Genomic DNA, 62,272 nt, shown 5'->3' with positions numbered 1-62,272 from the left:
CTCTCTCCCTCCTCCCTCTCTCTCCTCCCCCCCTCTCTCTCCTCCCTGTCTTTCACCCCCTCTCTCTGTCATCTCATCTCTCTCTCTCTCTCTCTCTCTCTCTCTCTCTCTCTCTCTCTCTCTCTCTCTCTCTCTCTCTCTCTCTCTCCCCCCCCCCTCCCTCCCTCTCTTCTCTCTCCTCCCTCCCTCTCTTCTCTCTCCTCCCTCCCTCTCTTCTCTCTCTCCTCCCTCTCTTCTCTCTCTCCTCCCTCCCTCTTCTCTCTCTCCTCCCTCCCCCTTCTCTCTCTCCTCCCTCCCTCTCTTCTCTCTCTCCTCCCTCCCTCTCTTCTCTCTCTCCTCCCTCCCTCTCTTCTCTCTCTCCTCCCTCCCTCTCTTCTCTCTCTCCTCCCTCCCTCTCTTCTCTCTCTCCTCCCTCCCTCTCTTCTCTCTCTCCTCCCTCCCTCTCTTCTCTCTCTCCTCCCTCCCTCTCTTCTCTCTCTCCTCCCTCCCTCTCTTCTCTCTCTCCTCCCTCCCTCTCTTCTCTCTCTCCTCCCTCCCTCTCTTCTCTCTCTCCTCCCTCCCTCTCTTCTCTCTCTCCTCCCTCCCTCTCTTCTCTCTCTCCTCCCTCCCTCTCTTCTCTCTCTCCTCCCTCCCTCTCTTCTCTCTCTCCTCCCTCCCTCTCTTCTCTCTCTCCTCCCTCCCTCTCTTCTCTCTCTCCTCCCTCCCTCTCTTCTCTCTCTCCTCCCTCCCTCTCTTCTCTCTCTCCTCCCTCCCTCTCTTCTCTCTCCCTCTCCTCTCTTCTCTCTCCTCCCTCTCTTCTCTCTCCTCCCTCTCTTCTCTCTCTCTCTCCATACATTTTCCCTATTAAGCCAGTGATGTCAGTGAGGAATAGATTCTTGCCCCCATAACCCTGCTTACATTTGATAGACAGGTTGTCATTAGATCCAGCTGGTTGACAAGAGAAGGGCCCAGGTTGTAGCGAGCTAACCTTGTTTGCTGTGCATCTGGTAAGTCATACTGTTAGAGTGATTGCATTCTTCTCCAATGAATTATCTATTGGATGTTTCATTATTTGCTCAATAAAGAGAAGGGTTTTTTTAAATTCCTTGTATACATTTAGGGCTTTTGATTATTTTGCTGATATTTTCTTATACAACTGTAGATGTACCATAATTCAGCCAATTTCTCTCCATTTTGTTGTCAGAGGTCAACCTTTTATCCCTGAGCATATTGCTGTATATTAAAGGATAAGTTCACCTTTCATAACATGTTGCACCCATATACAGGGTGTAATACGTAACTTGTTATGATTAGACCGGCCCCCGCTCCCCAGCTTTGACAGCTATTGGAGGATCTTCTCCCCCCTCACTATCAATTTAAAAAAAAAAATGGTTGTATGGGGCTCTGCCTGCCTGGCCGCGTCACTCATTCATGGTGTTCTGTGAAATAGAAACTACAAGTACGGACAGCCTTAGCGGCTGTCGGCTTGTAGTTCCCAATGAACTACCACTGTGCTGTGGAGCGCCGTGGTAGTTTGATTCTTCCTGTCAATATATCTGCTTGGTGGTACATCCAGTACAGGCAAGCAGATATACTGACAGACCTGCAGGAGACCTTGTTTACAGGCTCCCAAAACAAAAAATAATAAATGCACATTTATTTTTTTTTACCTGCAAAGGTGAATGTAAACGTTTTTGTGTACTCTATGTAATCTTGACAATGGCATTTTGAAATGTTTTTACCCACCAATTATGTGTTGTTTTTCTTTTTCTCTTTTTTTTTTATTTGATTGCTTAAACTTAAAAGTGAAATTTTTTTAGCTGCTGTTTGTTAGTTTTTGTACCTGTGGCACCTGTCTGTGCAATAGAAGAGCATTGCATGCTGGCTGACCACAGATTTGCAGATATGTAAATTCTCCTAGTGTCAGATTTGCAGATATACAAAGTCTCATGGTATTCTTGTGACTTTGCAGCTTAAAGTGGTTTTAAAATCAAATCATTAAATCATTTTTTACCTTAATGTTCCATTATTTTTTACCTTTATGGTAAAAAAAAAAAAATGTCCTACTACTTGCATTATCCTTGCATAGAGCAGATAAGTGTAAACCTACATTTTATTTTAGGAAAAAAAACATTGCCTTTAGAGCCATTTTAAAGGTATAGCAAGCATAATAGTAAAAGCAAGTCATATGCTTTTCCACAATCTACAATGTATTCTTTCCTTACTTTTATTGTCCAATAATCAGTAGGCTAAGCAGTGAAAATATTGCAAGATATGTAGGAACATTGGCGCCATGTACAATTTTTGTACGTGTGATGGCTTAACTTTTTAAAACTTTTGTTCTTGAAAAAGCTCCTCTGTATTCTGCTGATGTATCCTCCGTGCTCTGGTTAGAGACCAATTTTCTGTGCCACAGCTGCTGCTGTTGCAAGTTATGTATCTCACAACCGGACTGCAGATTCATCCATCCCACGTTGCTGGTTGTCTTCATTGGGCACAACTGTACTACAGACCAGTTACATTGCTGTAAATCCCAGCCAAATATTTCAAGTAAATAGAATAACACATAAGCCACCATTTTTTTTTATAAATAGGTTCTCTTGAAATGAATCTGTTACTATATGTAAGATGAACATTATTGTTCTGTTGTGTGAATATATTTTATGTACTTTTATGCAGGCTGGGGAGATATGCCTCCTGTCCACTCAAAGGCCGAAAACCCTTGGGGGGAGCCCCCATCTCCGTCTGCTTCAGTTGACAATGGCACTTCTGCATGGGGAAAGCCCTCCAATAGTGGTTCAGGATGGGCGGATGGTGCTTCAGAATCATCTGGAAATTATGGCAGGACAAACGCTCCAGCTGCTGCCCCTGCGCTGTGCAAACCAGGTGTGTAAATAAGAACTTTATCTTATGCTGTTACTTGATTACATTTGGGGAGGTTATTTTGTTTTTTGTAAAGTTGGCCACTTACATAGATTTCATTCAGGTCATGGACTGAACAAATTAAATCTAACAGAAAATTCCATCCATGTTAACAGTGCAGATGGATGAAAGCGAGTTAATGTTCTATGACAGCCAGCTGTCAGAATGCTCAAACATTGCCTGCATCAGATTGGATGTAGACACTGTTCAGCCAACAATTTTCCACTTCGCTACTTAAATAAAAGTTGATAGAAAAACAAAGGGGAGCTCTCAAATTTGATACCAGGAAAGATGTCTCCACTGAGAGACTTTCCCAATATTCTTCTTTTGAAAGCTGTAAAACATTTTTTTGTCACCTTGACAAGAGTCAGAACAACAAAAAGTGAGGGTGAATCAAGGACACAAACTGCAAATAAAACCTGATGAAGGTACTAACCCTACCCCATTTGAAACCAGCAAAAGGTTTAATTGAAGTTCCACTTTGATTTCCTTTTTCTCTTAGAGACACTGTTACTTTCCTCATTCAGAGCCAAGTGACAGTGTCTCTTTAAACTCACCCTAATCATACTCCCCTTTACTTCCCATGAATCGCTCCTCAACCTCCTCCCATGATGCAGTGCTCAGGCTTAGCTGCCAAGATGGTCAGCTGACGGGTGAGTGACAATCTTTAGTGTTTTAGGTACCAGAAAAAAACTTATCACATATGTCAGTGAAAAATCTTTGAACACAGTAATTACATTAAATTTGTTTTCTCCTTTGTGATGATCGGAGGGCCTGATATTTTTCCACCTCTCAAATTTTTCTTTTTTTTTTTTTTTTAGCTCAAAAATCTATGCAAGAAGGCTGGAGTAGTGGAGGAGAAGAAGTTGGCCTCAGCCAGTGGGAGGATGAAGAAAGTGATATGTGGAATAATGCTGCTTCACAAGATAGTAATTCTTCTTGCAATTCTTGGGGCAATGGCCCCAAGAAAGGACTTTCCAAGGTATCCATGTTTAATGAACCTATTGCATAAAATAATGTTAAAAATCCAGACAGATATAAAATGCACAATTTTATTCAGTTACATAGTCATTAAAATGCATTACTTGAACAGTATATTTATGTACATGGTATACGTACCTAAGCTTGGTGGTTATATTACCTTCTTTTAATACAGTATTTTCACAGCAGAGGTGTGGGAGAGGGAGGGCCAGCAGTGTCAGCTGATCAGACTGGTTTGGAAAAGTGCTGCCAGTCAGAGAGAGGAATTTGATGACCTAACTAGTGCTGTGCTGCTTCTACATTGCCCAGTCTGCGTGATACCACTGCATTCCTTGCATGGAAATTGGTGTCACTCAACTAGTTATGCAGTGTAGCAGCATTATACGAATCAAAAGAAATGTAAAAAAAAAAAAGTATTTTTGAAGGTCAAACAATTAATAATCGTGTATTCCAGTTTTGTATTTAGCTATTTGGGTATATGCAGATTTAAATCTCTGAAGACAGAATTTAAAGTATAAGTTCACCTTTTTTGAAAAAAAATTGCATATTTTTTTTGCAGGTTAAAAAATGTGCATTTACTATTTATTTTATTTTATATTTTTTTTAAAGTATTTATTTTTTTAAGGACCTTGCAAAGCATTGCATCAGTCATCATCAGATCTCTGGTGCCATGCAGGACTCCTGCAGACTGTCAGTGTTCGCTGTATGCCCTGGCAGGCAGTTTCACACTGACAGGGAGAATCAATGAACTACAACAGCACCGTGGTAGTTCATTGAGAACTACAGGCTGACATCCACAAAGGATGTCGGTATTTGTAGTTGATTTATTCACAGAACAGAAATGACGTAGCCCTGTGGACTGCACTGCTGCGCCCTTTTGAAAAAGTGACAGCTGGTACGAGGAACTTCTCCCCATACAGCTGTCACACACAGGGCTGAACCGGCAAGCCACTGCAGGAGCAGGAACATGTTACGTGTTCCATCCTAAAATTGAGTGGAACATGTTCCTAAAGGTGAACCTATCCTTTAACTAGAGAGCAATCTTTATGGTTTTTTTTTTTTTGTTTTTTTTTTGTTGAGACAAGATTTTTTTTTTTTTGTTATACAGAAAGTGGTACATCCAAATAAGAATAAGACACACATTACATAATATATAGTAGTAGGACGGTGTCCACAAATAGCATATAGATATTCAGCATCGTCGTCAGCAATGTCTGCAACAGAACAGTGTTTGGTTACCTATAAAGAAAGTACGATGTTGTAGCAAACTGTCAAGCATGTCATATAGCTGGAAAAAAAATTCAGACTCTATACCTCCTGCTTGCCAACTGCTGATCTGTTATCCTTTTTGTGCGATCATATAAGTAGCTATATACCTGCATATCCGTGTACCACTTTGAATTAATATTAGGTAGCTCAGCCAGTATGTTATCTGTGCATGTTAAGATTGCAAATAGAGACTCCTGAATGTTTGTAGATGGTCGTTGTGGCTGCTGTCAATTTCATGCCTTGACAGGGAACTATGAAATTCATTTTATAGCTGTTCCTCACAAGACTTATAATTGACACATACAAATGTGGATTTACTTAGGGTTTGTTATGAATTAATGATTTTGTTCAATTTTAAAAGGTAGAAGTCTATTTTATTTCAGTAGACGTGCTATGTTTACTATTTTTCCTATTGATACATTGCCCTTTCAAATACATTTTGGACATTATTGTGTTTTCCCATAACAGGGCATGAAGACTCCAAACAAGTCTGATGAGGCCTGGATCATGACTCGACTGACTAAACAGCTCACTGACATGGGCTTCCCGGTGAGTTTGTGTCTTTGTGAAATGTTTTCCTTTTAGGACTTACATGTCCTAAATCTGTCATGGTGCAGCAAGTATACTGCGGATCCCTGCAGTTGGCATTCCAGGTTCCTAGGTTCCTGGACCAAGAAGCCACCCAGGCTGCACAAATTTAATGATGGGCTGAAAGGAGCCAGGGATGTCTATGGATGTAGGCATATATTTGCACATCCAGCGGATACCTATGGTTAAGGACAGATATCCACCCCTGGACGCAAACTGGATGCGTGGATACATACTTATAGCTGTGGACAGCCCAACTTCAGCCTGCCCTTGACTTGTACAGGCTGAATCTAGAAAAACCATAATAAATCACTGCCCACTACTCATGTTGATTTTGCTAAACTTACTGATTTATAGCACAGCTAAGCACTACTGATTTAAATGTGTCGGTTATTTTAAATTCCTTATTGTCATTTAACCAATAGCAAGACGATGGTTACCAACAAAGAGACTTTTTACTATTCATGAACAAAAATATAAGAAAGGTAACTTGGATTCCCAAGTTCTCACATCTCTCTGGTTGCATAGTAGAAACCCATAACCTCAATTGAGACTTTAGTGGTATCAAACAACCAAAACGTTGTGTACTTTGCACAACCACATGAAACATAGTTATTTTTTTAATATATCTTAAAAGAAAAAATGTGAGAAAACTGTGTTAAAATTTAATATACAAAACAGTGACTATGCCACCACAATGTTGTGAATATGTCAGAGATTTTTGAAAATCTTACTATGCATCAATTTATGTTTAGCATTAGTAGCTGCTTCAGTCTGTATAATGTATTCATCATTTTCTCTACGCATTTCATGGGAACTATACAGCGATTCCTTAGAAGATGAAATGTAGTATAAAGAACTTTCATTTAATTTACTGTGACCGCAAGGAGTCTTTTGTGTTTAATGAACAGCAGTATTCCTCTCCAAGTGAAGCAGTTGTTAACTCAATAGGTTCTGGTATTGTAGTTTTCCAAATGTTAAAACTTTCTTTTAATTAACCATTATACTAATGAGCTGATTATACCTGTTACGAGCATATATAATATTTTTTTGGATGTATGTGTTTATATTGTGGAAGTAACTCGGTTGTACTTCAGAATTTGTATTTCTTGTCGATCTTTCACATGCTCATCTGTACTTTGTGTCCTTAAAGTGGAACTTTATCTAAAAACGGAAGTTCCACTTTTCCTCCTTCTCCCTCCCTCCCCTACAACTTTTACATTTATAGATATAGAGGGGTGTGTATTCGTGGTGCACCAAAATGAAAATTCTGGTGCCAAAACCAAAAATTCAGGATGCACTTGGCCGAAAACCGAAACTGAAATGGACAGTTTTTAAAAATTACTATATTTTTCAAATGCAATTTTTTTGGCAAAAAATACACTTTAATAATTAAAAAAAAACACAATACATATACTCCAATTTTTTGTAAAATATGAAAGATGATGTTATGACGAGTAAACAGATACCCAATACGTCATTCTTTAAAATTGCGCACGGTCGTGGAATGGCGTGAAACTGCGATACCTAAAAATCTCCATGGGTGATGCTTTAAAAATTTCTACAGGTTAGCAGTGTAAAGTTACATTTGTGGTTTGAACACAGTTTTACATATGTAGGCGTGGCCTACATATGTGTTCAGCACTACATGGGAGCATGAGGGGACATGGGCACTTTAAACTTCTTTTTTTTTTTCACACTGTCCATTTAAAAAAAAAAATGTTTAATCACTTTTATTCCTATCACAAGGAATGCATGCATCCCTTGTGATTAGAAATGATTAGTGACAGGTCCTCTTTATGGAGTGATATGGGGTCAATAAGACCCCACATCTCTCCTCTACAATGTAAAGCATTAGATCAAAAAAAACATTGATCTAGTGCTTTTAAAAAAAAAAAAAAATGACCTTATTTACAAGGCACTGGAACCGGAAGTAACGTTGCTTCGGTCCTCCAAGGGCATAGAGATGAGTGGAGGCCATCTTTCCTTATGTCTATGCCCTGCGCAGGGATCGGTCGGTGGTTTCTCAGGTAAAGGTGAGAACTACTGAGCGGTGGCGAGGGGCCGCGGTATTTTCGGCACCTGTATCAGCACCTATTTTCATATCAACCAATGGTTGATAGGGGTGTTTTCGGCCAAAACATTTCGGCCACCGAAATTTCGGTGCACCCCTAGTGTGTATATATGTTTGTGAAAATGCTCCTGATACCTGTGACCGGTGCTGACGTGTAAAAAGCCGTCTAGCCCATACTGTCATCCCTGCACTGAGAGGGGATTTCAAAACCCAAGCTTTTCCTTCTGTGGCACTATGGGATTGGTGCAGGGAGGTTTCCCGCACTGCTCATATGTGAAATCAGGCTATGACAAGCCTGAGTTCACACAGTAACATTAGGGAACATGCATGTGCTTTGGACAGGAATCGCATTCCTGTTCAAATTGCATGCTATTCTTTGCGATGCAATTTGTGTCCATGCACTTTGTATAGACGCAGATGCACCGCAAAGTATCGCACATGTACTTGCCAGTCAATAAAGGGTATGGGTGCATCCCTACTATATTTGACAGGTAATGGATCCCACTTCTGCCCAAATCGCCTAGACAATCCGAGCAGAAGTTGGGGCCCCCCCCATTCTCCCTAGCCCACAATCTCCTAGGACACATCACATGTCCCAGGAGACTGTGTGCTCGTTCAGAAAGCACAGCGTGACTCGCCCATGTGAAGTGGGGAGCCAGCTTTGAAGCTGCTGGCATTTGCATCCAGCTTCCAACAATCAAGATGGCGGCGCTGAGGGCCCAAAGATCATCGAAGAACCGGCCTGGTTGTTGAAAGTGCTGGATCCCTGGTTAGATAAGTGTCTGTTATTAAAAGTCAGCAGCTACAGTATTTAATTTTTATAGAAGCAACTGTAGCTCCTCTTTAATAAAGACATTAAAAAACAAAACTTTCTTTTATTATTACAGAAAGAGCCTGCTGAAGAGGCCTTGAAAAGTAACAATATGAATCTGGACCAGGCCATGAGTAAGTGTTAATTCTTTTATTATTATTATTATTATTATTATTCAGTATTTACATAGCGCCAACAGTTTGCTCAGCGCTGTACATTATAATGGGAGATAGTACACAAGACAGTACAGTAACAATACGATTCAATACACGAGGGGTTCAAGGGCCCTGCTCCTTGGAGCTTACAATCTAGGAAGGAGGGGATAGTGGTACAGGAGGAAATAGCTGTGGGGGATGGAGTGGTAGGAAGAGTGAAGGAGTTCAGTAATTAGCTGTGGGCGGGGTAGGCTTCCCTGAAGAGAGAGGTTTTCAGAGTGCCCCTAAAGGTGAGGAGAGTAGCTGATAGTCTGATGGATTGGAGTAGGGAGTTCCAGAGGATGGGGGAAGCCCTGGAGAAGTCCTGGAGACTGGCAGGGAGGAGGAGACCAGGGAACTAGAGAGTAGGAGGTCTTGTGATGAACGGAGAATACGTTTTGGGTGGTATTTGGATACCAGATCGGTGATGTAGTTTGGGGCAGTATTATGAACAGCTTTATATGTCGGAAGCCAGTGGAGGGATTGGCAGAGAGGGTAAGCGGATACGGAGCGGTTAGTAAGGTGGATGAGTCTGGCCGCAGCATTCAATATAGACTGAAGCGGGGATAGCCTGCAGTGAGGTAAGCCGATGAGGAGGGAGTTACAATAGTCAAGGCGTGATATAAGGGAGTGAATGAGTTGCTTAGTGGTTTCCGGCGTTAGGAATGTACGTATTTTGGAGATGTTGCGGATGTGAAGTCTACATGAGTTTGTCAGCGAATGGACCTGGGGCTGGAAGTACAGTCTAGGATTACACCTAGTACTCTGGCTTGAGGGGAGGGACTGATGGTGGTGGTCTTGATGGAGAAGTCAGGGGGGAGGGGCGTGGGCTGGGGGGAAAACTAGGAGCTCAGTTTTGGAAAGATTTAGTTTGAGGAAGTGGAGTGACATCCAATCCGATATGTCGCTCAGTAGGCTTTTAACATATTACAGCAGCTATTGGGAATTAAAAATAGTCATGTAATTTTGCATTTTTTTCTTTAAGAAACACTGTATACCTTTGCAAGCTGAGCGGAATACACAAGGTTTTGTTGCAAAACATACCCTAACATTTAGATGAGATCTAAAATCTAGTGTTTAATAAACACAAAATACAGTCTAGGAGCCCCTGTTAGTGTTCTATACTGTGTGGATTTACCTTATCAAGATCTTGGAATAAAAATTGTCTGGCTAAATTGGCAGCTTCTTTTCTAGAGCTCCATTTATTGCCACTCCTTGGTTTAAGCTGAACTCAGGGGAAAGAAAAAAAACCCCTTTGTAGTGGGGCTCCCTTGGCAATGCGAAGGTTAAAGTGTTACTAAACCCAGGACCCTGCATCCACTATATCTGGTCTCCCACAGAACATGGAAATGCAATTATTTTAGTAAATATAAACTGCTAAATACCTTTTATTATCAGCAGTTAGTGCAGTCTTGTGACTTCTATCAATGTCCAGCTGAGCACTGGTTAAAGGTTGTAGAAGGAGTTTTCTTTTTGCTATAGGAAGATGCAGAACCTATGACCTCTGTCTGGGCAGTGCTGATTAGCCCTGTGCTGATCACATGCACTCTCCAAAGAAGGAAAAAAAAAAAACCTCTAGCAATACTCACCAAACTGAGCATGTGCAGAGTGACTCCACACAATATGTTTTATCAGGAGATAAGAGGGGGACACTGGAAGAAGGGGAGGATCAGAGAAGTCAGGATCAAACAGCATTTTTTGCACAATGCAGGGGATTAACCCCTTGGGTTCCACAGTGAGTATAACAAGCATGCTTTACTGCATATACAGACTGATTTTACTGTTGTGGGTTTAGTAACACTTAAATTCTTGTGTATGCCAAGGGTACCAGTCCATTTACTTGCATTCTCCCTCACTCCCCTGGCAATTGGCATTCTACCTTTCTCCTTTCTGAAGCTCTGGCTTGTGGGTGGTTACTTTGCAGAGTCAAATACATTGCAGGGCTGTTCACCCTGCATTGTACTTGATGATGCCAGAGAGTCTTCATTTGCTGGAATGTCTCCTCGCTGCTGTGGCAGCCAGTCTTATAGCAAAGAGGGAGCCTGCGGAAGTGAGGGACAAGGTAAGTAAAAGTCCTTTTTACTGGTACTGTAGGCATTCATGAGCATCTAACCGTTGCAGTTCAAGGGGAGCCCCGCTGCAAGAGTATTTTTTGTTTTCCACAGACTTCAGTTAAAAATCTTCATGTTTGTACAACAGCCATAAGGAAGGTGAGAATTTCCCATTTTGGATGCTTTGTGATCTAATGTATCATGGAAATTGCAGTTGAACGCCTCCCCTGTTCATTGTTTTGGATTATAAATAATCATGTAGCTTTCTGTAATCAGTGGATTATCATCCCTGTTTGAGAATGTTTCTCAGTGTCTGTTGTGTACTTTGTAGGTGCTCTACTGGAAAAGAAGGTGGAAATGGACAAGCGTGGATTGGGAATGGCGGACTACAATGCAGTTGTCGCCAAGCCCTTGAGCTGCCGCCCACCACCAATCTCCAAAGAGTCTTCCATGGACCGCCCCACTTTCTTAGACAAGGTAATAAGGATTATTTGACTCTTTTCACTTGGATATACACTTCATCATGTATTGGGTCGAAAGGTAAATGCAGACATTTTCACATTTCACTAGTGCTGTAGAATTAGTCAACGTAACAGGGATATTTTCATCCAACACTCTGGATTTCCAGATGCCGGTGAAAATGTAAGTGGCATGTGCAACAATGTTGATTGCCCTACATGTTTTACATAAAGCCTTGAACGCCGGAGAGAGAGCAATATTTCCAGGGCCATCATTCATGGTTAACGCTAAACTGATAACCTGTGAAGGTTTCTAAAGCACTGTCTATGGAAAATGTTTGGGTACCCAAGTTTGTCGCCGGTTCATGGGCATGTGCAGTTTTAACGCTCGACAAGTTGGGTATCTATTTACTTGTTGCAACCTCTTCTTTTATATTTTACAAAAAAGAAATTGGGTGATATATTGTGTTTGTGTACATTAAAATTAGCTTGTTATTTTGTACAAAAATGTGAATTTGTTAAAAGTGTGTTAATATCATGTGACATAAAAATTTGCAACTACCACCATTTTATTCTATGTTGTTGGGGAAGTTGGTTAATTAATCTCCAGGCATAAAATGCGCACTTTAACATGTATGCAAAAATGGCAAAAAGGACTCTGGCAGATGAGTGATTTAGACCCTCGTTCATCTATCTGTAAACCTTGTTGACAAGGTTAGATTGTACGCCCCTTGAGGGTTAGGGACTGATGTGAATGTACAATATATATGTAAAGCACTGTGTAAATTGACAGCGCTGTATAAGTACCTGAAATAAATGAATAAAAATAAATAAATAAGGATCGCTGACGTAAAACACATCCTCATATCATGTGTGCATAATAAAAAATATTTTTCAATAAATGTCGCACTCCTAATTATTATCACTTATTACCAATATAGTGATTGAACAAATATCAAAATATGTGATTTAGAGCAAATTCATAACAAATATAAATGATGATTAAATATTAAAACATAAACAATAAAAAATAATTAAAAAACAAAGTCTCTGATAACTTATTAGTGATAGTCCCAAAATATAATTTGATCCAAAAAGAAAGTGAATAAAAAATATGAAAAAGTCTCTATTTTTATAAGCATGATAAATCCCAATAAAAGTGATCAGAAATAAGTGATTGTGATTCCCAGTGACTCCTTATTGTGATTTAGGTTATGCGTTCATCTCCTTTTCAGCCTGTTAACAGGCTTACTTCACTTTTTGTTCACCTATGGAACTTTAGATATTCTGTTGCACCATGTGAAGTGGTGGGTATCCCTTAATTGCTTCCCAATGCTCTTATCCTCCTTGCCACTATCCCCGCAGGGATCTTTCACTCCTTCTCTTGCTCCTTATCTCCTCCTTAGATGTTCTTCAGTAGAAAAAAATAAAGACATAGTGCCTTATCATTAAGTATAAGAAACCGCTTTGTTTAAAAACAACTGCAGATTATCCCCCTGGTGAAGCCGCGTGACCTGCGGCGTAACGCGTAGGGGAGGGACTACGAAGTCACTACACACCCATGGACGGCGAGTATACTATGTGTGCGGCGCCCACAGTAATCTGCAGTTTTTTTTTTGTTTTTTTTTTTATTGTTTTAATATTTATTTGTCATTTATATTTGTTTGTTATGAATTTGCTCTAAATCACATATTTTGCTATTTGTTCAATCACTATATTGGTAATAAGTGATAATAATTAGGAGCGCAACATTTATTGAAAAATATTTTTTAGATCCTGGCAAGCTGCCAACCCTCTAATGTATACACCCAGAAGGCATTTCTAATCTATTAAAACACACTGGAACCCCAACTTCAGAGTCTTTGTTGTGATCTTTGAGAATAAATAACTTCACAGTTCTGTCTCATTCTCAGTGGCAATAACATTTCCTAATGCGAAATGCGTGTATTAATTTTAAATTGTATAAATCACACCTGTGTGTTTATCTGCATTACGGTCGTTCATTTTAGCTCCATTTGGAGAAAGAAATATAATATGCAGATTAGATAATCATAAATTTATCTTAAAGAGTATGTAAATCCAACATTTCATATTCCTGCTATGTACCTGCTGTAGCATGTAATAGTATGAGAAAGTATCCTGTTCTTTGTATTGCTTCCTTTGTGTGAAATCTCTGGTGTTCCTGCCAGTCCCTTTGCATTCCTGTTAAGAACTGACCACACTACGCATGAGAGCACAGCATGGTCAGTTCTGTAGCTATGCTGGGAACTCAACCTGCTCTCCTCCAATGATCAGGCCTGTCCTGACACACACACCCCTTACCACACAGCCATTTACTGGGAAGATCAGTGTGATGCTGTATCTCCTCTCCCAGCTCTTATGCAACAGAGAGAATGTAATCATTTTGTAAAAAAAGTGTTTGTAGTGTTTTTTTTTATGTATACTCAAATGTTTTGCCTTTCATTTCTGTTTTAAACTGAATGGGTTGTTTTACAAGGTGAGGATTAACAATCACTTTAAGGTGTGTAAATCCACATTTAAAGGGTAACTCAATTTTCGTGAGAGAAAAAATGTTTCAAATTGAAAAAAAAATAGCATGTACAGTTATGACTCAGGTCATATTGTAATTGAATATTATTAAAAATGACATTTCCTTTTAAATGCACAGTGTTGTAAAATACAACATGGCTTCCAAGAGGCATTCTGTACACAGATGGCGTACAGAACGCCCCCTGAAAATGTCATTTCCTGCTTTTCAGTGATTGGATTACTGATTTTCCCAGAAGTCTGCACAAAGATGCAAGTCAGATTTTTGGCATTCCCTGCAACAAAAATTTCCTATTTGGTGAGATACTCCCAAAGTAAAATCACATCTAAAGGGATGCAGACCCTGCCAATTTCCCTGAGCCCTGAAGGTGCAACAACTGATTGATTTTAAAACCACTCCCATACAAATTACAGATTCCCTCTGCACATGGACACAGACAAACAAACAGCTATTCCGTCAGAATAACAAACGGTAGGAATCTGCAACTAAGTTTGGTAAAATCCCTGCAATGTACATGATCGTCCAGAGGGGAATGTTTATTTCTCACCAAAAGCTGAGTTACTCTTTTTAAGTGCATGAGAACTTGATGTGGGAAGTATAAAATGTACTTGTTCTTGCCAATAAATTATCTAAATGCAGAAGGTTAGTGTGCTTGTAGCCTAAAAAGCAGCTAGAGACATCAGGCCTATTTTAAAGCTCATTTACTGCTTGTTTATATTTAAGTAGTTTTTAATGTCCATAGTCGGAGTACATGTACACGATTGTAAGGATGTCATGATAAAAGTGGAACTAAACCCTCCTATTCTGTACAACCAAGAAAGCTGCCATCTTGATTTACAGTTGCCATAGTGCTGCATATGTGATCAGATACAACAATAGCCATTTGATGGCTTGATAGTTCTGTTGACAACACAACTGTGACAGCTATCATTAACCACTTCCCCTCTGCCCTATAGCAGAAATACCGCTACAGGGCGGCTAGGGTGCGCAAAATCACGTGTGTATATATACGTAATTTTGCAGTTCCGGCTAGGGGGCGTGTGCAAGCCCTACCCGCGCTGACATTCGCTGTCTCGTCTGTCAATCACTGGGTCCCGAACGGTGATTACTCGCCGGCACCCAGTAATCGCTGAGTATTACCGACGGAGGAGAGAACTGCATATGTAAATATTACAGTTCTCTACCCTGTCAGCTCCTGCATACTGCTTTGTATGGCTCTGCATAACAAAGCCATACAAAGCAGTGTGCTTGCAGTGGAAAGCACACACACCGCATACTGTGAAACCGCACACGGTTAACCCCTTTGTTCGCCCCAGATGGTACAATGTTAGTGATTTTTATTAGCACTGATCACTGTATTGGTGTCACTGGGGATGTCAGTGACACCAAATCAGCCCCCCCCCTTGTCAGAATGCCCACCGTAGTCCTGCTATAAGTCGCTGATCGCCGCCATTACTAGTTGAAAAAAAAATATAGTATCTATACCGCCTTTTGTAAACTCTATAACTTTCACGTAAACCAATTAATTTACACGTATTGGGATTTTTTTTTTTCTTAGCAAAGACATGCAGCAGAATACATTTTGGCCTAAATTTATGAGGAAATTTGATTTTTTTTTTTTTTTAATTTTACTGGACATGTTTAATAGCAAAAAGTCACAAATAAAGTTTTTTTTTTTTTTTCTTAAAATTGGCTTTTTTTGTTTATAGTGCAAAAAATAAAACCCGCACAGGCAATCAAATACCACTGCAAGAAAGCTCTATTTGTGGGAAAAAAGGACGTAAATTTCATTTGGGTGCAGCGTTGCATGACCGCACAGTTGTCAGTTAGTCATGCAGCGCCATATGGCAAAAAAATGGCCTGGTCAGGAAGGGGGGTAAATCCTCTGGAGGGCAAGTGGTTGATGGCATGCCTGGAATATAACCGTTTTGGGAAAATGGGTTTTAGTTCCGCTTTAGCATATATGTAGACGAATGACTGAGCACACCAAAATGTGAAAAAACCCTTTTATTGAATTGAATTTATGTACTCCTTTAACATTTGCTGGACTTATGGGCACTGGCAGTTTGTGAATGTAATGATTCTTGCTGATGTTGTTGTCCGTTCTGTTTTGTACATTTAGCTGTGTTTCAGCTACTTGACTTTCCTTACAGTCTGATAAGACGTGATGTCTGCTGTCCAGCAGAATCTAGGTTGTGGGGGTGAAGCAAAAGGATTAATGTTCTCCAGAATGAACAGCTGAGCTATAGAGAGACACAGACTTCTGGCCATGTGCTTGTCTTCTCCTAAATGTCAGCAAAGCTATTAGGTCATGAGAAATCCTTTCCACCAGGGCTCTGTCTGACTTCCCAGTGTAAAGATAACCCTTTGCTGTCCTGAGCAGCATGCACGTATCCTTACATTTTGAATATTAAAGGCAAAGTTTGGTCAGTCTGGAAAATTTAGCATGTAACCTTTTACATGAGGATATAGCCAAGCTGCCCAGTGTTGTTTTTATCCTGCCATTGCATGCATGTATAAGAACACTCTGCTTTGTCACATTCTGTGCTCCCAAACCAAGCTAGGGATTCTCATACACCCAGTCGCAGATAAAACAGAGGTGGCTCTCCCAGATATGTTGGTCCAGTAGCACCATTCATGATTTGATCATTCAGATATGAATTCTTCACATTATTCTTTATTGTAAAGACGTTTATTGCAAAACAATGTTTTGGATAAAGGTACACTTTAAAGCAGGATTAATCCATTTCATTTAGTGGTTTCTTAACCCCCCTGGCGGTATTCCTGAGTGTAGCTCGGGGTAAAGTTTCAGCACCACAAGCAGTAACCCTGAGCTACAATCGGGAATACCCTGCAGCTTTGCTCTGGGATCTCTTCTTCACTTACCTTGTCCTGCACTCCCGCGATGTCCCTCCTGCAGTGTTCCCTGCAACGTCAGGACATATGGGGGACGGAACGGCGGGAAATTTAAAAATGTCAAAAAGTGACATTCACAAAATACACTAAAATCACATAGTAAAACATTACTGTATCAAACCATTTCACATACATTTTGTCCCGAGTGCTTTGTCCTCTGCCCTTCCTGCAGTTTTACTGTTCTTTCTGCCTGGAAACTGAGAAACGTCCATGGCGTTACCACCCGCTCCACCTCTGCCACCCCCCTCTGCCTCTCCCTCCACTGGCTCCCGATTGCCCAACGCATCAAATTTAAACTCCTTACCCTGACCTACAAAGCCGTTCACAACACTGCCCCTGACTACCTCACCAATCTGATCACCAGGTACCACCCTACCCGTACCCTTCGCTCCTCACAGGACCTCCTTCTATCCTGCTCCCTGGTCTCCTCCTCCCATGCACGACTGCAGGACTTCTCCAGGTCCTCCCCCATCCTCTGGAACTCACTGCCCCAATCCATCAGACTGTCGCCTTCTCTATTCACATTCAGGCGCTCCCTCAAAACCCATCTCTTCAGGGAAGCCTACCCCACCCTCACCTAACGGCCATCCTCCCTCATTCCTCCTACCACTTCATCCCCCCCAGCCACTTCCTACTGTACCTTTACCCCCTCCCTCCTAGATTGTAAGCTCGTAAGAGTAGGGCCCTCTTACCCCTCGTACGCTGTCTGTCTTTGTTGTACTGTGCCATGTATTGTCCCCCCCTATTGTACAGCGCTGAGCAAACCCTTTGGCGCTATATAAACTCGTAGTAATAATAATAATAATAATGGCGTCCAAAAAGTGTCCCTTTAGGTCAAAAGCGGTTTTAGACCAGCTAGAGAACAGTGATAGTAAATCAGAACCACTTGCAGAATTGAGTGATAATGATTTGTGGGGGAAATTCGTCATCAGACACTGAAAATGATTTTGCGACTAAGATCAATGATGTGCGAACTTGGCGCTATATTTCAAATTTCCGTGTTTTTGGTTTGATTATATTGAATTAAATTTATTATTTTATTATTTTTTATGATTGTTAAATTATAATTTATGATTTCTTGTTTCAAATTTTAACATACCCGGGATGTTTACTAGACTCTTGTTCGGACAGATTTCAGTAAGTTATTCCTAAAAATTACAGGCCTACAATAAAAAAAGACCTATTGCCATGCAAAAAAAGGTACCGCTTTGAGCACAGAAATATGGACATAATCAGACCGCTAGGGAGGCTACAAAAGTTATTTTACATTTAAGGCGTGCTGTGAATGGTAACGGTCACCGTTGCTTGTGCTGCACTAACTGCAGATCAAACAGAGGCTAAAATGGCAGCTTCTTTGGCTGTAAAGGATAAGAGGGTTTAGTTCCACTTTAATCTATACAGTATATAACCAAATATAAAGAATAATCATGTATCAAAAAGAGTATTTATTGTGTAAATGTTGTGGGACCTACAACATCACCAGGACCATCATTAAATTATTTATGCCCTCCTCCTCCAGAAATATGGTTGCCACTGTCTTTAGCAAGATTTCAAATATATTACCTTCCTTTTTTTGTTTTGTTTTTTAATTATTTTATTATGGCAACATATCTGAGATACAGCCATTCAATGAATCATCAAAAAAATTCCAAACTGTCTCAAAATAAAGCCATAATGTGGTACACATTCAACAAATAGTAATGACATGCAAGAGGCTAGCAAGTATCCGACTTCACCAGCTGCCCCTATGCTGCTTTGCATAGATTAAAAGACGTTCAACTATGTAAAATGCATTTGAAAAAATGGCAAAACTGATTTAGTAATGTCGAGGTGGAAAGTAGAGCCCAGCAGCAAAAGGTTTAAGATAGCAACAACTAACACACAATTAACAAGTTTGTGCCCACAGTACATTTACTGCAGGCGGGCGGCACAGGCAGGCTGGATCGTGTACATGTACGTCATCAAGACTGTTCTAAGTTAGGGACGCGTGCGCCCCCTGTTAACCCGCGCTGTCACTAGCTACAGTGGGATTTTGTCAGCAGGTCCCAGCTGGTGATTTATTGCGAAGACCTGCCAGTCGGCTGTAGCCAATCACAGCATGGAGTCCTGTGTTTACAAACACACAGGGTTCTGTACACAGATCAACGATCTGGCTGTTTCTTCTCCCTGCAAAGTAGGGCGAAAAAAAGCAACCAGATATGTTAGTGAAAGCAGCATATATTACAAACATTACACTTGTTAGACACACACTAAACCCCTTGATGTTTACCCCTTTCCAGCCAGTGTCCTTAATACATTGTACAGTATTATATGTGATCACTGTATTAGTGTCACTAATGATGTCAGTCAGTTAGTGTACCTCCCAGTGAGGGTCTGTTAGCGACAAATTGCCCCCCACCCTATAACAGTCTCGCTATAAGTCGCTGATTACCACCATTATCAGTATAGCATCATAGCTGCCTAAATTCCTGTATATACAACTCCTGGCAAAAAGTATGGAATCACCACTCTTGGAAAATGTTAATTCAATTGTTTAATTGTGTAGAACAAAAAAACGATCACAGACATGTCTCAAAACTATTTTCATTTAACATTGCAACCTTCTGGCTTTAAGAAACACTTAAAAAAAAAAAAAAAAAAAGAAAACTGTAGTCAATTGCAACTGTTATTACAGATCAAGCAGGGGAAAAAAATATGGAATCACTCAATTCTGGGGAAAATATTATGGAATCACCATGTACTTTGCAGTTCTAAAACAAACATCTGCATCACATTACATCTGCTAATTTAGTTTGCAGTTAAAAAGAGTGCTTGCACATCTTGGTGAGCTGTTGCACCAAGCTGATTGACATGGATCATGACTGCAACACCAGAGATGTCATTTGAAACAAAGGAGAGGATTATAAAACTTCTTCAAGAAGGTAAATCATCATGGAATGTTTCAAAAGATGTTGGTTGTTCCCAGTCAGCTGTGTATAAAATCTGGACCGAGTACAAATCAAATGGGAAGGTTGTAAAAGGGAAGCTTATTGGCAGACCAAGGAAGATATCAAAGCGTCAAGACAGAAAACTTAAAAAAAAGAAAATGCACAGCAAAACAAATGGGCAGAAACTGGAGTCAATTTCTGTGACCGAACTGTAAGACATCGCCTAAAGGAAATGGGATTTACATACAGAAATGCCAAACGAAGACCATCACTAACACTAAACAGAAAAAACAAGGTTACAGTGGGCTTAAGAAAAGCAATCATGGACTGTGGATGACTGGATGAAAGTGATCTTCAGTGATAAATCTGCATTGGGCAGGGTGATGATTTGTTTGGTGCCATATAAAGACGACTGCCTGAAGAAAACATGCAAATTTCCACAGTCATTGATGATATGGGGTTGTGTGTCAGGTAAAGGTACAGGGGAGATGACCGTCATTAAATCTTCAATAAATGCACAAATTTATATTGAGATTTTGGACACTTTTCTTATTCCATCAATTGACAGGATGTTCCGTGATAATGACATAATTTTTCAGGATGATAATGCATCTTGCCATAGGTCCAAAGCCGTGGAAACGTTCCTTTAAGAAAGACATACAGTATGATGTCACTGGCATGGCCTGCAAATAGTTCGGACCTCAGTCCAATTGAAAATCTATGCTGGAAATTAAAGAAGATGGTCCATGACAAGGCCCCAACCTGCAAAGCTGATCTGGCAACTGCAGTAAGAGAAAGTTGGAGCCGGATTGATGAAGAATACGGTTTGTTAAATCCATGCCTCAGAGAATTCAAGCTGTTATAAAAGCCAGAGGTGATGCTACAAAGTACTAGCGATGAACTGTAGTATTTTTTTTCACGATTCCATATTATTTTCCTCAGAAATGAGTGATTCCATATTTATTTTCCTCTGCTTGATCTACAGAAACAGTTGCAACTGACTACAGTTTTATTTATTTTTTTATGTGTTTCTTAAAGCCAGAAGGTTGGAATGTTAAATGAAAATAGTTTTGAGACATTTCAGTGATTGTTTTTTTTCTACACAATTAAACAATTGAATGAACATTTTCCAAGAGTGGTAATTCTATACTTTTTGCCAGGAGTTGCATGACAGAGGTGGTAGGCGCTATAACTTTCACATAAATCAATTAATATACACTTATTGGGATTTTTTTTTTTATTCCCAAAAACATGTATCAGAATGCATTTTGGCCTAAATTTATGAAGTAACTTGATTTTTTTTTTTATTGGATGTGATTTAGAACAGAGTGGACTTTTTTTTGGCAACATTTTCTTTCTTTTTTTTTGTTTTATATATTAAAAATTTTTTAAAAATCCAGTGGTAAGCAAATACCAAAAGAGAGCTCTATTTCTGTGAAAAAAAAAATTATATATATTTTGTTTGTGTACAATGTTGCATAGTCGAGCAATTGCCAGTTAAAATGGCACAGTGCTGAAAAACAAAAAGTGCTCTCTCTGGTCATGAAGTAGGTAAAATTTACAAAGGTCAAGAGGTAAACCCTTCTGTCATGAGAAAAATTTATAGGCCACCATTGTTAACTGACTTCTGAAATTCCTGATCCTGCTAACTTGTTCCAGATCCGTGACTCAAAGTGAAGCCAGTGAGCCCTTATATTAGACAGGTAGAATTTTCAGAAAGGCATCATAATGACAGTCTGTAAATATTTAATGATGGGTATTCTTTAAGGTATATTTATCCTGCTACATCATTTACTGGACTTGATTTTTTTTGCCTCCTGCCTCTGGTGCTTTTAATGTGCTGACCACCACTCACGCTGTCTCTTTTTTTTTTTTTTTTTTTTTTCTTCAATCAGGATGGCGGCCTAGTGGAAGAGCCCACTACTTCACCATTTTTGCCTTCACCAAGCCTGAAGCTCCCCCATCCCAACAGTGCACTCCCTAATCAAGCCCTTGGTGGCATGACACCAGGCCTAAACATGCAGAACTTGAATTCCTCTAGACAGGTAAGAACTTAGGAGAAATGCTTGTCAAAGTGCAATAAGGAAAACCCCAGTTTTCTAGCATTTTCATTATTTAAATGGTCTCTTTGTACAATAAGGGCACTTTCACACTGCCCCGCTGCAGTTTAGCTGCAACGTGGATACAGTGCAGTGTACCCTCAGTTTCCTATTGACTTTTATTATGTCCTGCATTTTTGGTGCATTTTCTGAACGCTCACCTAAGATGCAGCATGGGGGACTTTTGGTGCGCTTTCAGAAAACGTTCCAAAAATATAGGATATAATCGAAGTTCATGGGAAACTGCAGGTAAAATGCTTGGAAATCATGGGTACACTGCAGCTAAACCGCGGGGGCAGTGTGAAAGCGCCCTAAGAATCCGTGATTAGTTTTTATTACATTTTACAGAAATAACAGATTAACTTCTAAGGAGACTTATAGGATTTAGGAAAGTTTAGCCAGTTGTCCGCATTCCAGCAATTGGTTAGTTGTCCTAGGCATTGCAATGGAAATAGTGGAATGACATTCAGACTTGGATTTGTAAAAGGTCTGGGCTTATAAGGGCAACTTTTTAGGAGGTCACAGGCAGGCCCTTTTGGTCTTTTTATTTTCTTACCTCTTTTGTATATATTCAGGGAAAAAATTATTATGTAGCAGAAGATTTCAGGGCAGAAAATTGGTCTAGGAGCTAGGAAGATGCATGATAGAAATTCAGGCTTGATAACAATATACCCTTCACACAGTTACAGAGTGGCAATCTGGGTATGTTTGGCAATAGTGGAGCAGCACAAGCCAGGTCCATGCAACAGCCACAGCAGCCACCAGTGCAACCTCTCAACTCATCCCAGCCTAGTCTTCGTGCTCAAGTGCCTCAGTTTTTATCCCCTCAGGTAAGTGTCTAGATCTGGAATATCCTAAGTGGCCTGGCATGTTTACAATGAAAAGGTATGACGTCTGTAATGCACAATTCTAGAGTTTGCTGGAGCCCAAAATACTCATAGGAAGGCTTCAAGCATTGCTCCCTGTGAAGAGTAAAACAACCCTCTCCAAAAAAGAAAGGAATTATGGGTAATGCCATTTTACTTGGCAGTCCTGTACATAATTCCGCTACTACTGTGAAAAAATTGGGAGAAAATTAAATGAAAAGTGCTAGTGAACAATAAAAGCTGGATTCCATAGAAACGGTTAACTACACAAATGAAACACATATGAGAACTGTTTTACCTGGCAATGGATTTGTACTCTGTCCAACCAATCCTGAAATATACACCACTCTGACACACAGCCCTATTTTACATAGTTACATGGCTAAGTTCAAAACAGACAAGTATATCTAGTTCAACCAATAGAAAAAAATACAGAAACGGATCAGGACAGAAGACTTGCTCTTTTTTTTTTTTCTGCTGCAGTTAACAGGTTAGCAGTTACAGGTCTTGTACCTCCCTTAGACTGTGACTGATGGAATAGAGAAGCATCTGACTAATGAGTTAATTTCTTCCCTCCTCCTATAAGCCTGCTCCTAGTTAGCTCATGGGCACTGCAGGAGAACTGACTTTATACTGAAAATCATAAAAGCAGAATTGGGATCCACTGCAAAGAAAATATATACAAAATGTATAGCCGACTCACCCAAACATAAGGATGATGTCCTCAGGACCAAAAATACACACAACAAGCTAGGTATTTGAGTAAGAAACCCACAAAAATAAGTCCCAACAGAGAACCAATCTGCGGCTTGAAAAATGTTTTATTGAAAAATATGAAAATATAAATAGTAACTAATATCCCTCCTCCCTACACTGTTAAAAACCAAACAACAACGTTGTCTTGTGACATAAAAACACCCTCCTGGGCACACAGACATACCAACCACACACACCAGAACATGCACTAACATACGGATAGGACCATAGAGGCCAAAGACCATATGATTATGACCAGTTATGCTAGATCTATGGATCAATTATATCATCTACGACCAGAATTGGTATAAATAGACATTGATATTAATGACAGTCCATCATTCATGAAGGGGTATCTTCAATCAATGCTGGAAATTCAAACCTATGATAAATTGCCCCTGCATGCAGTCAAACCATGCTTGCATAGATGAAGAATGTGACAATGGCTCCAGTGGAGATAGCAGCAAGAAATGTTACAGTTTGCAAGTACAGCAAATAGGACCAACCTTGAGCAGCAGGCTGGAGTTCAGTAGCAAATGTGTAGATATAGGTTATAGGTAGCCACAACCATTCACTGCATGCAGGCAGAAGAAAGGCACCAGGTGTGTGAGGCCTCACGGAGCAATCATAGTTCAGGAACCAACCCCCAATTTAGTCACAGCCTGGCCCTGATGTTATTGGCTCAGCACTCCAGATACGATCGCTCACATCAGTCAGTCTTGATCCTCTGTATAGTCATACAGTCTGTGTAGCTGCTATAGTCAGATTACATGTACGGATTAAATGCATGTGACTGCAAGGTGCTTGCCCAGTGTGGGCGGTGAGTTGGTAAAGCTGCGTGGTGCTGCCTGGAGCGCGGGCGTCACGACGCTGTGACAACACGTTTTGCCCACTGAGTCACGTGTCTCAGTTTTTGTAGATGACATAATTAATCCATAGATCTAGCATAACTGGTCATAATCATATGATCTTTGGCCTCTATGGTCCTATCTCTATGTTAGTGCATGTTCTGGTGTGTGTGGTTGGTATGTCTGTGCGCCTGCAGATTGGTTCTCTGTTGGGACTTCTTTTTGTGGGTTTTGTACTCGCATACCTAGCTTGTTGTTGTGCTGCTTTTTCTGCTCCCAGTCTGAGCTCTGCTGTACAGGGGCTACACGAGGCTGATACCAAGTCAAAATCAAGTACTTTCACTGCTTACTTTACAAAAATGTATGAAATACACTTCTACATCAATTCCAAGGGGCAATTAAACAAGTAATCTGATTGCTTACTGAAGGGGAGTATCTACTTTTTGTGCTTATTGTGCTTTTCTTGTGTGTTTTTTTTTTTTTTGTATTGCAATGATGGTTCAGAGTGTTTGTCAGCCCAGTGCTCAGGAGGGTATACTTCATGTAGAGGGTTACTTACATAATTAATCCAGAGTTCTCATTGATCTGTCTGATCAGCCTCCCTTAATCATTAGTGTCATGTTTGTAGGTCAGATCTATATTTAGCCAAATATGATAGAAGTTTTTTTTGTTTTTTTTGTCTTGTTTTTTTCACTACCTTTTTCTTAAATATATACTGTATGTGCACGTACATTTCCTAAAAATGTAGAAAACCTTTTTTAGAGAAAAGTAAGTACAAAATAGTATTCATATACATGGCCCCAGTCCATCTGTTTGACTGCGTACTCCATTTCAATAGTAAAAACTTTATATATGGTACCTATCCACCACAGTACAAATTCTACAGATGGTACCCATCTTCTGGCTGCATGTACTGGTGCAATACACATTTCAGAAGCTAGCCACCAGATGTGAAATCAAATTGTAATAGGCAGACAGCCAATTCAAGGCGAGACAGGTGAACATTATACGCTTTCCCCCTCTGTAACACACAGCTCAATTTTCCACCTGGTATTCAGGAGTAAAGACATAAGATTTTTGTCTCCTTTCATGTTTTCAAGACTTTCGTCCAGTGACAGTCAATAAATTATTTTTTTTTTTCAATTGATGTAATTTTTTTTTTTTTTTCCCCGTCAATTAAGTTTTGTCTTCAATCAACTGCAGTGCTGGGTGACAGGCTGAATAACTTAGATTCAGGCATTCTCCCAGCACTGCATCAAGTGTCTTTTGTTGGTGATGACCAGTCACCAACTAAAGACATGGACAGTTTTAATTTTATTTATTAAACACGTGATTGACACTTGGAGCTTTTTTCATTGGCCTTTGTTATTTGCACTGGTATTGATGTGCACATGGATATTTGTCTATGTACTTACATTTTATGAATTTTTGTGTTTGGTCACAATTGCATTTCCTCTATTCCAGTTGATCACTGTTTCCAGAAAGGACAGTGTCCGTCCACTTCTGGATCTAAAGGCCCCGAACGCCTTTTTTTTTTAACTGCTTCCATACCGGGCACTTTTACCCCCTTCCTGCCCAGGCCAATTTTCAGGTTTCAGCGCTCTCACACTTTGAATGACAATTGCGCGGTCATACAATACCGTATCCAAACTAAAATTTGTATCATTTTGTTCATACAACTAGAGCTTTCTTTTGGTGGTATTTAATCACCACTGGGGTTTTTATTTTTTGCTAAATTAACAAAAAAAGACCAAAAATTTTGAAAAAAAAACATGTTTTTCTTTGTTTCTGTTATAAAAGTTTGCAAATAAATAATTGCTCTCCATAAATTTAGACCAAAATGTATTCTGCTACATGTCTTTGGTGAAAATAACCCAAATTAGTATTTATTATTTAGTCTATAGGAAAGTTATAGAGTTCACAAACTATGGTATATATCTGAATATTGATCAATCCTGAAGTACTGACAGCCAGTCTCATTTCTTGAGGTCCAAGAATGTCCGAACAGTACAGATATCCCCCAAATGAACTTTTTTTGCAAAGTAGACAGTCTGGCATATTTCATAAGAGGCACAGCGAGTTTTTTGAAGTTGTAATTTTTTTTGTCAGAATTTTTCGGAAATGAAGAAATAAAAAAAATGATTTTCACTATTTTTTTTTTTTTACATACTGTCACCAGTGCAGTACAGCATCATCATATAACTGGCATGGCTATGATCAGGGACACTGACTGGTGACAGTACGAAAAAAAAAGTATAATTTTTTTTTTTAAAAATTTATTTTTTATTACATTTTTTCTTTTTTTTTAAGATTTTTTTTCATATTTCACTATGACCAAAATAGTATAATGTTACCATAGTAACATTGTACTACTTTGGGGAAGTGATCTATTTTTTTTTTTTTTTTTTTTTACACAATTTGCTTATAGCAAAATATTACTTTGCTATAAGCAAGCATTTACCTGAATGAAATCGATTCATTCAGGATTTTTTTTTTCTTACTGTGATTTGGCCACAGCTAATCACATGACACAGCAAGGCTGTGATTGGCTCAGCTTGTGCATGTGATCACTGTGACCATTCACAGCTAACCACACTTGTATACAATGGATGGCATGACAGGAAGCCATCCATTATATACAACTGTCATGTGATCTGCTGTGATTGGTCACAGCAGGTCACAGGGTACCGGCAACGGGGCTGGTACTCAGATCTGTCATTGGCTGCGTGGCTTTGCAGGCATGCAAACTGCGCATGCCCGAAAGGACGCCATATGGCATCCACCCGGAGGGACGAGGTGTTTTGCCGGCCGCCATCTAGCCATAGGCCGGGCGGGAAGTGGTTAAATGTGCGCAAGTTTTGCATGTACTTGGGTTAACTCTCTGATCCTTTACATACACCCAGAGGTTTTTTTTCTGGCCTCAGTCGACATCAAGGACGCTTAGCACACATCCCCATTTGCAGCATTCATCAACAGTTCCTTTAATTTGTTCTGAGAGAACTGCACTACCAGTTCATAGCCCTTCCTTTTGGACAGGCGTCGGCACTCGCTGCGAATCTCGCCAAGATACTGGCTCTGGTCTTGACTCTTCTACTCCTCTATGGGATATCGTTTGTGGGTTCTCTGGATGACCTGTTCCTGTGAGAACAGTATGCAACGGATCTGGAACGCAATCTTTCCATCAGGATCAGATCATTTGAGGACCTCAGATGGATGCTGAAGCTTCACAAGTCAGTCCTTCCCTCTCCTCCTTGCTTGGCGTTTTTGGGACTCTTCTGCACACCAGTGTGTCCAGGGTTTTTCCTTCTGGAGGGAAAACTTTAAAAGCTGCATCTTCTTGTACTTCCCTTAACTTGTCTGCAGACTGCATCCATCCGGTATTGCGCTGGGCCCCAGTACTTTCAGTTTTAGTTGCACCTAGCATCCTGCTCCTGCAGGTCGTGTCATAAAACCCAACTGTTATGAAGATCTCCTGTGTCCTTCAATGAACGCAAAAAAGGAGAATGAGTTCATATATCCCATTTTTTTTTTTTTTTTGGACTACTCACTTTTTTTTGTGCTTTTTCTATTAATAAAAGTTATTTTTTAACCACAGTTGCACTTTTGCTAGGGAGAAGTTGGGACAACAAGGTGCAGTTTGGAATACAATTTTAGACAGTAGTTTACGCTGCACCTTGCAGTTTTAAGCTCGTAACAACCAAGGTGCCATGCAGAACCACAAAAAGAGCAACAGATGGCAAGAACTTGTACTGTGCTGGTGATCCTCTTTAAAGCTAGCTTTAATCTCTTCAGCCCCAGCCAAATAACACAGCTGCTGTTCAGGAGCCATACTGCTCCTACCTGCAAACCAGCACCCTTCTCAGTCTGCCGCTAAAACTGCAAAAGCAATAACTTTCATAAAGTTGTGTTTGGATTGAGTCAAGACATGTCTTCTTTCATAAAGTTGTTCTGATTGGCATTCCTACACCCCTCAAAACCACATGAAAATGCTCAAGTCTGTAAATAAGTTGTTCAGGCACAAAACAATGCATAAAGCCTCATTCACACTGGCAATGACATACATGTGTTTATATGCACTTATTGTACACTCTAAATACATAAATTGATTTTAAATAGTATAATTCACACTGTGTTTAGGTGCATTCAGTTTAGCTGTGTTTAGAGCATATAGAATTCTGTGCATCCATAGTCAGAATAGATGCTTTGAACACATCTAAATGCATGTAAATGCAAGTACATCTAAATGCATAAGAACTTGACCTGGGAAGCATAACGCTTTATACTTCCTGAATATTTTCTCCTCCATTTAAATAAACCAAATGGAAGAGGCAAATGTGAATGCAGCCTTATGAATGGTTGAGGGGAGGTTGAGCATCTTTACTACATACCCACAACCTTGTATGTTCTGTGTAGGTATTGTGTTACTTTATTAAGGTTGAGGAGACTGCAGGTTCACTTTAAAGTCATATACAGAGCCTGTAATACCAGATTTCTAGGATTCAGTTTAAGTTCAGTAACATGCCTAGATGGTCTGGCACCTGGGGCCAATAATATCTTTGTTTTTTCTTTTTTTTTTTTAACGGTCCCAAACCACCCACAAACTGATCTGAAGTACTAAAGTGCCATGCCGAATTATGGGAATAGTCAAAATATACTGGGGGGGGAGGGGGTTTGAGAAGAGGGCTTACTGGGGAATGGTCTAAATAAAATCTGAGCTTATTTCCCCTATATACAGCAAACATATGCAATAGTCCTTTTACCCACAAAATATGCTTTAATGAAACAAGCGAGAGTCTAACTGACACATACAAACATTAACATTCATTTAAAAAAAAAAAAAGAAACTTTTTCCCAGTGTACTGAGTGGAGGTCAGGAGTATGAAATGTAAAATAGTGGTGCAGGGGTCTGGAGTGCATATATTGCACGGAGTGCAGGGGTCTGTAGTGCATATATTGTACCAAGTGCAGGGGTCTGGAGTGCATATATTGCACGGAGTGCAGGGGTCTGGAGTGCATATATTGCACGGAGTGCAGGGGTCTGGAGTGCATATATTGCACGGAGTGCAGGGGACTGGAGTGTATATATTGCACGGAGTGCAGGGGTCTGGAGTGTATATATTGCACGGAGTGCAGGGGTCTGGAGTGCATATATTGCACGGAGTGCAGGGGACTGGAGTGTATATATTGTACGGAGTGCAGGGGTCTGGAGTGCATATATTGCACGGAGTGCAGGGGTCTGGAGTGCATATATTGCACGGAGTGCAGGGGTCTGGAGTGCATATATTGCACGGAGTGCAGGGGTCTGGAGTGCATATATTGCACGGAGTGCAGGGGTCTGGAGTGCATATATTGTACCAAGTGCAGGGGTCAGGAATTTATAGTGCTCAGGCCACTTTACAGCATACAACCAAAAATGACCTAAACTTCCCAGTACAAACTCCCCAAAGCCCATATCCCCCACAGTACAGATCTCTCCTAACATCCCCTACAGACACCCTTTAGTACAGACTTCTCAGTCCTACCCACCAGAGCTCTCTGGGCCAGATGCAGTGCACACTCCTTTCTTCGGCTGTGTCATATGACCAGAGCAGGGAAGAAGCCTTCCCGTGACTCTGAACTGCCACTGTCTGGAGCAGCCGGTGCCAAATCTCTAGGGGTGCTGTGGCTGCCCACTTTTGTTTTTGTGGTGCAGAGCAGCAAAAAAAAAAAAAAAGAAACGTTGACCAGACATAGCAACTCTGGTGAGTCAGCTTCCGGTGTGGACTGCACCTCACTGAGTTTATTAATCTGGGCAGTATGTTATGTGAGGTCTTCCGTCAAATCTCTTTAAAATACGAAATTGACATTTTGATAATGTTTGGACAGTCGTGTAATACGCTTCTGATTTCCTGCTCTATTGTAGGTTCAAGCACAGCTTTTGCAGTTTGCAGCAAAAAACATTGGTCTCAACCCTGCACTATTAACCTCGCCAATTAATCCTCAGCATATGACCATGTTGAACCAGCTCTATCAGCTGCAGTTGGTGAGTAGCAACCATCATAATCTTCCAATAGATCTTTACTACAACATGTCTGTTGCCCATGGTCAGATTTTAACTATTTTAAATGTGAATGTGGTGGTCTGATCATATGCATAGCGGACATGTTTTTCTTTTCCCAGTTTGTATAGAGCTGATCATAACCTATTACAATTGCTCACGTTTTGGGTAGCCTTAAGGCAATACCTAGAATGATGCTTCAGATAACGGAAATGTTATTAAAAATAATGAAATTGTGTGGTTGTGTTGACAGCAGATTCCCTTCTCTCATTAGCTCATATCCATTGATGAGCCTCTGTAGCCTTCCAGCTACAGATAAACTGTAAAGCATGGTTACAATTATTGCAATTACATGCCTAAAATAAACAATTGTATTTTAGATCAACCATTTTCAGCAATGATATTAATGTTAAATGGCTACTTAAATGTTTTCATTGCCCAGTTTGTCACTTGGTACATATTGGTGCAGTCTTTTTTAATGGTTTCATTGTCTTCAGTCTGTCTGACCCACTTCTACTCACACCTGCAGGCGTATCAGCGTTTACAACTCCAGCAGCAGATGTTACAGGCTCAGCGTAATGTTTCCGGACCCATGAGGCAACAGGAGCAGCAAGTAGGTCAAACCTGCTTATCTGGTGTACACAGCTCTGTCCATACCCAAGTGTTCATGTACACTGCCTTCTGTACTGTGTTGTAGGCTGGGTATAATTTGTGATAGCCTAGTAAATGCACTTATTTTGTATATGAAATGTTGGATATAAATGTATGTAATATAAAAACTAGGTATCTAAATATATGAGGACATGAAAAGCATGTACGGTTTTTCATGTGTTAATTGAATTTGGCTTTCTGCTTGGTGTTCAATTTTAAATATTTCTTTACCAATATAAAAATTCATAATATCCTGTAAGTGAAATATTTTCTGAGCAGTATGTCTTAAATATATTTGCCTTGCCACATGTCCTTCATTTCTTAAGGCTGAACGCCAGGCAAACCGTTAAATACACAGATAAATGACCTATATGTACTGTCTTAAGCTGCCAAAAGGTTTATATTTCTGCTCATCCAGTGAGATCTGTACAGCCCAGTCTGACAGGGCAAGAGACCTGTTTTTTTCTTTGTTGCTACCACTTACAAATGAGGTCTCTACCAGCCATTGAATTTGCAATGAAAGGAGAAGCAGGATACGAAGGAGATCATCCCTTTCTCACACTGTTCTTTTACCAGCATTCTCCATGTTAGCACATGAGCACAACTGACTGCTTGTGCTGCTTTTTCATCTCCTGCCTGGACTCTGCTGTAAACTGGATTGCAATGGGCTTGTAACAGCAAATGCAGACACTTACAGTGCTTGCATTAAAGAAAAAAAACATTTAGTGATGTATTGATTTCAGAGATGGTCATTTCGGTCTGCCATATCTGTCTGAAGTTCAGCCTTAAAATACCCCCAAATCAGTTTGTCAGAATTCCAACATTTTTGCTTTTTTCCCTCTGCAGGTTGCACGTACAATCAATAACATGCAGCAGCAGATACAGCAACATCAGCGCCAGCTGGCCCAGGCTCTACTTTTGAAGCAACAGACTCCCCCTCCACATCCACCATTGCATCCTCCTGCAGGCAAGTCATCTCTGGACAGCTTCTCACCCCATAATCCAGGTCCAAGCCTGTCTGACCTGCACACCAAAGAACAGCAGTCTTCTTCAAATACTTTCTCTCCTTACCCGATTGGTATGTTCCAAGCTTTCTGTTAAAACTTGCTTTTAATAGTAACCATAGGATTTCTAATAGACTTCACTGTGTTATAGCGACATAAAGAACTCCTGCAATCTGGTTGCTCCAGGCAGTGCAAATCTTTGGGTTTTTTTTTTCTCCCCTACATTTTGTTTCTTTTTTTAAATTTGCTTCAGCACAGTTACAGTTTTGTGTATGATATGCAAATCATGTTGCTGAATGCCCATCCCGGCGAGTGGTTTTGTTTTTTTTTTGGTTTGGTTTTTCCTGTTTTTATTTTGTTTTTTTTACATTTAGTCCTGCTGCGGGCAAGCAGCAGGGTGTACTTTTTTGTGATGTGATTTGTCTGTTTACAGTGTGATTGTCAGAGGTAGTTGTTCAGGGGTTCAAGTGCGGATCACATCTGATTTGCATTAAATTCACATCAGTGTAAACTGGGACTAAGATTCCATTCACACCTGGGCGTTTTGGGATCATGGCAGAATCGCTGCAAAGCTGCATTCAAACTCAAAACGCACAAGCAGGAGCTTCTTTTGGGTGACAAGCTTCATGTGATGCTATTTACCGCGGTTGCTTTAGGTGCTATTAATGATAATGGCACCTGAATTTGTGTTTTGTAATTTATAGTGCTTTTTGAGATCGTGAGCAGAATCACAGCAATTCTGCTGTGATCCCAAAACACCCAGGTGTGATTGGAGCCTCATGGAGCGGACATCGGAGTTTGATTTGGCTGCTCAGCATGCACTTGTACTGAGCATCCAAGTGCTTCTGTGTGTGAGGGTAACCTGAAGGAATACATTTTTTATTTTTTTTTCTCATTGAGGCCGGCTCTTCATTTACTCGCTCAGCAAATGTGCTTCTGCTGAACGTTAAGAGAGCCCGATACTCCCCTTTCCTGACGAGCAACCAATCGGTGCTCAGCACACTGCAAGGTTTCTCCCCTCTCTGCTAGTCCCCGGATGCAGTGCTGGAGACCGGCAGGGAGGTGAGTTGGAAATAAACAGTGCAATGTTAAAATCTTATTTAAATACGGTTTTGGTTTGTTTTGTTTTTTTTTGTTTGTTTTTTCTCTGGGTTTATTTTTAAATTTAAGATTATTTTTTTTTGTATCAGGACAAGTATATAGTCATGAGGGACAAGTAGACTGCGACCCTGATTTAGTCCTTTGAACAAGCAGTTTTTTGAAAAAAATTTCCATACCCCAGTAATAAATTACAAATAATGCACAAATAGTGTAAATCTTCAGTCAAGTGAACAAAAGGAAAAACCGTAGTTATAATCCCCACTGTGAAAACACTTCCAGAAACCGTGTATCCTCTGTTCTCCAAGACAAAATAAAACAGCACTATGTAATAGTCATCTTCCACTTGGTGTGTGACAGAATAACTCCCCAGAAGTATATAACTTTAAGTGTAGCCAAGTCTCAAATGACTTGTCCTTTTCCAAGCCAACCTTCCAAATATGTCTCTTCATATATTACACATTGAAATAGGTATTGACCTTCCATTCTCATGCCTAAACCCTGCGCTCCAAGAAATTTTCATTGGTCCAATTTTGCATGAGGGGTATGGGGCCTCATGGTGGCCTCCTTTCAGTCAAATGATGTTTGCTCAGTTTCAACCCAAGCGTGTGCAGCTCAGTTTACTGACTGCTGGAGACCAGCTCCCTTAGTCTCTGGACCAGTCCATGCATCTGTGTCCCAAGGCCAGGCTATCTGTAGCTCGGTAGTTGACCAGCCCTGTGCTGGAATCTGGGAAAAACTTTCTCCCATTATCTTGGCAGTTTCTCATGACCGATGCCAACCTGTCGGGCTCAGGTGGAGACCTAGGGACAAAGCTGTTGAGGGAATCCACACCTTCATTAATGTTTCAAACTGAAGGGCCATTCACCAATCTCTACTTTGGCAGACCAACAAGTTTCAGGAGTGGCATGTAAGGGCTCAGTCACAAAATGCCATAGCTATGGTTTATATCCATAATCAGGGCAACACCAGAAGTCACACAGCCCTTCGGAAAGTGGTCCTAATTCTGGCTTGGCCTAGAAGGCATATTCCAGCCTTGTTTCCATTTTCCCAGAGTAGACAATTGGTAGTTGGATTTCCTCACTTGTCAACACCTAGACAAAGGAGAATGGTCTGTTCACCCTGATGTGCTCCTGAACATCTGCCACCCTTCAGAGTACCTTATCTTATGTATTAAAATAAGAGTGAGATACAGTGCACACAGTTCTTGCATCTAAATTTTAAGGCAGTCGCACATCTTCCTCATTATATACATTCAGTTAGTGCAGAAAAAAAATGTTTCTGCTTAAAATGAAAATATTGTTGAATTAGATAAAGACTGCAGAATAACTGGGATTTGTTTCCTACCTATTTTCTCTTAAACGTTGTGTACATTTAAGTTGCTAGCGAAGGTCATAACTGGAACTTAAAGGAAACCTGTGCTGAGAGAATTACATGGGCTAATGTTGTGGACCTGTTTTTGTCAATGCTTACTTTAATAACACACATAGTGACCAGGCCTGCTCAGCTGAAGCTTGGACTGTGATTTTACTTACTCCATACGTATTCTGTCATTTATTTTAAATGCACTGAAGTATATAATGGACAGGGAACTGTCTAATATACCTAGAAATGGTGGAGCCTAACTGTATATATCCCTTCAATACAGTTCCTGGAATAAATCCTGCTATGAATGTAAGCAGCATGGACATGGCTGGGGGTTTGTCAGTGAAGGATACATCCCAGTCTCAGTCTCGTCTGCCACAATGGACTCATCCCAACTCCATGGATAGCCTGGCAAATTCTGCTTCTCTTGATCCTAGTCCTGGCAAGTCAAGTAAGTCACCATTTGTACCTTTAGGGCTTCAAAGTTCTTTCTTCTATGAATGCTTGTGTATGCTCCCTATCTGCCAACATGTCTAGTTTATGGGAGTTTATTTTATTCTTCATAACCACGTCATTATACGCTGTCATCCATTCCAGCTGTGTCAATGTCTTTTTCACATCATACTGCTGTAGATTTTCAGCAATTTTTTTATAAGCCATTTTGTGACATTGATTCCCATATTTGCTGCAGCTGCTCTTCCTGGGAGTCTTGGCATTGGCCCTCCTGCAAAGTCCAGTATGGATGACTCCTACAATCGGTACGATCTTCTCCCAAACAGTGAATCACCAACAAGTCCTCCTGTTCCTGTTCCAGACAGCTGGTCACGTGCCAAATCTGAGAACGACAAAATCTCCAATGGGTCCAGTATCAACTGGCCTCCTGGTTAGTGTTTCCATTATGTATATCTATAAATAGTTAATATATGAATTCCTTCCTCCTATTTTTTTTTATATATTAAAAGCTGACATTTTGAGGTTGTTTGACTCCTTTTTGTGTACCTGATTTAGAATTTCACCCAGGAGTGCCTTGGAAAGGACTGCAAAACATTGACCCTGAGAATGATCCGGATGTGACCCCAGGAAGTGTTCCTACTGGGCCCACCATTAATACCACAATCCAGGATGTCAACCGTTATCTGTTGAAAAGTGGAGGTAACCAGATGAAAACCAGAGATTTCTGTTTATCTTTTTAAACATTATTGTCATTTTAATTTCAAGTGTCATATCTCTGGGTGACATAAGAGGTCAAAGACCTTTATCAATGGTTTGATTTTATTGGCTTGGCTCATTTTGCACTTTTAAATAGCATTTTGTAGTGACAGAATGGCACTCTTGACTATGATTGGATATGATATTGGTATGTAATGTGGTCAGTATTACAAAATGTTTCTAGACTTGCATGTGCAACCTGGAGATTTGACACATTGAATGGTCATATCCGTATTCCCAGCTGCCAGGTAAAGTATTATAAACTGCTACTGTATTGGCAGGTTTAACATAAGGCTTTTATTTCGTACACTATTGTCTATACTACTTTTAATGTGACATTTGTAAAAAAAAAAGTTTACATTTCTCTCTACATTTTTAGCTAAACTATCTGATATAAAGTCCACTTGGTCATCCAGCCCTATTTCCCACACTCAAGCATCGTTGTCTCATGAGCTGTGGAAGGTACCGAGAAACACTACAGCCCCAACCAGACCGCCACCTGGTCTAACCAATGCCAAACCCTCTTCTGCCTGGGGCTCAAATCAACTGGGCTGGACCAGCTCCTATTCGACAGGTATGACTAACATTTCTTACTGCTTATAAAAAATAGCCTCTAAGGTATCTCACATTAGCTACCTTTAAAATTCTAACAATCCATTCTTACTGCTGTATGTTATCTTTTCAGGTTCCACCTGGAGCACAGATAGTTCAGGAAGAACAAGTAGCTGGCTGGTCCTGCGTAACCTCACTCCACAGGTAGTAGGAATACTTGTAGAATATTCCTTCTAAAAGTGAACCTGTGCTTTTCCTTCACAGGTCAAAGCAGCAGTTTCACTTAAATACTGGTCACAAAGCAAGCTTTTACTTGCCTTCTCTTCCCTTCATTGCCCTGTCAGTCTTGCTAGCAGCAATGAAGAAAAGTAGCTCTGTGTAAATTCCAAGTTGCCACTTGCGGCTTACGTAGCGCAAGTGACTCTGTCCTGCCATTATTTGACCACTCTGTGTGCCTGAGAGACCATTGGCTAGTCACACTGGATGGAACATGCTATGTCACATGTTGTCTCATATCTAGAAATACTCTTTGCTCCCAGAAAATCAATGGAGTAAAGGGAAGGTGAGTATGTACTGTATGGGTAAGGGGCATGGGCAAAGCACAGATTCACTCTGTCATCTGTTTATAAGCAATAAACTTTTTGAATAGTAGATTTATGTTTTTTTTTGTTAGTTTTTGTTTGTTTAAAGTGTTCAAGCATGTTTCTTTAGCTGTTAAACAATCACACACATGCTGTTATTCACCTGCCTTGGCTTGTAATATATTTATATAGGGTAAATCATGGCAAGTCATTATGTTAAATCACCCTAGTGTTTCCAGTGTAGAATGTAGTTTACATCTTGGGTACTTTTTATCCAGTCTACTTTTGGGTTAAGAATATTTTTTTCATATTGTGTTTTTTTGTAGCGACTGTAATTTTATCGTTTTTTAGAAGCCATTCCTACCCGTTTGACCTTGCAAAAGATTACAGTTGTGGCCAAAATTATTCAACCCCCACTGAAATTGAGTGTTTTGGCCAGTTTGACATTGCTTTTGATCATTCAGTCATCTTGCTTACATTTACATTAAAGAGGCACTTGTAGGTCAGACAAATATAACATAACAGTTATAATGAAATAACCACAAATGTCTTTTCTGTGCTCACAGCATTATCAGTTTTATTCAACCCCCAAGTGACATTCAATCTTAGTACTTAGTACAGCATCCTTTTACAGTTATAACAGCTTTTAAACGTGAAGCATAGCTTGACACAAGTGTCTTGCAGCGATCTACGGGTATCTTCGCCCATTCTTCATGGGCAAAGGCCTCCAGTTCAGTCACATTCTTAGGCTTGCGCACTGCAACTGCTTTCTTTAAGTCCCACCAGAGGTTCTCAATCGGATTTAAGTCTGGTGACTGCGATGGCCACTCCAAAATGTTCCAGCCTTTCCTCTGCAACCATGCTCTAGTGGACTTGGAGGTATGCTTGGGATCATTGTCCTGTTGAAAGGTCCAACGTCTCCCAAGCCTCAGGTGTGTGACGGACTGCATCACGTTTCCATCCAATATCTCCTGGTACTGAAGAGAATTCATGGTACCTTGCACACGCTGAAGCTTCCCTGTACCTGCAGAAGCAAAACAGCCCCAAAGCATGATTGACCCTCCACCATGCTTCACAGTAGGCAAGGTGTTCTTTTCATCATAGGCCTTGTTCTTCCTCCTCCAAACATAGCGTTGATCCATGGGCCCAAACAGTTCTAATTTTGTTTCATCAGTCCACAGAACACTATCCCACAACTTTTGTGGTTTGTCCACATGGCTTTTGGCATACTGCAGTCGACTCTTCTTATTCTTTGGAGACAGCAAGGGGGTACGCCTGGGAGTTCTGGCACGGAGGCCTTCATTACGCAGTGTGCGTCTTATTGTCTGGGCTGAAACTTCTGTACCCACATCTGACAAATCTTTTCTCAGTTCCTCAGCAGTCACACGGGGACTTCTCTCCACTCTACGCTTCAGGTAGCGCACAGCAGTCGAAGTCAGCATCTTCTTTCTGCCACGACCAGGTAGCGTTTCAACAGTGCCCTTTGCCTTGAATTTGCGAATGATGCTTCCTAAGGTGTCTCTTGGTATGTTTAACATCTTTGCAATCTTCTTATAGCCATTGCCCTTCCTGTGAAGAGAAATCACCTCTTCTCTTGTCTTCCTGGACCATTCTCTTGCCTTCACCATGTTTGTAACCACACCAGTAAATGTCTAGAAGGAGCTGAGTATCACAGTCATTTTAAAGCTGCCTAATTGGTGCTTATTATGCTTGATTGCTGCTCGGTGACATCCACAGGTGTTTTCAATACCTGATGGAAAGCACCTGTATGAACCTCTGTTCTTCAGAGTGGTAGTCTTTAAGGGGTTGAATAATTGTGGCAATGAAGAAACCACATAAGAACCATTTACTACTGTATTACATAAACAATTGATGTCATTTTAGTTGCATTTGGGTAGTTACAACGTCCTTGTAGGATTTGATTCTGAATACAATTCCAAATGTACACTATAGTCCCTAAACCCCTTTACAGCATTGGGGGTTGAATAATTTTGGCCACAACTGTAGGTTAGACTCCTGTACAGAAAAGATCTCCTGTTAAAGTGGTTCTAAGGGATGAAGGTTTTTACCTTAATGCAGTTCATGCATTAAGGTAAAAAACCTTCTGCATACAGCTTCCCCCATTGCCCCACCTTATACTTATTTACCTGATCTCAATCCAGTGCTGTCCATGAGAGCAGAGGCTCTCTCCTTCATAGGCTCAGAAACAGCAGCGGAAGCCAGCGGGTGCAGGGCCAAGCTGCGTTCTGTGTCTATGGACACACAGAGCAGGCTCAGGGGCGGGCCTGCACTGGTACCCCCCAGAGCAAGTGCCTTGCTATGGAGCACTGGGCAGGGGGAGGAGGAGCCAGGAACGCCAGCAGAGGACCCAAGAAGGAGGAAGATCAGTGCTGCACTGTGCAAAGCCATTGCGCAGAGCAGGTAAGTATGACATGTTAATTTTTTTTTTGATCCTTTACAATCACTTTGAACATTTAGATTTACTTTCTAGTAGGCACTTTTAAATCTTTCCCGCCACCTCCCGGCCCTTTCAGAGGTTATGAATGCCGGGAGGCGAAGGCGGGCATTCTGATCATGTGAAACTCTGACAGTCACAGCGGTCATGTGATCGTAAAGCTCCAGATTGCAAGTAGCCATCAAAAGCTGAAAAGTATAAAAAGCTGTCCGGCACTCACCAGCAACCGTGCTGGAAAGCGTGCAGGGCACATGCTCTCAGCTCAGAAATGTTTACATTTTGGACACATAATTCTGTACAGCTGGCAAGAACAGGTTAATATACTTAATGCCAAATACCTACAGGGTCTTCTGTGCTCTCTACTACCTGGAAGAGCAGCCAGATACTTACCTGTAACCTAGAGCAAGTCTGCTTCCAGGTCTGACTAGTCCACCACTTCCTCGCTACTTCCCTGCACATTCAAAGTTGGCGAAGCAGCTAGTCACTTCTTTTCACACAAGTCCTGCCCTTGGCTGTGGTGGAAAGGCACAGGTAGCAGGAAAGCAGTGGGCCAGTGTAACCCAGAAGGAGACCACTGTGGGTAAGAGGCAAGTATTTGGTTGCTCTACGACTGCTACAGGTAGGGGTTGGCTGTACGAATGCATGATCGGTCACTCTGCACATGAAAAGAGAGCAGTGACCTGTCATTATTACAGGAAACTCCTCCACAGAGGCAACCCGCAGGAGTTGTTTCTTGCTGGATTGCTACACAGAGGGCTCAAAGATTCAAGTAAGAATAAACAAGCCTCTTGTATATAGAAAATATTTGTTTAGCCCAAGTTTCTATTTTAGGGGTCATTTTAACTCACAATGTAACTCCAATAATAAATCCCCCCTATTAAGTCACTTCTCTTGGTCGTGTATTGCAGTTTTTTTATTCTGACCTTTATTCATCAGATTGATGGCTCCACATTGAGAACGCTGTGTCTTCAACATGGCCCACTGATAACATTCCACCTGAACCTTACTCAAGGCAATGCAGTGGTCAGGTACAGCTCAAAGGAGGAGGCTGCCAAGGCACAGAAGTCTCTACATATGTAAGTTATTTACAGAAAAGAATCACCCCCTTTAAAATAATATTTTGTTGCTTTGCAACCTGCAGTGAAGACACAGTTTTTGTTTTATCCAGCTTTATTTATGCATTGCAACTTATAACATCCAAGTGAAAGATATAACACCAGCATGTCAGAAATTAAAAAAAAAAATCAAAAACAGAATCGCTGCGTTTGAAGAAGGATCAACCCTTTGTGTCAGTATGTTGTCAGTTTGTTGAATCACCTTTTGCTTTAATTCCAGCCTTTACTCTGTTGGGATATGTCTCTACTAACTTTGCACATCTAGACTTAGAATATTTGCCCACTCTTCTTTGCAGAATTGCTCAAGTTCAGTTAGATTTGATGTTGACCATTTGTGGACTGCAGTCTTCAAGTCATTCCACAGATTTTCGATGGGGTTTAAGTCTGGGCTCTGACTAGGCCATGCAAGGACATTCACCATTTTCTCCTTCAACCACTGTGTGGTCATTTTTGCTGTGTACTTTAGGTCATTGTAATGTTGGAAGGTAAACCTTCCCATTGACAACTATCTGACAGACCAGCTTTTCCTCAAGAATTTGATGGTATTTTGCCCCATCCATTTTTCCTTCTATCCTGACAAGTGCTCCAGTCCCAGCTGCAGAGAAACACCCCAATAACAGGATAATACCACCTCCATGCTTTACTGTAGGAATGGTGGTATTTGGAAGGTGAGCTGTATTGGATTTCCACCAGACATATTGTTTAGTATTGAGACCAAATAATTAAATTAAATCAGACCATAACACCGTTTTCCATGTGGCCTCAGAATCTTCAAGGTGCGTTTTGGTAAAGCTCAGTCATGACTGCATGTGGCCTTTCTTGAGGAGTGGCTTTTTTCTTCCAACCCTCCCATACCAGCCACTTTTGTGGAGAATTTGTGATATCACATTCACACAATGACCACGTTTTGTTATAAATTCCTGTAACTGTTTCAGAGTTGCTGTAGGCCTCTTGGAAGTCTCTCTGACCAGTTTCCTCTTGGCTCTTTCATCCAGTTTGGAGCAACATCCTGATCCATGGATGGTCTGTGTCATACCAAATACCTTCCACTTCTTAATAATATACTTCACATGTGCTTCTTGGCATTGATAAAGCCTTTGACATTTTTTTGAATCCATCTCCTGACTTGTGCCTGTCCACAACTTTATCCTGGAGATCTTTTGAAAGTGCTTTGCCACCCATAATTGATTGTTTGCTTCAGTTGCACTACGAGGAACTGAAATGTTCCAGGAAAGCTCTTTTCATGCTGATCTAATAAAAATGACCACAACTGATAACAGTTGAAAGTCAAATGGCTTCGTGTGCCATTGAGAAGGTGATTAACTACACCTGATTGAGTTTACAAGTCATTTTTAGGTCGGGTGATTCTGTTTTTGAACTTTTTTTTTTTTCTGACATTTTGGTGTTATATCTTTCACTTAGATATTATACGTTGCATGGGTAAATACAGCTGGATAAAACAAAAACTGTGTCTGTCTTCATTTCAGGCTGCAAATCAACAAAATGTGATTATCTTAAAGGGGGGTGATTGTTTGTTTTCCCTACCCACTGTATCTCTTTCATTGCTATTTATATATTAATCTTGCCTAGTGCATCATTATGCATGTGGTGTTTTGCACAGGTTTTATTTTGTTTTTTTGGGGGTGGGGTGGTTATGTTTTTTTCTTTGCTATAAAATTGTAACCAACCAACATCTTCTTTGTTGACAAAATTAGTAGGCACTTTGGGCAGTCACTCTTTTATATACATTATATTGCCAAAACTATTGGAACCCCTGCCTTTACACGCAAATTAACTTTAATGGCATCCCAGTCTTGGTCCGTAGGGTTCAATATTGAGTTGGCCCACCCTTTGCAGCTATAACAGCTTCAACTCTTCTGGGAAGGCTGTCCACAAGGTTTAGGAGTGTGTCTATGGGAGTGTTTGACCGTTCTTCCAGAAGCGTATTTGTGAGGTCAGGCACTGATGTGGGATGAGAAGGCCTGGCTCGCAGCCTCCACTCTAATTCATCCCAAAGGTGTTTTAATCAGGTTGAGGTCAGGACTAGGTGCAGGCCAGTCAAGTTCCTCCACCCCAAACTGGCTCATCCATGTCTTTATGGACCTTGCTTTGTGCACTGGTGCGCAATTATGTTTGAACAGGAAGGGGCCATCCCAAAACTGGTCCCACAAAGTTGGGAGCATGAAATTGTCCAAAATGTCTTGGTATGCTGACGCCTTAAGAGTTCCCTTCACTGGAACTAATGAGCCAAGGTCAACCCCTGAAAAAAAAAACGCACACCATAACCCCCTCTCCACCTGGTAACTGCCGAACCCAGACTTATCCATCGGATTGCCAGACAGAGAAGTGTGACTGCTCTAGAGTCCAGTGGCGGCGTGCTTTACACCACTGCATCCGGCGCTTTGTATTACTGATGGTGATGTAAGGCTTGGATGCAGCTGCTCGGCCATGGAAGTCCATTCCATGAAGCTCTCTACACTCTGTTGTTGTGCTAATCTGAAGGCCACATGAAGTTTGGAGGTCTTTAGTTATTGACTCTGCAGACAGTTGGCGACTTCTGCGTACTGTGCGCTTCAGCATGTGCTGACCCTGGTCTGTCATTTTACGTGGCCTACCACTTGGTGGCTGAGTTGCTGTTGTCCCCATTTGCTTCCACTTTGTTATAATCCCACTAACAGTTGATCGTGGAATATTTAGTAGCCAGAAAACTTCACAAAGGGACTTATTACACAGGTGACAACCTATCACGGTACCACGCTTGAATTCACTGAGCTCCTGAGAGTAGCCCATTCTTTCACAAATGTTTGTAGAAGCAGTCTGCATGTCTAGGGGCTTGATTTTATACAACTGTGGCCATGGAGGTGATTGGAACATCTTAATCCAATGATTTGGAGGGGTGTCCTAATACTTTTGGCAATATAGTATATTTTCCTTTGAATTATGGCAGCTGTGGTTGTCCATTTTCATTACAATGCATCTCAGCCTTTTAATTATTTGTTCATTAATCAGGATGTATAGATTGCTTTTCATTATTTGCTTACCGCTATTTTGCTTTTCGCATAGGTGTGTCCTGGGTAACACTACTATTCTGGCAGAATTCGCTGGTGAAGAAGAAGTAAACCGTTTCTTGGCACAAGGGCAACCTATGCCCCCGACTTCCAGTTGGCAGTCTAACACTGGGAATAGTCAGCCCCGGCTGGGTGGCAACGGGGGCTCACACACCATGGTTCGCAATGATGCTGCTCACTGGAATCCTCCTTGTTTGAGTGCCAAGGGAGGCAATGATCTTCTGTGGGGTGGAGTCCCGCAGTATTCCAGCAGCTTGTGGGGCCCACCTGGATCAGATGATGCCAGGATAATTCGCAGTCCAACACCTCTCAATACTCTGTTACCAGGAGATTTGCTGAGCGGGGAATCCATTTGAAAGAAAATTGGACATAGGTCCTATAAATTTATTAATCATCAGCACTAAAAGAAAAACTTCAAGACAAATAATATCCAATCTTTCCAGTCCATGATCTGTGAGGAATTCAGCTTCTTCAGGCCCCATGTCTTCTCTCCATGCAGTATCTTTTCCTGGTCATCCTCCCTACTGCACCCTTGAGAACTGTTTCAAGTAACAGTATGGGATTGTGGGAGGGATGGGAAAGGAAGGGTTGAGGAGAGAGGCGAAGAGTCACTTAGTAGACGTGGTCAAGCTTTTTTTATGTTTTTAAAGTGTTCAAAGAGTTAAAAGAAAAAAGAAAAAAAAAAATGATCAACGCTGCTTCTGCTGGGACTAGAACGCAAGGGCACTTTCATTTGACAGGAATGAAGAGGGTTAGTTTGGGGGCAAGGGGAATAGGGGATGGGAGTAAAAAAAAAAAAGCCTATTTTGAAATAAGCCTTGGACTTATATGCACATCAGACAGAGCCTATCAAATGGGGAGCAGCAGCAAGCTCTGCGTATTCCGGCAGTTCTGTATACGCACTTAGGTGGATTAGTATTCATACAGAAAGCAAGGAAGGATGGCTCTAGTTTGATTACCCCATGGATCTGCCTATGCACATAACTTTTTCCAGAGCCTCTGCTCCTGTCATAGTTCCTTTATTTCCATTTTTCTTTTCTTTTCTTTTTTTTGCTATCTTTTCTAAATATCTGGATCCCTGCAAAACACTCAGAAGAATCATATCAGCTGTTAGATATACTTGAAAACAGCGGATCTACACCATATAATGGGATATTATCCGGGAATTCGGCTTGTACCCAACCCTGATTGTGCAAGTTTTATGCAATTGCAGAGAGACGCATCAAATTGTATCCATAGGGAAGAGGCAGAAGTATAAAAAATGCACGCACAGAAAAATTAATACCGAAACAAGTCTTTCCTTTTTCTAATAACTCCTTTATGCCTTTACAACCATTTGAAGTCCATCCCTGTGCACATACACAGAAACAGACATTTATCTCTTACTTTAAAGTACCTTACTTCCTTTTTATTACATTTTGTCCTCTTTTTAACTTTGCACTGAAGTTTTAACTCCTCATCCAGACCTTGCAGTTGACCCAACTGAATAGAAAATTGAAAGAAATGTATGAAGAGAGGGAGTGCTAACACGTATCTATGTTTACTCAAGGACTTATTTGTGAAGAAAAAAAAACATTTACCTTGTGCTTATGTCTGAAGAAAAAAAAAAAGAAAACTTACAAATGTTTGTCTACCTTTCCATTGATTCATCATTGGGAAGTAATGCATATTACTGGAGACTTGCATTTATTTGTGGTAGCTTGCTGTAGCTAATGGACTATAAAAGCTGGGCGGTCGCCACAAGCAGAACCCATAAGGCAACACTGCATCTTATGCAGGTTTTGAACTGCATCTAATAGCAGATGCCAGTCTTGGCTCTAACCTGTTTACAAAACTTTTTATTTCGAAATCTTCTGTTTTTCTGCTTTTCTCCAAAAATAAGTAAAATGAAAAAGTAAAAAAAAAAAAACAGCAAAACTATAAAAAAAAAAAACTGAAAAAATCTTCCATCGAAATTAAAAAAAAAAAAAAATAAAAAAAAAAATCTATTTTCAAATTTTAAATAGAAATTCCTTTACACCTCGGGGAAAGTACCAGTGTTTTATTAAAGAATAACTTTAGCCATTGTTGTGCAACATTTTTATTTTTTTTTTCCCTTTTTTTATATTTTACATTTTTGTCAAACATTTCTTTTCATCGGTAAGCGAAAATTAAAAAATATTTTTTTTTTAAGTCACAATCTTGCACATCGTGGATATCTTTCTCAGGAAAATTTGACATTTCCAGAGGAGTAGAACGCCACACAACCATTTCATTGTATTTTTATGAAAAATAAAAAAATAAAAAAAAAAAAAAAAAACTGAAAAGAGATTATTCAACTCCAGGCACTGAAAACTTAAGGGGGAAGAACTGAAAACGTAACAGAGGAAGACAAACAATTCCTGTTTGTAGCAGTTACATATTTACCAAATAATGGACTTGAAATGTTTCAAGAGTGCTTTATGTTATACAAAAAAAAAAAAAGAAAAAAAAGAAATATTGCTTTATGTTGAAACACAAACCGTGATTTTCCTGGGTCTCTGTTAAGGAAATAAAATAGAACAAGATACCTTTCTGCAAGCTGATGGGATAAACATTGTTCAGACAGACATGACCTGTAACTTCAAAGAATTTGTATATTTCCTGTTCCTTCTTGACTCTTTGGGGGTGCATCCTGGTCTTACTGAAATAAGAGGGCAGGATAGACTTGAAGGGGGGATAGGTATTGAAGTTTTATCACATGTGTGGGTTGGATCTCTGCTTCAGCTGGTGTCAGACCTCTCTGCTAGAATGGCCCATGAATTGTTCTGCCTTGTGGGTTGTTGCAGCAGGGATGGTTTTAAATGCCTTCAGTACCAGCTGGGCCTCAATCCATTGAGGTACTGGAGCAAATTTTTTTTGGATCCTGATCTATGCACAAGCCAAGTCTGAGACAGGAGCTACAATTCGCTTTGGTTTATTTGGTTTTTGAAACGAGAATAATTTTTTTTTCCTTTACAAATATAAGAACGCCCTTTTCTCGCTCTTCTGGCAAAGCAGACAGGGGGAATTACTTCAGACAGTACGACCTGTGTATTTGAACTCCAGTTTCTGTGTGTTGCGGGGAGGGGTCTTTTAATCAATAATATTTTATGTGTTATTTCATAATGCTACCTCTGTCTGCCATACACTGCCCTTGGATGGGCAGGAAAACAGACTGTGACATGGGAGGGCACAGCCCCTCTTTCATCTTCAGAGTTAGAATTTGTCTGTTACAGGCACTGGGACAATCCTTAATATTTGGGCACCCCAAGCGGGTCATTGGTTTTGTGTTTAGTTTTTTTTTTTTTTAACTTGGCTGTCTGAGTGACCAGTAACACATGTGCATTATGTTGCTGATATTTCTAGCACATAGCCGTGCGCTTTTTTTTTTTTGCTTTTCTCTTTTTTTTTTGGCACGCCGGATGGAGGAACAGTTATAAAAGGTTTACAAACACAATAAGAGTAGAGACTGACAAAGTTTCTTTCTGTGAAGAATGTTGTTTTCATTCACTTCTTTTGGATGCAAAATTGTCCCAAAGATATATAAAAAAAAAAAGGAAACAATTCTGCTCAAATTTTTTTGCCCTTTAACTCTAGCTGCAAAAAAGGGTTAATTGTCAATACACATGTTCTACTGTACAGGGCAGGCAGCAAGATGTAAGCACACCAGGGGCTGTGCACCATACTGATTGTGTAGGAGCAAATACAAAAATGTGACATCAACCTGCAGTTCCTCTCTAATCTGCAAATGTCTGCAGGAATTCTTTAGGAAAAACAGTAAACTAGATTTTTTTTTTTCTATGCTCTACTCTGGTAAGAGCAGGTGTTGTAAAGCTATCCATTTTCTGGCAGAGTGTTCTACAAGAGTGTTTCTCCAGTCCTTGGTGGCCATAGACTAGTGCTCATGTTCCAGATCTCTTTACAGAAGAGGCCATGTAGGTAACAATAAACAATCACAGATTTGATTGTTTAAATGTTCATGTAAAAGAAGATTGCGCAACACATTGAAATTCAGTTTGGTCAAAACTAATTTTTTTCGAATGTTCTTTTTTTTTTTTTTTATTGGAAAAAAAATTTGTTTCTTGAATAAATCGCCACATAAGAGGGTTGTTATACCTCTTAGTTTATGGAAGATAGGATTTGGAATATCTGTTATATGTTACATAGGTGAGCTTTTTGTAATCTGTTACCTATTATCAATATTGAAAATTACCTATTTGTTTTTGGAAGATGAGCATTATTGTCACCCGCCAGGGAATGGATTTAAAAACTCTGACTTACAACTTTGCTGTTAGATTGCCTCCTGACAGGAGAGATGTTAAATAGCACTTTGTCATGTAGTATGGGGAGTAAAAAAAATAAAGAATGCAAAAATGCCACTTCACAGCGATTCCCCCTTCAGAAGAGTACGTGGTTTGACACCTTCAGATGCTCATAGAGCTTTATATGATACTTCTTGCTGAATGGGGGAGAGGTCTGTATGTAGTCAACATATGAACATTTCTTCCATGTGAAAAGATTTCTATAAATATATATATATAAAGAATATATATATATATATGATATTGAAGGACACAGGCATCTCTCCAAATATGCTATTGAATAAAATGTGTTTTTGTGGTGTGTGTTTTTTTATTTTGTTTTTATTATGTTGGCATTTTACGATGTCTGAAACTAAAATTTAAGGACAAGAAAATGTTGTGGCTTATGTTTTTTTTTTCTCTCCTAGAATGTGTTTGTTAATGAATTGCACCAAAAGACGCTTTGAAAAATGTTAAAGCTTCTTTAAAACTTAATAAACTGCGGTTTTGTTTGTATTTGCCTGTTGGAATATGATGTGCTGTAGAGCATATTAAGAGCCTTGTGATCAGTTTGTAGGGAATCTGTCACCCTGGATATGGGCAATGTTGGGGCTATGAATACAAAACAATGAAGTGATCATAAGGCTTTTTTCACAAATCCTGAGACCATTTTTATTACATCTCTAGTGAGATTTTTTAAATATAACTATAAACCAACAGCTTGTTCACACCTTATTATTTTTGGTAATTATTGGAAGTCTTGACATTTCACAGATTTTTTTATGCCCCACCTATCACTGGCCCAATTTCTAATCAAGAGTCCCTATTGTGAAGAACAACTCTGCTGATAAGGTGTGTTGGAGAAGTCAATGCTACAGACTACATGTACATCTACACAGACTTTATACACATGAACTGCCACACAGCAAATGTGGAATGCACTATTCACTTGACCTAGCATGCAAATGTTTATAGTATACCCCATTGGCATTTTTTCTTTTCTTGTAGAACAGTACAAATCCCCTTTCTCTTGATTCCAGTGATTGCATCATGCGACTCTGCCCAGCCTTTATAATAAAGACATTTGTGCCAGCTCCTCTTAGTACGGATGCATACCACAGCTTAATTCATTCCTAAGAGGGAGCCATATTCCACAAATGGAGGGAGAGAATCCGTCAGGGAATGTTGTACAGAAAAAGGCTGATTGGCACCAGACAAAGCCACAAAGCGAGCATTGCTGGATTGTAGAGGGGGGCTTAGAGGTGTTGGGTTGCTGATTGCTTTACGATAGTGATCATATACCAGCTATTATCTTCACCCATGGTCTTCAGTACTTTGAGTTTCTAACTCTGAACAAGTATATCAATCAGGAAAGCCAGGTCACAGAGTGGAAGTAATAAAAAAAAAAAAAAAAAAAAAGGTTAGCATAGCTTCTTGAGGACTAGCATTTTCAACAGATGTATCAAGTTGTAGCAGCCTCCAGGTTTCTCAGTTGACAGGTTTCCTTTAACGTCTATTAAATAAATACACATTTTTGATCTATAGAATGGGATGTCCTATTTTAAATTGGACCTAAAACCTAATTTAACTATGATCTATTTTATATCCTGCTACCCTCCTGCCCACTAAGTTGATAAGGGGTTCACACTAGCAATCACACTGGATTGTGCTGCATGTTCCTGTGTGATTCACATGCAGTTCAGTCGAGAGCAATTTGAGCCTATTCCTTTTGAATGGGCTCATATCAGACTGCACCACACCAAAAGTAGTGCATGCATTGCTTTTCAAAACGCACTGCAACCGGGGGGTACTTCTGTACCTTCCATAAAGGATGCAGAATACATGGCCCAGGCTCCTTCGGAAACATATTTTTCTGTTGAAAGGCAACATTCAGGCAGAGGCATGCAAACAGAGGCTCAGACTTAATAAAGCAAATACTGTTCTTTGACAGATAACACATGTACCGCCTGTGCTCAGATGCCTTGAATTGCAGCTTTTATTATCAGCTTAGGTGTTGTATGGTAAGGTTTAGGCTCGGCTTAGGTCCACTTTTTTTCTGCTTCTATGCAAATAGCTGTAAATTAACACTTGCACAAATACCTCATGTTTTGATTTTTACCCTGAAAATATTTTGTAATAAGTATGTCCAATGTTTGACAACCCTAGGGTTGCATCCCAAGACAGAAGAACCATTAAGTACATTCTGTGTGCAAAACAACTAAACAGGAGCCAGAACATGTTTAGGTAAAAAGCAACTATTGCTGCTTCCACTTAAAGAATAAGTTCACCTTTTGGACAAAAATAATAAACATACATTTTGCTGCGGGTGAAAACTGCATTTATTATTTTTGTCCAAAGGAGCCTAGAAAGCATTGAACCAGCAATCAGTAGATCGCTGATGCCATGCAGGTCTCCTGCAGACCTATCAGAATATCTGCTTGATGTACAGCCAAGAAGATATTCTGACAGGAAGCGTCAATGAACTACCACAGCACTGTGGCTGTCAGGACTTGTAGTTCATTCATTCACGGAAGACTGTGAATGAATGACGCGGCCATGTGGGCAAAACCCCGCACGGCCGTGCTATTTTCAAATCTGACAGTTCAGGTAAACTTCTCCCCGTACTATCTGTCAGAGAGGGGGGGGGGGGGGGGCGGGTGGGCGGCTGCAGCTATGGGAACATGTTACACGTTCTACCCTAAAAACTGGTGGAACATGTTCCCAAAGGTGAACTTATCCTTTAAGGTGCTAGTATATGTAAGAAATATTCTTATAACTCAGCCCTTTTTGGTCAAATCAGGGAATGTTTGTGAAGCCAGAATTTGTTTTCTTAGGTTAAAGCTGACCATATATGAGTAGGTTTTTTTTTTTCCTTTATCCAGTGAGCTTAAAGAAAAAAAACCTAACATGTTTCTCCATCCAAACAAACTAGGTGGATGGAGGAATCTCAGACCTCCACCTGTCCCAGGACATTGGTTTCTGGAAGTGGAACTCACTGCTGTCCAAATACATAGATCAGAGGTTGCATCCACTGATCAACAAGTTTTCCAGCATGTCTCTTCAACAGAAATCAATCAGGGAGGGTCACAGACTGATCGAACATTTGGGTGGTCCCTGATGAACTGCCTGAATTTCAATCTGTATATTGCCAGCTTTATGTGAAGCGGGCAATGATTGGCAACCCTTTTTTTTTTTTTTTTTTCGATCTCTGTACCCATTGCTGAAGATTTCCTCTTGTTGCCCTGGTAACTATTGTCACTGGGACTGAAAGAGAGGGAAGGATATGAGAGATCTATCCCACTGTTTTAAATAAGTAAATAAATAACCAAATGTTACTATTTTCTATCAGTTGATATGTGAAAAGGTTATTCAAGGTTGCCACACCTTTAAGAATTTTTCATATGCGTCAGTTAAGAGAGACATTCATTTCTCATTCACTGAAAGTTCAACATTGGAGTCTAAAACCAGCCATAGATGGTTGCAGGAAAGAAAAGTGCTTGATTCTCCCATCACCACAGTCAGTGTTGATGGGGGGAATCCCTCCCTGCAGAGCCGTTATGTTCTCTTGGCAGGAAGAGCCATCCCCAGCCGGAAGAACACACCGATTACTGCTAGCAATAATCACATGTAATATCTGATAGGCTCGTTGTACCTAAGTTGATCAATGAACTTGGGAACATTCAGCCTTGCCCATACGTGGTTTGAATCTCGGCGGGGCCATGCTGAACAAGCCGAGATTCAAAGTGTCTATGGCCAGCTTTACAACCACTGGCAATTATTTTAGATGCTTCAAAGATGTGCATAACAAGGGGTTTTTTTCCCTCTGGAAAAGTGTTGGGATAGCTTTATTAAGTAATGCATACAATGGATTTTTTCCAGTCTACCAGTTATGTGCATTGGGCTGGGTGTGGAACCAACTTCTAAAGTAGGTGGGTGGGTAAGAATATACACTGATCAAAAACAAAATTAAAGGAACACTTTTTAATAAGAGTATAGCATCAAGTCAATTAAACTCCTGGGATATTGATCTGGTGAGTCAAGTAGCAGAGGGGGTTGTTAATCGTTTTCAGTTGGTTTGGTCTTAATTAAATTAACAGGTGCACTAGATGGGCAACAATGAGATGACCCACCCCAAAACAGGAATGGTTTTACAGGTGGAAGCTACTGACATTTTTTCTCCTAATCATCTTTTTTTACTTTGTTTTTTTTTTAAGTAGTTTTGTATTTGGCTAGAGTCTGTCACTACTGGTAGCATGAGGTGATACCTGGACCTTACAGAGGTTGCACAAGCAGTCCAACTCCTCCGAGATGGCACATTAATACGTGCCATTGCAAGAAGGTTTGTGGTGTCTCCTAGCACAGTCTCAAGAGCATGGAGGAGATTCCAGGAGACAGGCAGTTACTCTAGGAGAGCTGGACAGGGCCACAGAAGGTTCTTAACCCATCAGCAGGACCGGTATCTGCTCCTTTGTGCAAGGAGTAACAGGATGAGTACAGCCAGAACCTTACAAAAATGACCTCCAGCAGGCCACTGACCAAACAATCAGAAACACTTCATGAGGGTGGCCTGAGGGTCCAACGTCCTCTAGTGGGCCCTGTGCTCACTGCCCGGCACCATGGAGCTTAATTGGCATTTGCCATTGAGCACCTGAATTGGCAGGTCCGCCACTGGCACCCTGTGCTTTTCACAGATGAGCAGGTTCACCCTGAGCACATGTGACAGACGTGAAAGGGTCTGGAGAAGCTGTGAAGAATGTTATGCACCCTCTAACATTGTTCAGTTTGACCGTTTTTGATGGTGGGTCTGATGGTCGGGGGAGGCATATCCATGGAGGGACACAGAGACCTCTACAGGCTAGACAATGGCACCCTGACTGCCATTAGGTATCGGGATGAAATCCTTGGACCCACTGTCAGACCCTGCGTTGGTGCAGTTGGCCCTGGGTTCCTCCTGGTGCACGACACCCTGCCTCATGTGGCGAGAGTATGCACGAAGTACCTATAGGATGAAGAAATTGATACCATTGAACGGCCCCCGCGCTCACCTGACCTAATGCTAATAGAACACCTCTGGGATATAATGTTTGGGTCCATTTGACACTGCCAGGTTGCACCTCAGACTGTCCAGGAGCTCAGTGATGCCCTGGTCCAGATCTGGGAGGAAATACCCCAGGACACCATCCTTCATCTTATTAGGAGCATGCCCTGATGTCAGGCATGCATACAGGCACGTGGGGGCCATACAAACTACTGAGCACCATTTTGAGTTGTTGCAATGAAATTTCAGCGAAATGGACTAGCCTGCTGCATAATTTTTACACTTTGATTTTTGGGGTATCTGAATTCAGTCCTTTTCATTTCCATCAAACAATGGGGCATCCTTACATTCCTAACACATTACCCAGTCCATATCAGTATAGATATCCAGCATGATATTTTTCCCCATCGAGACTTGTGTTTTCAAAGTGTCCCTTTAATATTTTTTTTGAGCAGTGTATATAGTCAGACTCACAAGAGTAGAACCACCTTTCAAGGACTGCATAGAAGTTTAAGAGTTAATACATTTCTAGATCTTTTTGCAGTTGCATTCCAAAATGTCTTGCCAGTCCTCTGAGTCCAAAGTTAATCTTCATTCTGTCTGCCATTTAATTTGGTATGGTGCTAGATTGGATTTACTGGAAGACCTAATAGATGCATGAAGTAAAGTGGAGTTCCAGTCTCTTAGGCACTTTTCTACAAAAGCACCTCCGTGATTCTCTTCAGTTGCAGTATATAATTAGGACAGTGTTCTAAGTGCATGTCGTTTTCTTACTTGTAAATGTGACATTCCTCAACAGGATCCTGGTAGGTAGGCAGGCAGCGGCCATTACTAGTGTGGGCATCTGAAGCCAGCTCCAACTTTCTTCCGGATTCGGGGTAGCTGGCTACCCAGCATGCACCTCCTGATCTCGGTTTGCGCTGTAAGGACACAGGACGGCATACTGTTGTTTGTAGGTTGCTATATCAATGGAGGCGGGGATGGATGACCCCGCCCCGTTGTGGCAACCTGTCAATCATTCCTCCTGATAACATCCCTTCCGGTCAAGAAATACCACTAGACTTCACCATTAGGCTTCCCAAAGACCTGGAAAAACCAATGGCGATTTAGCAAGAGTCCTAGGGAATCGCCTAATGACGAAATTACCTTTTTCCGGACTGAAAATGCAGAATACTGACAGCAAAAAAAGGTATTTAGAAATCAATAAATTAAAAAAAAATATCCCATGACAGACTGTTCTGCGGGTGGGCATTGTGTGGCAAGGATCATGAAAAAAAGGGTGGAACTACGATTTAAGGATTTAAGTTCCAAGAAGTGTGGGTCATTGCAGCTAAATTGCTCAAAAGTAGTTAGTTTGAGAGGGGAGGAGTTGCTCTTCAGTAATGATGTATTTGAAGGTATTGGAAAGGTTTCTGCAGTTGTGTAATAGTTGAAAGGATTTGCTCCCAGTAAGTGGTAATATACACTCACCGGCCACTTTATTAGGTACACCTGTTCAACTGTTTGGTAACACAAACTAATCACTAAACTAATCAGCCAATCACATGGCAGAAACTCAGTGCATTTAGACAGGTGGACCCAAACATGATATCCCAGAGGTGAATATGACTTGCTGAAGTTCAAACCAAGCATCAGAATGGGGATTTAAGTGACTTTTAAAGTGGCATGGTTGTTGATGCCAAATGGGCTGGTCTGAGTTTTTCAAAAACTGCTAATCCACTGGGATTTTCATGCACAACCATCTCTAGAATTTATAGAGAATGATTCAAAAAAGAGAAAATATCTAGTGAGCTGCAGTTGTGTGGACAAAAATGCCTTGTTAATGTCAGAGGTCGGTGGAGAATGGGCAGACTGGTTCGAGATGATGGAAAGGTAACAGAAACTGTCAATATGGACCAAAATCTCTGAGGAATGTTTCCAACACCTTGTTAAATCTATGCCACGAATAATTAAGGTAGTTCTGATGGCAAAAGGGGGCCCAACCTAGTACTAGCTAGGTGTATGTAATAAAGAGGCCAGTGAGTGTAGAATATATGTCTTTGAAGCCATGTTTGGACCACCAACTAAATGAGATGGGGTTTTCAAATCCTGGAGATAAAATGGGACTACAAGTTCTTTCCAAAAAGGGTAGATGGGGGGGAAGCATTTTCTAAATTTTCAGATTGTCAATAGAACATATGTAGTGTGTAAAATAGTGTCATCTCCATCCCATAAGTTATGAAATGTGTTAATAGATTATCAAAAATCAGTGATGCAAACATACAAGGAAGTATGGAATGTAGGAAGTGAGATCATTTGCAGTCTTATCACAGAAGATATTAGGGATAGATCTACATGCTTTGGGTGTGCCCGGTAGCCGGGTGGTACATTTGGGCTGTATTAAATGTTTAAATTCTGGAAGCTTATATTGGTAAATAAAGTGAGAATAGGCTGGACAAGAAGAGGATGATCCAAAACATAACTCTGGAGAAAGTAAAAGTTTAAAGGAAAACTGTACTTTGTATGAGAAATATGGAGGCTGTCTTTGCCTCAAAAAATGCTACAGTGCCTTGAAAAAGTATTCATACCCCTTGACATTTTCCACATTTTGTCATGTTACAACCAAAAATGTAAATGTATTATATTGGGATATTATGTGATAGACCAACACAAAGTGGCACATAACTGTAAAATGGAAGGAAAATTATAAATGGTTTCAAAATTGTTTACAATTAAATATCTGAAAAAAGTGTGGCGTGAATTTGTATTCAGCGCCCTTTACTCTGATACCCCTAACTCATGGAAGCAATTGCCTTCAGAAGTCACCTAATTAGTAAATAGAGTCCACCTGTGTGTAATTTAATCTTAGTATAAATACAGCTGTTCTGTGATGCCCTCGAAGGTTTGTTAGAGAACAGCATCATGAAGGCCAAAGAACACACCGGACAAGTCAAGGACAAATTTAAAACAGGGATAGGTTATAAAAAAAATATCCCAAGCTCTGACCATCTCATGTAGCACTGTTCAATCCATCATCTGAAAATGGTAAGAGTGGCACAACTGCAAACCTACCAATACATGGCTGTCCACCTAAATTGACAGGCTGGGCAAGGAGAGCATTTATCAGAGAAGCAGCCAAGAGGCCCACGGTAACTTTGGAGGAGCTGCAGAGAGTCACAGCTCAGGTAGGAGAATCTGTCCACAGGACAACTATTAGTCATGCACTCCACAAATCTGGCCTTATGGTAGAGTGGCACCAAGAAGCCATTGTTGAAAGAAATCCATATAAAGTCCCTTTTGCAGTTTGGAAGAAGCCATGTGGGGGACAGCAAACGTGGAAGAAGGTGCTCTGGTTAGATGAGACCAAAATTTAACTTTTTGGCCTAAATGCAAAGCTCTATGTGTGGTGGAAAATTAACACTGCACATCACCCTGAACACACCATCCCCACCGTGAAACGTGGTGACAGTATCATGTGGGGATGCTTTTCTTCAGCAGGGACAAGGAAGCTGATCAGAGTTGATGGGAAGATGGATGGAGCCAAATACAGGGCAATCTTAGAAGAAAATCTGTTAGAGTCTGCAAAAGGCTTGAGACTGGGGCGGTGGTTCACATTCCAGCAGGACAACGACCCTAAACATACAGCCAGGGCTACAATGGAATGATTTAGATCAAAGCATATTCATGTGTTAGAATGGCCCAGTCAAAGTCCAGACCTAAATCTAATTGAGAATCTGTGGCAAGACATGAAAATTGCTGTTCACAGACACTCTCCATCCAATCTGGCAGAGCTTGAGCTATTTTGCAAAGAAGAATGGGCAAAAGTTCACTCTCTAGATGTGCAAAGCTGGTAGAGACATCCCCAAAAACACTTGCAGCTGTAATTGCAGAGAAAGGTGGTTCTACAGAGTATTGACTCAGGGGGGCTGAATACAAATGCACACTTTTTAGATAATTATTTGTAAAAAATTCTGAAAACCATTTATCATTTTCCTTCCACTTCACAATTATGTGCCACTTTTTTAGGTGTTGATCTATCACATAAAAATCCCAATACATTTACTTTTTGGTTGTAACATGACAAAATATGGAAAATTTCAAGGGGTATGAATACGTTTTCAAGGCACTGTATATTCCCGATTGTCACTGGTTTGTGTGTTTTGAGTCTGTAACCAGAACCAAGCATTCAGCAAGTGAAGTCAACTCTTGAGCTGCCTTCTTTTTCTGGTCATTGACACGAAAAGTATTAAAGATTTGCATGACATCTGGCCAGTAGCATTTTCATCAGAAGAGGTCAAAAGTGTTGGTTTGCATGTTTTGGCAAAGGTTTCCTTTAGGCTAGCTAGCTTGTGGTAATTTACGTTACTACATTTACAGACCATGATTTCACTGACCATTTTTTGCACATCCTATTACTGTGTACAGTGCCTTGAAAAAGTATTCATACCCCTTGAAATTTTCCACATTTTGTCATGTTATAACCAAAAACGTAAATGTATTTTATTGGGATTTTATGTGATAGCCCAACACAAAGTGACACATAATTGTGAAGTGGAAGGAAAATGATAAATGGTTTTCACCATTTTTTACAAATATCTGAAAAGTGTGGCGTGCATTTGTATTCAGCCCCCTTTACGCTGATGCCCCTAACTAAAATCTAGTGCAATATGTTTTTGGTTGTACTATGAGAAAATGTGGATAATTTCAAGGGGTATGAATACTTTTTAAAGGCACTGTATTTCTCCATCTTTAAATTCATCCAGTCATAATTTTGCTTTGACCTTTGCATCAACAAGGATTTCTATATGGGGCTAAGCAGTATGGGAGTCTTTTTACTATGCCCTAAATAGCTTTCCTGTAAATGTTCCGCTAATGCCTCTTCCATAAATGTCCATTCTTTAAAAATACACCTTAGTGTCCCTTTAGGGATGGATGACAATTCTGTCCTTAGGTCATGGACCTCTTCTCCATTTGAGAAGTTTTTTTCCTTTTTAACCATTCTTTTTTCTTTCCGACACTCCTATCAATATCTTAACTGTGAGGGTCTGGCCTGTAATGTTTGAATTGGGCACTGACCATGAATAGGTCACCTTGGCACAAAGTACAGTATGTGCAGTTATTTGCAGGGTGCTATACAGGTCCAGGGCCATGATTCACAAACTCTGAAGACCCCTTTGGGGGTAGTTTAACTCTTGGGTTCTGTTATATGGCTCACTCTTCTCTATGACAGAACACCCTAGATATCAGCTCTTTGATTCACTTCACCCTTTAGTGTAGAATTTCTGATCTGGTGCCTAGTAGCCTCCACCAGCCTATCACATTTCCCCAGTGACACTATAGGTTATGCTTAGTTCCCTTGTACATGATATCACATGTTTATACTCTCCACTCCTGTTGCGTACTGTAGATTCCCCACAAAGCTCCATGCAATACGCTACCTATGCTTCTCCCCAAGGCCTCACTCAGTGTTCCATGACTTCTCAGGCCAGGTCCCTAGGATGCCCTGTACTGCAACTGGACCAAAGTTGGGGTAGTGACCCCTAGGGGAGGGATAGGCTCCTTCACTACTGGGGACCTCCATCACCCATGCTAAGTCACCTCCATTTTCTGGTCAACTGGCTGCTATCCATACTTAGACACTTGTAATTCATACACCGGCAACACAACCCTGTAAACATCTACTGCATCTTCTCCTTGTATTATCTCTCTATTTGATGTGACTATATTGAGTGATACACCATGCATGCACCCCTTTGTGTGTGCGTCCTTGGATAACTGCAGACCAGGTACAAATTGGTAAACAACCAAACTCTTGTTTTACGAAGATGTGCTTCAAATACAGCTTCATGTTCCATCACAATTCCCATAGACATTGTTACAGCATATAGTAACATCTCTCTAGCCTGGGTGCTTCCTGGTACCCCAGCCCGCCAATAGGTCCATACCTTTTGGAGTGCAACTATTAGTTCAGTGGAAGCACAAAGCCTGTGCACTGGATCCCACCAAGGAGCTGAAGAAATATAAAAGTCCAATTACATACCTCTCACAGGTTCTGTCCCTTTTCAGTTTATGGACCCACCGACTTCTCAATCCTGTCCCCCTGTATTTATATGCCACCAGAAGAGGAGGCACTATGAACAGCAGGAAGTTAGACCAGAAGCAACATTATACCCTTCCTAGCCAGGAGGCTCCATGACTCCACACAGTTACACAATGTAAACAGCTGGAAGCATGAAATGCATTGCACAACAAGGAACATTACACAAAAGATAACAATTAGGCACCTGCCTACATGTAGGATGCCCAGAAAAAAATACCAACAGCATGAAGCCAAGGATGCCAATTATCTACTTTTTAAAGAGGTACTAATACCTGAGCTCCCTCTCGATCCAGTGCACTGGAGTTTTGACTATCCCAGGATTCCCTCTTCTCATTGGCTGAGATAGAAGGGGGAACTATTGACTCTCACTGCTGTCCATCACAGCCAGTGAGCCAAGGAGAAGAGAGAGGGAGCGTGACCGAGTCGCACCTCCATGTGTGAATGGACACACAGAGCAGTGGGTGCCCCCATAGCAAGCTGCTTGCTGTAGGGGCACCCGACAGGAGGGAGGGGCCAGGAGTGCCCTGAGACCTGAAAAGAGGAGGATTGGTGCTACTCTGTGCAAAACCACTGCACACAGCAGGTAAGTATACACATGTTTGTTATTTTTTTCTTTAAAAATTACTTTAAGGTAAAAAAAACATGAACTGTTGCTCCTCAACCCTAAACATTTACCTGTCTCCTCTCCCTGCTCATGCACTGTCCTAGCTGCAGCACTACTCTCCCTGATCGCCACCATTACTACTTAAGAAAAAAAAATTACAATATATATACCGCCATTTGTAAACGCTAAAACGTTCACGTAAACCATTTAATTTACACGTATTGGCATTTTTTTAGCGAGGACATGGAGCAGAATACATTTTGGCCTAAATTTATGACGAAATTTGATTTTTTTAATTTGTTGACTGGATATGTTTTATAGCAAAAATTAAAAATATAGTTTTTTTCTCAAACTTGTCGGTCTTTTTTATAGCGCAAAAAAAAAAAACCGCACAGGCGATCAAATACCACTAAAAGAAAGCTCAATTCGTGGGGAAAAAAGGACGTAAATTTCACTTAGATGCAGCAAATTGCATGACCGCGCAATTGTCAGTTAAAGTAACGCAGCGCCATAACGCAAAAAATGGCCTGGTCAGGAAGGGGGGTAAATCCTCAGGAGGGCAAGTGGTTAAAGAGTAACTCCACTTTTGCTTACAAAAAAACACTCCCCCCTGGGTGATCTCTGTACATTGCAGGGATTTTAACAAACATTGTTGCAGATTTCTACCTTTTGTTATTCTGAAGTAATAGCTGTGTGTCTGTGTCCATATGCTGAGTGAATCTGTATGGGAGTGGTTTTATAATGATCAACCCACTGCTGCACTTGCAGGGTTCTAATAAGGAAAGTGACAGGGTCTGCATCCCTTTACATGGGATTTCCTCTTATTTATTATACTGTAGGTACTTATATAGTGCCGTCAATTTTACGCAGTGCTTTACATATATATTGTACATTCACATCAGTCCCTAACCCTCAAGGAGCATACAATCTAAGGTCCCTAACACACATTCATACACATACTAGGCCAATTTAGACAGGAGCCAATTCACCTACCAGCATGTCTTTGGAGTGTGGGAGGAAACCAGAGTACCCGGAGGAAACCCACACAGGCAGAACATGCAAGCTCCAGGCAGGTGGTGCTGTGGCTGGGATTCGAACCAACGACCCTAGTACTGCCAGGCAGAAGTGCTAACCATTTAGCCACTGTGCTGCCCCAACCCTTGGGAGTATCTCACCAAAAACAACATTTTAGTTGCAGGGGATGCTCAACATCTGACTTTATCTTAGTGCAGACTTCTCAGAAATCAGTGAGCCAATCACACAAGCAATTGTATATGCTGTTTTTTTCCGCCCATGATGGTGGAGTTACCCTTTTATAAGTTCTGGTCTATGTTTGTGAGCGCTAGAGCCAAGGGACCCTACACAGTACGTGACATAATGTCATATCTGATGATTACCATGAACAAAAGTTTTCGTTTTCATTTTAAACCCACAACTGTGTCAGAAGCATGATCTAATCATGGGCTCATGCAGCAAGCAAAGCAGAGTAGACTTGGAGATGTCCCTTTGGTCTTGTTCATATACAGGTGAAACTCAAAAAATTAGAATATCGTGCAAAAGTTCATTTATTTCAGTAATGCAACTTAAAAGGTGAAACTAATATATGAGATAGACTCATTACATGCAAAGCAAGATAGTTAAAGCTGTGATTTGTCATAATTGTGATGATTATGGCTTACAGCTCATGAAAACCCCAAATCCACAATCTCAGAAAATTAGAATATTGTGAAAAGGTGCAATATTCTAGGCTCAAAGTGTCCCACTCTAATCAGCTAATTAAGCCATAACACCTGCAAAGGGTTCCTGAGCCTTTAAATGGTCTCTCAGTCTGGTTCAGTAGGAATCACAATCATGGTAAAGACTGCTGACCTGACAGTTGTGCAGAAAACCATCATTGACACCCTCCATAAGGAGGGAAAGCCTCAAAAGGTAATTGCAAAAGAAGTTGGATGTTCCCAAAGTGCTGTATCAAAGCACATTAATAAAAAGTTATGTGGAAGGGAAAAGTGTGGAAGAAAAAGTGCACAAGCAGCAGGGATGATGGCAGCCTGGAGAGGATTGTCAGGAAAAGGCCATTCAAAAGTGTTGGGGACTTTCACAAGGAGTGGACTGAGGCTGGAGTCAGTGCATCAAGAGTTTCACCTGTAGGTGCTGAGGCCTTAGACTGGCCATACATTATTCAATTTTCTTGAGAGTTTTGTATTATATTTACCGAATACCATATACTGTGAGGTCAAACCTAAACAACACTTTCAATTGTATCCAATTAGGCAGGCCCTTGCACTACATAGTTGAAGGTAAATCTGAAGGAAATTCAGCAGAAATTGGACAGAAATTTGTATAGTGTATGGGCCAGCCTTACCCCTGGTTCATACCAATGTGGTTTTTTAGTGCTTTCTGCAGAAACGCACTACAGTCCATTTAACATGGTTTCCTATGGAACATGTTCACATCTATGCTTTTTTGAGCTGTTGTGTTTTTGCAAAGGATCGGGGACTTTTTTAAACGCAAAAAGCAGCATTTTTGCTACAATGGAGAAGCTGCTGAAACGCATAGTAGTGCGTTTTTACTGCGTTTTGCATTTTATCTCTGCCCAGCAACAAAAACATTTCCACCTTACCGAAAAAAAGAAGCTGAAATAAACCCTGCAAAACATGGCAAAAAAAAGCATTATAAAACATATCAAAAGCAAAAAGCAGACAAAGCTTGGAAACCCTGGTCAGACTGGTTCAGAACTGTAACCCAAGATATTATTATAGAAAGTGTAGCGCTAAAAGAAGTGAATGATAGAGTGAAAATAAAGTGCAAAGTCAATCTGACATATAGCG

At 40.6% G+C, this 62,272-nt stretch overlaps 1 protein-coding gene across 1 annotated transcript; it reads left to right on the top strand.

The window, feature by feature from the left end:
* Nucleotides 1-2,658: 2,658 nt before the first annotated feature.
* TNRC6C (trinucleotide repeat containing adaptor 6C) lies at nucleotides 2,659-48,239 on the top strand (the record flags this gene model as incomplete). The annotated part of the gene is made up of 17 exons (XM_089682628.1): nucleotides 2,659-2,865; nucleotides 3,723-3,883; nucleotides 5,620-5,700; nucleotides 8,701-8,758; nucleotides 11,201-11,346; nucleotides 21,614-21,763; nucleotides 22,501-22,647; nucleotides 30,190-30,309; nucleotides 30,854-30,937; nucleotides 31,822-32,053; nucleotides 34,726-34,893; nucleotides 35,134-35,325; nucleotides 35,451-35,594; nucleotides 36,031-36,225; nucleotides 36,337-36,407; nucleotides 40,176-40,315; nucleotides 43,418-48,239. Coding segments are annotated over 17 exons (2,657 nt in total), but the record flags the coding sequence as incomplete, so codon positions are not given.
* Between the last annotated feature and the right edge of the window lie 14,033 nt (nucleotides 48,240-62,272).

This window comes from Staurois parvus, unplaced genomic scaffold, assembly GCF_062004578.1.
Source record: "Staurois parvus isolate SC_StPar_1 unplaced genomic scaffold, SC_StPar_1.0 ptg000293l, whole genome shotgun sequence".
NCBI classification, from domain to species: domain Eukaryota; kingdom Metazoa; phylum Chordata; class Amphibia; order Anura; family Ranidae; genus Staurois; species Staurois parvus.
Note: the sequence above shows the minus strand (reverse complement) of the source record. Positions and strands in the feature narration are given on the sequence as shown.